This window comes from Moschus berezovskii, chromosome 8, assembly GCF_049115385.1.
Source record: "Moschus berezovskii isolate FMDL1 chromosome 8, NW_MosBer_1.0, whole genome shotgun sequence".
NCBI classification, from domain to species: Eukaryota; Metazoa; Chordata; class Mammalia; order Artiodactyla; family Moschidae; genus Moschus; species Moschus berezovskii.
Genome location: NC_142467.1, coordinates 47,458,831 through 47,530,919, shown reverse-complemented (window position 1 = coordinate 47,530,919; position 72,089 = coordinate 47,458,831).

Genomic DNA, 72,089 nt, shown 5'->3' with positions numbered 1-72,089 from the left:
GACCTAATTTTAAGATCCTTTTTCTCTCTTGACAAGTTTTCTCTTAAAACATTGACTTGGCAATACTGTCCTCCTTAAAGGATGGCACTGAAAAAAACTGCACACTCTCTTAATCTGAATTCTACATCTCACAGTTCTCACAGTATCAACTGCATGTCACATTTTCTTCAAATTTCATTCCACTCCTGCCAGGTCACAACTTCTTGTCTCCTAGGTATACACTTGTTGCACCTTATATTGAAGATACTTGTTTCTTTCTGTTAGTTTGTCCAGAGATAATTTTCATGTTTTTTGAATCCCCAGCCAGAACAGTACTTGATTATCTCAATGGAGAATACTTTTGCACTGTGAAAACAATTTGAAATTTGTTAGCTTAGGCCAGGTACTTAAACTCCCTTAGCTATTATGTAAATTAGGCATAAAACTAAGACCTACCCTACTATAAAAATTATTGGTGAGAAGATTTTAAAAGTTATATAAGAAGTTCTGAGTGCAATGCCAGGCCCCCAGTAAGTATTCAAGAAAAGGTCCAAATTGTATATTAATAAGGGTAGGTTGTATTTCCCAGAGAAGCCAAATCTATAAACTCTCAAGTAAATAATTTGCATTTTCTCATAATCTCCACATCCCAAGTACTTTGTGTCTATTCATTTGGCTTTTTCTTTGATCTCATGCCTAAAAAGAAACTGGTTACCAACTTCTACAAAATAACTTTAATATAATGCTTCAAACCTTCATCATCAAGAGGTTAAAATAACTATAGCAGTTGTCTTGACATTCATTCTTAGACCTCGGTTTTCAAGGCACATGAACTTACAGGAGAAAGAGAAAGGGAATGTGTTATAAGAAGCATGAGAAATTTATCTTCAGTCTTTTTAATCAAGACACTTCTCATTTTCTGTTTCTTAAAACTTTAAGGGGAGATTTAATGAAGCTATAAGAAGGAAATAGAACCATCTCTTTAATTGTGGAAGAACTATACACTACCTTAAGTAAAGAAACTGTTTTCAGGAAATGAATACTCTTGATGTAAATTGAGATTTAAGAGCCTAGGTTTTAGCTGTGCTATGAAATTAGGCAGCCTAATTGTCCATTTATAGTTAAAATGCTACAAATACTGTTCAGAATTTGGGCTACATGTTGGACATTGTTCCCTGTGAAAAATGGGATTTCGTACATATAAAAATTAAACAAATTGCTTTTTATATGTTTATAATCTTGGAATGTGAAGTCAAGTGGGCCTTAGAGAGCATCACGACGAACAAAGCTAGTGGAGGTGATGGAATTCCAATTGAGCTATTTCAAATCCTGAAAAATGATGCTGTGAAAATGCTGCTCTCAATATGCCAGCAAATTTGGAAAACTCAGCAGTGGCCACAGGACTGGAAAAGGTCAGTCTTCATTCCAATCCCAAAGAAAGGGAATGCCAAAGAATGCTCAAACTACTGCACAGTTGCACTCATCTCACACGCTAGTAAAGTCATGCTCAAAATTCTCCAAGCCAGGCTTCAGCAGTATGTGAACCGTGAACTTCCAGATGTTCATGACACCATCCTTATGGCAGAAAGTGAAGAGGAACTCAAAAGCCTCTTGATGAAAGTGAAAGAGGAGAGTGGAAAACTTGGCTTAAAGCTCAACATTCAGAAAACAAAGATCATGGCATCTGGTCCCATCACTTCATGGGGAATAGATGGGGAAACAGTGGAAACAGTGTCAGATTTTATTTTTTGGGGCTCCAAAATCACTGCAGATGCTGATTGCAGCCATGAAATTAAAAGACGCTTACTCCTTGGAAGGAAAGTTATGACCAACCTAGACAGCATATTAAAAAGCAGAGACATTACTTTGCCAACCAAGGTCTGTCTAGTCAAGGCTATGGTTTTTCCCGTGGTCATGTATGGATGTGAGAGTTGGACTGTGAAGAAAGCTGATCGCCGAAGAATTGATGCTTTTGAACTGTGGTGCTGGAGAAGACTTGAGAGCCCCTTGGACTGCAAGGAGATCCAACCAGTCCATTCTAAAGGAGATCAATCCTGGGTGTTCATTGAAAGGACTGATGCTGAAGCTGAAACTGCAATACTTTGGCCACCTCATGCGACGAGTTGACTCACTGGAAAAGACTCTGATGCTGGGAGGGATTGAGGGCAGGAGGAGACGGGGATGACAGAGAATGAGATGGCTGGATGGTATCACCGACTCGATGGACATGGGTTTGAGTGTACTCCGGGAGTCGGTGATGTACAGGGAGGCCTGGCGTGCTGTGATTCATAGGGTCGCAAAGAGTCGGACACGACTGAGCGACTGAACTGAACTGAACTGAACACTTTAGTAACTAATACCATATTTTTTTGAATCAGTCTTTATTTTGCCATTGAAATTCCGAGTTTATATCACCACTTTATATATGAGTAAATTGAGGCTACTCTAATTTCATAAACCAAATTTTTGGGATGGAGGTTATCTTTTTGGAAAGAAGAGAAACAATGAGAACTATTAAATGAATGAAATACTCATTAAAATAGTATGGCACAATTATAATGCAAGGATGATGGAAATATTCCAGTCAAATAGGACATTTGTTGTGATTAGTAAGGATTTGTTTATGTGAAGCGTTCTTTCCAATCTTTCAACATCCACAATAGATATCAAGGAGCCATTGATATAAAAGGGCTAACAACAACAACAACGAAAGCATGGTGGTGTAAAACTTCTGGTGCAAATAGATACTTGAATTTTAATAGTACCTTAATCAAACCCCTTTGTCCTTGTTGAAATCGCAGGTTCTTTCTTCATTAGGCCAGGATTTCCTTAGTTTATTGCTTCCTTAATGATCTCCACACAAGCTTGAAAACCATAGAGAATTTCTATATAGACATTTATAGCATAATGTATTGCTTGTGTAAAAAATCTGCCCTGCCTTGGATGCCACCAATGTGGGGTGAACAAGTAAAAACTGTGAAGTATTCTAAAAGAAAAGAAGAAACAATGCAAGATGATTTATATACATTTTAAGAGCTGTGTGTGTATGTGTGTTCACGTGTTCAGTTATGTCAGACTCTTTGCTACCTCATGTACTGTAGCCCACCAGACTCCTCTGTTCATGGAATTTTCCAGGCAATAATATTGGGTTGTCATGTCCTACTCCAGGGGATCTTCCTGATCCAGGGATCAAACCCGCATCCCTGGGGGTCTCTTGCACTGGCAGGCAGATTCTTTACCACTGTGCCTCCTGGGAAGCCTACAGTTATTTAAACAGGTTTACAGTTTGAAGAGAGTTCTAGACAGCAGATACTACACCTTTAGTAGTCATCAACATTTAGGTTGTATTTAGATACTACAAAAAGATGAGATTAACAGGGGAATGTGTACAGACAGAGAAGAAAAGAGGACCAAGGATGGAGGCGTGGATTGCTCCAACATCTTGAGGTTGGAGAGAAAAGGAAGTGGCACAGGGGTTAAGATGGAAAAGGCAGAAGTAAAACCAGGACAGGGTGGTATCCTGGAAACAAAGTGAATAAATGAATCAAAGAGGAGCTGATCTTATCCCCAATACTACTGAGGGGCCAAGAACCATGAGAACGGAAAACAGATCACTGGATTTAGCAACATGTATAGAGCAATGGCAAGCCACTCCAGTACTCTTGCCTGGAAAATCCCATGGATGGAGGAGCCTGGTAGGTTGCAGTCCATGGGGTCACTAGGGGTCGGACACGACTGAGCGACTTCACTTTCACTTTTCACTTTCACACACTGGAGAAGGAAATGGCAACCCACTCCAGTGTTCTTGCCTGGAGAATCCCAGGGATGGGGGAGCCTGGTGGGCTTCCGTCTATGGGGTCACACAGAGTCAGACACGACTGAAGTGACACAGCAGCAGCAGCAGCATAGAGCAATGGACATCTTTTTTTGGGGGGGTGTTAGTTCTAAAAGGTCTTGTAGGTCTTCATAGAACCGTTCAACTTCGGCTTCTTCAGTGTTACTGGTTGGGGCAGAGGCCTGGATTACTGCAATATTGAATGGTTTGCCTTGGAAACGAACAGAAATCATTCCGTCATTTTTAAGATTGCATCCAAGTACTGCATTTTGGACTCTTTTGTTGACCATGATGGCTACTCCATTTCTTCTAAGGGATTCCTGCCCACAGTAGTAAATATAATGGTCATCTGAGTTAAATTCACCCATTCCAGTCCATTTTAGTTCACTGATTCCTAGAATGTCTATGTTCACTCTTGCCATCTCCTGTTTGACCACTTCCAATTTGCCTTGATTCATGGACCTAACATTCCAGGTTCCTATGCAATATTGCTCTTTACAGCACCAGACCTTGCTTCTATCACCAGTCACATCCACAACTGGGAATTGGTTTTGCTTTTGCTCCATCCCTTCATACCAGTCCATTCTAGAGGAGATCAATCCTGGGTGTTCATTGGAGGGACTGATGCTAAAGCTGAAACTTCAATACTTTGGCCACCTCATGTGAGGAGTTGACTCACTGGAAAAGACTCTGATGCTGGGAAAGGTTGGGGGCGGGAGGAAAAGGGGATGACAGAGAATGAGATGGCTGGATGGCATCACCAACTCTATGGACATGAGTTTGGGTGACCTCCGGGAGTTGGTGATGGATAGGGAGGCCTGGCGTGCTATGATTCATGGGGTCGCAGAGAGTCGGACATGACTGAGCGACTGAAATGAACTGAACTGAACTGAACTGATAAAGCAAAGGAAGGAAAGTTATGACCAAACTAGATAGCATATTAAAAAGCAGTGACATTACTTTGCCAACAAAGGTCCATATAGTCAAGGCTATGGTTTTTCCAGTGGTCATGTATGGATGTGAGAGTTGGACTGTGAAGAAAGCTGATCACTGAGGAAGTCCCTTGGACTGCAAGGAGATCCAACCAGTCCATTCTCAAGGAGATCAGTCCTAGGTGTTCATTGGAAGGACTGATGCTAAAGCTGAAACTCCAATACTTTGGCCACCTCATGGGAAGAGTTGACTCACTGGAAGAGACTCTGATGCTGGGAGGGATTGGGGACGGGATGAGAAGGGGATGATAGAGAATGAGATGGCTGGATGGCATCACCGACTCGATGGACATGAGTTTGAGTGAACTCCAGGAGTTGGTGATGGACAGGGAGGCCTGGCGTGCTGTGATTCTTGGGGTCGCAGAGAGTCGGACACGACTGAGTGACTGAACTGAACTGATAGAGCAGTGGTGATCTTAATAGCTCATATCTCCTGAATCAGCAAGAGAATTCTTTACCACTCTGCCACCTGGGAAGCCCAGTCTTAATAGAGAGTAGGTGAAAGTCAAATGGGAGTTGGTTCAAGAAAATATTGGAAGAGGAACTTCGGAAACAGCGAGTGTTACAGAAATCCTTCCAGGATCTATGCTGGGAAGAGAAGCAGAGCAGTGGGGAGGCAGCTAGAGAAGAAAGTAGCATAAAGTTGTTTTGTTGTCATTTTGGTTTATACGATGGGAAAGCTAATGGCGTATGTAGTGAGTTGGCTAATCCAATATGATTTGATGGAAAAAATCAAATAGTGAGGGAAGACATTTCTTGATGATGTATTGGAGAATGGATCAAATTGCTGGAGTGATGTTTTTTAAAAGATTCAAGATGGCATTCAGTGAACAAGTATAGGAACTGACTAGATGGGAATTTAGAGCATGCAAGGAAAGGCTTACAACGCCTCACTCTGGAGTCACATGGCAGTGGTCTCTGAATTTAGCCTGCTGACTCTGCCATTCTGCCATTCTTAATACTGACTTCATTGGGTTTTAGGAGGGTTACATGATCTCACAGGTATAAAGTGCTCAGTATAGTGCCTGGCATATATAAAAAAACACAATAATTAGCAATTGGTATAATTCTTTCATCATTTGATAAGAAGTCACATTTTCCAAGACAATAATGGGATTTATTATCAGATTTAGTCTATTATGAGCTAGCAGGATTTACCTCTGCTTTCTTTGAACTCTAAGAGGAGAACAGGGATATTCCTAGTCACTCCCCTGGGAAAGCCCGATATGGTAAGAGGTCGATGTTTGCAGTCTGATATTTCTACTAGTTCTTTATTGGCCTCATTCTACAAATGTTTATAAACAATTCAGTATATGTTTAACTGCCTTTTAATATTTTTAATATTATTTAATTTTCAATAACCCTTTGAGATAAACAGTATTATTTTCTTCCTGCTATAGAACCAAGCCTGAAATTTAGAGAAGTACCTTCACCAAGGTGACATTGGAGCTGGGTGTGAACCCAGGCAGTTAGACTTTGTTGTTGTTTAGACACTAAGTTATGTCTGACTTTTTGTGACCCCATGGACTGAAGCATGCCAGGCTTCTCTGTCTTCTACTATCTCCTGGAGTTTGCTGACTGCCTCCCAAATTAGTCAATATATAAGCACTTACAATTTGCATTTTGCTTTCTTGGTCCTAGGCATTCTTACCTGATTGTATAGATAGGTAAGGATACAGAGGGGAATATTAAATTAACCAAGCCATACCTTTAGAGAAGAAGGGAGCACACTTAGTCATTACAAAGTGAAAGAGAAACTGAACAAAGCTACTGGGAAGAAAGCAGAATAGAGTGAGTCATATATTTTTTTCAAAAGAATTCTATGCCCAAGAGAAGAACAAGAATTACTGGGCTATAGCTTAGTATGCTGAACTAGTGTCTCTTCCAGAAAGGCCTGAGGATTAATCAGTTAATCATTTGGTGACATTTAATCAAGAACCAGAAATCTAATCAATGGCTGACCCATTGTGACATTGGGGTACTGGTCTGGCTTCTTGCCTGGACTGTCCAATCTTAATTAGCAATTATCTCAACTGGGTGACCCTTTGCCCTTGGGAAATTTCAACAAGGAATAGCTATTTCTAAATAGAAATTTCACCTTTTGCCTCCATCACTTGTCATTAGGCAGTGTGTTTATTCAGTTTCCAATGTCTTATTGGGCCTATCTGATGGAAAGATCTGGCATTAGACCAACAATTACTTTGATGAGGAGAAATAATGAAGCTATCCTAAAGGGAGATAGAAGATCTCAAATTTCCTTCACTTTCATCTCCTTTATAACTTTCTCCTTCTCTGTCATTCTGAAATGTGGCCTTATTTAATTCTATTGATTTTAGTTCTTTCTGGACTAAAAAGAAAAAGAAACCCAACCCACAGGCAAGAAGAATTTTTGTTTCAACTTGGAATATGAGAGATTTTGTTTTAATTATTTTCTTAAGATAAAGATAAATATCTACTCTCCTTCTTTCAGCAATAGCTTTTTATGACCCCTGCTTTGGAAGGTCTTAGATGCAAATTGTTGCTTTGCTCTTGTGTGTCAGGTGAATTAATCCCTTTGAGTCTATTTCAAGAGGAGAAGGTCAGGAAAGGCCTTTCTGAAGAGATGTCATTGAGCTAGGAGCTAAAGGAGCCCACTCCGTGATCATCAAGAGTGAGGACTCTCCTGGGAAAAGAAAGAGCAAGGCAAAAGCTGTGAGCCATGGTAGGGACTTCTCAGATGGCGCTAGTGGTAGAGAACCTGCCTGCCAATGCAGGAGACGTAAGAGATGCCTGTTCAATTCCTGGGTCAGGAAGATTCCCTGGAGTAGGAAATAGCAACCCACTCCAGTATTCTTGCCTGGAAAATTCCATGGACAGAGGAGCCTGGCAGGCTACAGTCCATGGGGTCCAAAAGAATCAGACACAACTAAAGCGACTTAGGATGCACACATGCATGAGCCATTGTGGCTCGAGTGAATAAGCCATAGGAAAAGGGGCACATGCTAGGTCAGAAAGACAGGCAGAGACAGATCACACATCTGATCTTGCAGACAGGGCAAGATTTAGGAAGATTTTTCTTTATATGGAAAGGCAATCCATGAAAGGATTTTATAAGCACTGGTATGACATAATCTAATTTACTCCCCAAATCTCTTTAGTTCCTATCTAGAAGACTAATTAGGAGTAAATATAAGGAGAATGCTTAGTGCAATGTCTTGTTTATAGTAGTTGAGAAGTGTTAGCTGTTTCCATCCTTCTATTACTTTTTCCATTCTCAGAGAGTACTGTATACCCTAGAAAGGCATGTCAGAATCTTCCATGAGCAGGACCTGGGCCTCAAACCAGTAACTCCTTAACCCCCAAAGCTTCTACTCAAGTTCTAGAGGAAAATGCTCTTCCCATCCTCTGTCCATAACTGCCCTCTCAGCCTGGGGAGTGTCATCAATGGCCATGTTATGTGCTGTCCATCTTAGGTGTGGTGGGGGTGGAAGGATGTTGAAGACTCCCACATTTACAGCCTGTCTCCTTCTACAGAATTATACTGCCATTGGGATCATATCAAATTCAAGCTCGGTATGCAGATCATTAGAGAACCCATTTCTACACTAAATGGAGAAACGTAATATTTGCAGATAAGGCACTTTTCAAGGAACTCATTATAACCTCAATTTTAAAAGCTGCGCAACTGAAAGCAAGTTAAATTTTCCAACTTATGTACTTGCTGCTGTTAATAACACCAAGACATGGCCTTGGATGACACTGAATACGTGGGAAAGCATCTTGAAAAGCTTCATTCATCTCATTTGACCTTCACAACACTGATGACTTAGGTAAAGTTAGATCTGGGACTTCCAGTTTTGGGGGTAAATGCAGCAGTATGGGAATTGTGTGACATGTCCAGACCCACAGACAGCACCTAACTGGGACTCGCCATGGCAAAACAGTCTGGATTTCTTTTTATCATCCCCAATGACTGCTGCTACCCCTAGCCCTATGTTCACTGAGGTTATGGAGGACGAGAACATTGTAACATGCTGTACAGAACTGAGATTTCTAAAATGTCACGGTGGAAAAGATGCCTGTATTAATTTAATGGTATTCCAAGAGGAGGAAAATTCTGAATAGGTACCCTTAACAAATGCAAAATGTATGTCTTAATAATGTAGGAAAAGCCTAGATTTTCCTTAGAAACTAAATCTACTCAAAATTGATTCTGTATCTCTCTGGCACATGAAAAAAACCTAAGGTTTGGAGGATGAGCTGGTAAGATTTATTTTGTCTTAATACATTTTTGCTATTCATTTGTTCAATTGTGTCCAACTCTTTGTGACCTCATGAACTGTGGCACACCAGGCTTCCCTGTCCTTCACTATCTCCTGGAATTTTGTTCAAACGCATGTCCATTGAGTCAATGATGCCATCCAATCATCTCATCTCCAGTCATCCCCTTCTCCTCCTACCCTCAATCTTTCCCAGAATCAGGGTCTTTTCCAATGAGTTAATTCTTTGCATCAGGTGGCCAATGTATTGGAGCTTCAGCTTCAGCATCAGTCCTTCCAGTGAATATTCAGGGTTCATCTCCTTTAGAATTAACTGGTTTGAGCTCCTTGCTATCCAAGGGACACTCACAAGTCTTCTCTAGCACCACAGTTCAAATAATACAGTTCTTATTACTAAAGATTCTCAAATAAAAATAGAGCTATTTAAAAAAATTATCTTTCAGTTTTAAGAATTCTTTGTATATTCTGGACAGTAGTCATTTATTTGTATTTGTAATTGGGTTTCCCAGGTGCCACCAGTGGTAAAGAATCTGCCTGCCAATGCAGGAAACACAAGAGACACCAGTTTGATCCCTGGGTTGGAAAGATCCCCGGGAGTAGGAAATAACCCACTCCAGTCTTCTTTTATTTTTAATTGGAGGATAATTGCTTTATAGTATTATACAAATATGATGTACATGCCATACATCAGCATGAATCAGACATAAGTATACATATGTCCCTTCCCTCCTGAACCTCCCTCTATCCCTTCCCACCCCTCTAGGCTGTCATAGAGCACTGGATCTGAGCACCCTATGTCATACAGCAGATTCCCACTGGCTATCTAGTTATACATACGGTGATGCAGATGTTTCAGTGCTGCTCCCTCAAGTGTCCCACCCTTTCCTTCCTCCGTTGTGTCCACAAGTTTGTTATTTATGTCTGTGTCTCCATTGCTGCCCTGCAAATAGGTTCATCAGTACCATCTTTCTAGATTCCATGTATTTTCATTAGTGTACGATATTTAAGTTTCTCTTTCTGACTTACTTCACTCTGTATAACAGGCTCTAGGTTCATCCACCTCATTAGGACTGACTCAAATGCCTTGTGGGTGAGCAATATTCCACTGTATATATGTACCACAGCTGCTTTATCCGTTCATCTGTTGATGGACATCTAGGTTGCTTCCCTGTCCTCACTATTGTAAATCGTGCTGCAATGAACATGGGGGTACATGTGTCTTTTTAAGTTCCGGTTTCCTCAGAGTATATGCCCAGGAGTGGGATTGTTGGGTCATAAGGTAGTTTTAGGTCTAGTTTTTTTTTAAAGAAATCTCCGTATTATCCTCCATAGTGGCTGTATCAATTTACATTCCCCTCAACAGTGTAGGAGGGTTCCCTTTTCTTCACACCCTCTCCAGCATTTCTTGTTTGTAGATCTTTAATGATGGCCATTCTGACCGGTGTTAGGTGATACCTCAATGTAGTTTTGATTTGCACTTCTCTAATAATAAGCATACTGGAGAAGGAAACGGTAACCCACTCCAGTATTCTTGCCTGGAGAATCCCATGGACGGAGAAGCCTGGTAGGCTACAGTCCACGGGGTCGCAAAGAGTCGGTCACGACTGAGCGACAGAACGGAATAATAAGCAATGTTGAGCATCTTTTTATGTATTTATTGACTGTCTGTATGTCTTAGAGAAATGTCTGTTTAGGTCTTCTGCCTATGTTTTGATTGGGTTGTTTGTTTTTCTGGTATTGAACTGCTTATATATTTTGGAGGTTAATCCTTTGTCAGTTGTTTCATTTTCTAATATTTTCTCCCATTCTAAGGGTTTTCTTCACCTTGTTTGTTGTTTCCTTTACCTTGTTTGTTGTTTCCTTTAGTGTGCAAAAGTTTTTAAGAAAATTCCATGGTCAGAGGAGTCTGATGTGCTGCTGTTCATGGGGTCACAAAGAGTTGAACATGACTGATCACACATGCACACATACACACAGTTGGTAAATAGTCTGTGGTTATTCTTCTACTCTGTAGTTTTTCTTTTCATTTACTTAATGGTCTGTTTTAAAGAGCCAAAGATCTAAGTAAGCTTGAATAAGATTGAACTTTTTTTTTTCCTTTTAAGGCTATGCTTTTGGTGTCACATCTAAGAAACCTTTGCCTAATATAACATCACAAGGGATTTCTTCTTTATTTTCTTTTAGAAGTTATGTATTTGTAGCTCTCACATTTAGGCTTATGATGGATGCATCTCGAGTTAAGTTCTGCATATAGTGTGAATTAAGGGTTTTTCTTCATTGTCTGTGTATGGATATATCCAATTGTTCCAGCACCATTTGTTGAAAAGATTATCCTTTCCTCTTTGAGTTGCCATGGTATGACCAGAAATACAGGTTTTATTTCTTGACTTATTTCTATTCTTTGGATTTATATGGATATTCTTTTGTTATTAATCTTTATATATAACCTTTATGTGCTCCATCGCTCAGTTGTGTCTGACCCTTTAGGCACTGTGTACTGAGCCAACTGGGGTCCTCTGTCCATGGAATTTTCCAGGCAAGAATACTGGAGTGGGTTGCTATTTCCTACTCCAGTATAACATTCATATGTGTATATTATTTACCATTATATGTAAAAGCTAAAAGCAAAACCCTATATACCCTGGGTTCCTTATTTCTCTTACCCTAATCTCTCTCTTTCCATAGGTACAGGCAAACCCTCTGCTTTTAAGCAGCCAGTGGAGCTAAAAAGCTTGTTATAGGTAGAAAAATATTTTGTTTCTCTAAACTATAAACCAAGCAATTTGAATCCTCTTTGGGGAAATGTGCTCTTCTGTTAACTCTGGATTTCTTTCTAGTTCTTGGGAATGTGGCTTTGACCAGAGTCACCTACATTCAGCCCCCAAAAGCTATTTTGAAATGTGAAATACAGACCTAACCCCACAATTATGTGGAGCAGGAGATGACCTGCATTCTATGGTTTTGAGGGAAATCTGGGTTTGGATTCCTTTACTGTTTAGCCTGGAAAACTTCCAATGGGACAATCTGAGATGTGCAGAGTCAAGAGTAATACAAGCAGAATTAGGGATCCTTAAGGAGCACACCTTACATCTTCCATGATTTGATTTTAGCCAGGGGTCATAAGAGCCTATCTGCTATATACACAGAGGTCTAGTGTTGCTACTCTCAAATCTAGCCTCATACAATACTCTAATGTCATTCCAGAATACTATCTTGTAATCAAAGAGAAAAGCATTAATTTCTCAATCATGCTGCCTTCCCTCTCTTCTCAGGACAGTGTTTCCGTATTTGCAGAGCATTCATGATCTTGCTCCAATGCAAATGCTGCACACTACTCATGAAAACTTTTATAATTTTCCCAGTCATTATTAATATGTATATTTCTGCCCTAATTTTTACTTTGTTAACATAAAGTTTACCCCTTGGAAATATACAATCCAATGACTTTTATAGTACAGTTGTACATATAACACCATTATCTAATTCTAGAATATTTTTATCACCTCAAAAGAAACTTCCATACTCAGTGGTCATTACCCATTCCACCTGCTCCTAGAAGCCACTAATCTACTTCCTGTCCCTGTGGATTTGTTTATTTGGCACATTTGTTTAAAATGAAATCATAAAATGAATGGGCTTATAATTCTGGCTTCATTTACTTTGAGGGTAGTAAGGGGCAACTGGAGAAGGAAATGGCAACCCACTCCACTGTTCTTGCCTGGAGAATCCCAGGGATGGGGGAGCCTGGTGGGCTTACGTCTATGGGGTCACACAGAGTCGGACACAACTGAAGTGACTTAGCAGCAGCAGCAGCAGTAAGGGGCAACACTTCAATATTTTATGTGGCTGAATAACAGTCCATCATATCAATATACCATATTCTTTTTACCATTTATTAATGTTTCTATGAACATTTAGGTACTAGATTTTGTATGACTTTTGTTTTCATTTTGCATTGAGGAACTTGCAGAATGTTCTACAAAGTAGCTCTATCATTTTACTTTCTCACTAGCAATGTATGACATTCTAATTTCTCCATAGTCTTCCCAATATTTTTCAAATATTGTATCCATCCTAGTGGTTGTGAAGTTATATCTCATTGTCACTGTGCTTTGAATTTCCTTGATGATTATGAGCATTTTTCACAGTTTATTGGTCATTTGTATATCTATTTTTTTTCCTCAGAGAAATGTCTTTTTTAATTGAGTCACTTACAGTTATAAATTTATTTCTTTACTTTAGTTGCATCTTTAAATTTTGTATGTCGTTAGTTTGTTTACATTCATCTTGAAGCGTTTTCAAATTTCCCTTGTGATTTCTTCCTTGGCTCATTGGTTATTTATGAGTGTGTTGCTTTATTTATTCATATTTATAAAAGTACCAAATTTGATTCTGTTATTGATTCCCAATTTCATTCCATTGTGCTTGGAAAACATACTTTTTATGATTTCAGTCATTTAAAATTTATTGAAAATTGTTTTGTGGTTTAATATAGGGTCTGTTCTTGAGAAAAATACTTATTCTAACTGTTGTTGGCTAGAATATTCTATAGGTGTCTGTTATATTTAGTTAGTTTATACTGGTTTCAAATTTTCTATTTTTCACTTGATACTTTAGTTTTATCCATTACTTAAATTGGGATATTGAAGTCAGCATTCTTCCAGGCAGTTAACGACCCCAACTTAGCCTTCTACTTCTGCAGAAACTCAAAGTAAGCCCAAGATAAGCACTTAAGGTCTTCTCAAGTGTATCCTAAGCATTTACATTAAGCATGAGCACAGCCTTGTGTGCATGGCTTCCTAGATACTGTGGAATATGCCAGCATTTTTCAAAGTCCTCTTTGGACATCTCATTCCTCTGATTTCCTTTAAAGCTTTTCAGTTAGCCTATTATTTAGCCCACCTGTTTTCTAGGGCCTCAGATGTTGAGCTCCATGTTAGGTCAATAAAGATAGCCTTGCTAGTAGGCCTGTCCAGAAAATCACCAGGCAGATTCTCTGATAGTGGTTATGAAAGTGCTCCCGTCTCATTCTGCTCCCTGGAGTGGTTGCCAGGCCCTTAATTTTCAAGGCTATTGTGCTGGGGAGAGCAAACAAATAGGACAAGTGTAAATGCCATAATGCTCACTGTTACTACCTATGTTCTTAAATATTCTTAGGGTTTCTATAAGCTTTTAGTTAATTTGCAAAATAATGAAAACATCTATGCTGACAATTTACACCAGTGTTCTTCTTGTTTTTATGGAAGAGGAGATTGTCAAACATGCTTACTCTGCCATATTTGCTGTCTTTAGTCTTCCACTTCTAATGTTCCTCTTCTTTGGCACTAGTGAAGTTAGGTGTGCTTTCAAAGATAATAAGTAATGCGGGGATGACCCAGAGGGAGGATAAAGGGAGGAGGGAGGTGGGAGGGCGGTTCAGGAGGGGGAACTTATGTAAACCCAGGGCAAATTCATATCAATGTATGGCAAAACCAACCAATATAGTATTGTAAAATAATTTGCCTCCAATAAAAAATAAATTAATTACCTAAAAAAAAAAAAACAAAGATAATAAGTAGAATCTCCTTTACTAAGATCAGAGACTTTAGTTCACTGCATGCACCATTGGATGAAGAAGTCAGATTACAAAACAGAATAAACAGGAGAGAGAGAAGATGGTAGTTTGTAAATTAGTTTGAAAATGAGATTATGGAGGAGTTGTGGTTATTGCTACTCATAAGGTCTAGGGAAAGGGTAGGAGGAAAAATACTGAGAAAGGAAACATTTGGGATTTGAAAGTCCAGGGATTTTAACAATTCCCTATGGCTACTTTTTTTAATTCACTAAAATTGAATTTAGGAGAAAGGTCAAATAGGGAAAGACATTAAACCAAAGTTTTTAAGAAATGAGGGATAGTTACACAGATTCGCCTGACAACTGCATTCATGAGGAGGTAATATATCTTTAAGCCAAATAATGTGAGACTCCAGTGGGTGTTTAAAAAAAAAAAGAAAGAATCAGAAGTAGCAGTGAAGAGCAAGGAAGTGGCACCCCAGGCCTCTGGCATAGATGTGGGGAAGAATCCATTAAAGGCGTCAGAGCAGCACTGACCTCAAGAGAGGGCCAGGTTTTTACGAGAATAAGAAGGTGATGAACATTTTTGTTTGTTTTAGATATTTTAATAAAAACTGAAGCCTTTGGGGATTTCTACTTACACTGAATTAAAAAAAGAGAAAGGCAGTAGAATTGTAGCAAGGTTTTCTTATCCTGCCCCCTCTCCAGTTTGATAACAGCAATTTTAATGGTTTCTAGTGAAGTGGCAACCCACTCCAGTGTTCTTGCCTGGACAGTCCCAGGGATGGGGGAGCCTGGTTGGCTGCCGTCCATGGGTTCGCACAGAGTTGGACACGACTGAAGTGACTTAGTAGTGGTAGTGACACAAAGGAGCTTCCATGGTGGCTCAGTGGTAAATGATCTGCCTGCCAAGGTTGAAGGTTCTTGAAGGCAAGATTGAAGACATAGGAAGTATGGAGAGTTTGTGCAAGGAGCCCACTGGTCACAGTGAGATGGTTGCAGGATATGGGGGAGAAGAACTGGAGTAACAGTGATCTCCATACAGAGTCATGTAGGTGTCAGCGCCTGGAGGAAAACGGGTTCCCAAGGAGTCCGGGTTTCTTGTGGTGACAGCAGTCACAAATGATGCACAGGAGGGGTGCAGAGTGATGGGGTTTCCTAGCAGTATGAAGACAGCTAGGGTTTAGGCTTTACTCTAGGCAGGAACTAGTTGAAGTACCTCTTAATGAGAGAATAACATCTTTCCCTGATGGAGGCACCTAGCCTCCCTTTGGCCATCAATTCCCATTCCTGTGTCTGGGTTCAGAATAAGGCTTGATGACAAAATCTTTACTGACCCTAGCCCATTTATGAGCTGTACCGGCCTTGCAATCAGTACCTCTTTTTGTATAGACTTTGCATGTAAGACCAGAGGTCTTCAACTAACTATCAATCTTCTAAAGTACAGAGAGGAACCTTAACTAAACAATTTCTTATAAGTACTGCTGCTGCTGCTGCTGCTAAGTCACTTCAGTTGTGTCCAACTCTGTGCGACCCCATAGACAGCAGCCCACCAAGCTCCCCTGTCCCTGGGATTCTGCAGGCAAGAACACTGGAGTGGGTTGCCATTTCCTTCTCCGAACATCTGGCCTAGAAGGTATCAACCCTTTTCTGCTATAGGATACACAACACATGGTGTTCCAATGAGTGACGGTTTTCCATGGGTACAAGCGTGTCTTGATATAGCCTCAAAAACTTTGTAAGTGCTACAGTAACTGACCTATTAATTACAAACCAAGGATCATTCCCCACTAAATGTTGCTGCGGCATAGGTAATGTCCATTCAGGGTGATTCTCAACATCCTAGCTGTAACTCCATCTCTTTCTCTCCCTGTTTAGAAATGATATCATAGTAAGAGTGGCATAATTGCAGTGATAAACTTGTATCTGCTCTACTGTTTAAATCATTTTCCAATTTCAGTACTTTGCTAGGAGGGAATGTTATTCAGGACCTAACTTACAATTGTTTCTGGATATTAGTGTCATGACCATACATTGAGAACTATTGCGCTTGAAAAATTGGGGAGATACATCTGAGTGCCTACCACTGAAGTTTTTGCATTTGTGATCTGTCCTGCTGTAATCGGTAATAAATTCCTTAGGCAGCAAGTATCCTTTTTTACCTTAGAAACATCAAATGAAACATTTTTTTCTATTATAGCAGCTATGTAAATCCATCTTTAGTGGATTTATTTGTTTCTCTGCCCTCATTTTCCACATCTTTAAGATTATTACATATATCATAGGTTTCTTGTGAGGATTAAGTGAGTTAAAACATACAAAGTACTTAGAACAGTACCTAATACTGAGTAAGTGCTCAAAAAAGTAAGTGCTAAGATGTATTTCTTATGGGCTACCATTTATATTTTGCTTTCTTTGGAAATGGAAGGGTTTTCATAGAATCTTCTATAGTGTTTCTTTGCTCTCTATTTTCCCTGGCTTTATTGAGATATAATTGGCATATAATGTCACGTTGTGCAAATTTAAGGTTTACAATGTGATTATATATACACATGTATATATATATAGTGAAGTATTTACCACAGTGAGGTTAGTTACCTTGTCCTTTCCCTCAAATAACTGCTGCTTTGTTGTTCTCATGGTGAGAATATTAAAACTCCCATCTCACTATCAACTTTGAAGTGTACAATACAGTGTCACTGAGTATAGTCACCATGCTGTACATTAGATCCCCTGAATTTATTCATCTTGTAATTGAAAGTTTGTATTCTTTGATCAACATCTTTGATCTCTTTTGATAAACAGAAAGGTGACTGTTAGCTTTATCCTCGTTATTATTGTTATTATTAATATGACTGTTATAGGGTGCTGGCCTAAGCACTTTATGTATTTTAACTTAATGAATCCTTACAACAACCCTATGGGGCAAATGATATTATTACCTTAATTTTACAGATGTGAAAAAAAATTACACACAATAAATTTTAGGAACTTATTCAAAATGCTAATAAGTACCCAAGGTGGTATCCATAGCCAAGAGTTCTGGCTTCAGGACTGCACATAACCACTACACTCCCTGCATCCCACAAGTAAATGTAGACATTACACTGATGGAGTTCCAGGAAGGGTTCCCAATACTAATCCAGGCAGCACACCAACCCTTTTGGAAGATGGGCCTATGGCTGTGATGGATGTCATCTCCACCTTTCTCTAGGTTCGCAGTATTAGTCCCACAAACAGTCACTTAGCAATGTTTCTAGCACTCCTCTAAGCTCTTGGATACAGCCGTGAAGAAAACAGACAAAACCATTACTTTGCAGGAGCTGGTATGGAGTTGAGGGGTGTGGACAGTAAACAAAGTGGGTAAGTAAATTATGCAGTATGCGAAAGGACAATAAATAGTATGGAAATAATGGTGCGGGGAAGAGGAAAAGATTATGTGTGGATGTAAGTATGTGTGGGGGTGTTCCATTTTAAATAAATTTGTTAGAGCAGGCATCACTGAGAAGGAGCCCTGTGAGCAACGACCTAAGTGAGGAAATGGGAACAACCCTGTGTGCATCAGGAGGAAGCATTCCAAGCAGAGGAAACAGTCAGAAGACCGAGCAAAGAAGCCACTGTGCCCGAATCAAAGTACCCCAGAGATCAGAAATTTGGAGGTGGGATGGAGCTTGTCATATAGGACCTTATAGATCTCTGTAAGGACTTTGTGTTTTCTGAATTAGATGGGGAGCCATTGAAATATTTTAAGCAGAGAAGTGAGATGATCTAACTGGTACATTTAAAAGTATCATATGGCTTATGGATTGAGACTAGGGTGCAGGGGGCTAAGTTTGAAAGCAGGAGACAACTGAGATATTCCAAGTAAAATCTGATGCTGACATGGACTAGGATGGTATCAGTGTAGGTGGTGAGTAGTACTAAGAGTGGGCAGATACTGAAGATGGGGCAAATAGGATTTCTCAAAAGATTAGATGTGGAGTGGGAGAGAAACAGGAGTCAAAGAGTATCTGACAATGGCTTGAGCAATTGGAAAGAAGGAGTTTTTGTCAGCAGAGGTATGAATAATTAGATGGGTCTGATTTGGCCACGAATTGTGTGTTGGGGGAAAGTCATGAGGTACATTTAAGATATGTTGAGTTTGAGATGGCTATTAGACATTCAAATGACATTAAGTAAGAATATGGGTATTGGAAGAGTTTCATGGTGGAGATAAAGTCCTAGAGTCACGGCACAAGGGGGTGAACATAGAAAAGGGCATGGCAATCCACTCCAGTATTCTTGCCTGGAGAATCCTATGGACAGAGAAGCCTGGAGGGCTATGGTCTACAAGTCAGACACAGCTGAGGCAACTTAGCAGCAGTGAAAGCCTAAGTAGAATGGGTTCAGGAGAAGATCAGAAGTGGAGACTAAATATAACGTGTTTAAGAAGTTTTGTTATCAAGGAGAGCATAGCTATGAGGTGATAACTGGAAGGAAAACTGAGATCAACAGAAGTTCCTTAGGATGAAAGAAACTGCAACATTTGTATATGCCGATGGGAAAAGATGCAAAAGAGAAAGGAAAACACACGTCCCAGGAGGGAGTGGAGAAGTGCAGAAGCTATGTCCTACAAGGCAAGAGGGCATGGGGTGTAGTCCACCAGTGGAGGTGCTGGTCATTGAAGGAAGTACAGAGGGCTTCTTTCAGGGAAGATGATCCAGGCTCTGGGTCACATTTCCTGGGGTCGAACTCAACCTCTATGTGCCTTCACTGAATGCCTGTTTTGTGTAAGTTATTTAACCTCTGGGGGGGCTTGAAAAATACTGAGCACAGGGCTCAATTACCTATCGTTGTGATAAGATAAAGTTCAGCTTACTTAGTTTCACAACAACAGATTTCCTGGATTAACTGTCCTACAGCATGTTTTTCTAAAATTTATTACTCCTCTGTGCTGTATTTTCCAATGGCACACACAGATTTGTGTATTTTGCACACGCTTTGCCTGTACATGACATGCACTGTTCAGGAAGGTAATTATCCCAGCAAACTAAGCTGTGTGAAAAGATAAACTGCTTAGTGAATTAAAATTACATATTTTATATAACCCGATGGCACAAGCATCCTTGTTCTGCTTGTTCCATGTTTCATAAATCTCTCCAGGACATCGATGGCTTTGAGCTTTTCCATCATCACTATCTATTCTCAGGTGGTAGAATCTCTGTTTCTCTCTGCCCAGGGTAGAAAGGAATCTTTCTCGCTACCAGCAACCTTTCTGGACCAGTGTTAATAACAGAACCAAGTGGCTTAGTGAATGAAGTCAGAAGCATTTCCATTGAAGCAGCCTTTCTAGCTTAGCTGCAAACCAAATAATGTTGCTGCCTCTAACTGGTCCAGGAAGTTTTGCAATTGAAATGGGAAAATCACTTGGCGGGGTAGGGTGCTGATCAGATTGTCTATATGATTGTCAGACAAAATAAGTCAATTTTCTCCTCAATGAGGCAAGAGATATTGCAGTTAGAAAGGAGGAAAAATGGGTGTAATTAAGTCACAAAAAGTCTAAAGTCTGTTCCCAGAGGTTTTGACTAAGACAGGATGCATTCTTCACTTCCAAATGAGCAGATTTTCAACTTTCTGAATGCTGAGATGGACAATGAACTTGATAAACAGTTCCTCTCATTTTGAGGTTCTAAAATCTACACTTTTGATTGTCCTGTTATTTCCCCTCCACGAAGTTCATGACTTTCCCCCACTCTAGTAGCCTCAGGAACACCTGAAGGATAGTCCTCATGATTTCACATCTTTACCCTTTCTGATTGCTCTATCTCCTTGCCTTCTCGTGTATTTCACTTTAGCATGTACAGGGGCAGACACATGATAGGTCCTCAATAATTACCGCCAAATGCTTAAAGGTGTTGTCTTGACACAACCAGTCATTTGATTAAATCCAATACCTATGAAAGCCTAAAACTCCACTATTAGTTCACTTATGAATCCCTTCCTGTCTAGACCGGAAATGGCCTGACTCTAATCTCCCCACGTGCACAGAGCATCCACACCACTGTACTCTGAGCCTGGCATATCACTGGTACCAAGCAAGTTATGACTGACCAAATGATTTCTTGAAATGTTCTGGAGGGAGGAGAGTATACAGATGAGAAGGAGGAATCTGGAAGAGTCTTATTAGGTGAGAGCACATATTTAGTGTTTACATTCCAAACATGTTATCAGTACTCGCTGCTGCTGCTGCTAAGTCACTTCAGTTGTGTCCGACTCTGTGCGACCCCAAAGACGGCAGCGCCTAGGCTCCCCCGTCCCTGGGATTCTCCAGGCAAGAACACTGGAGTGGGGTGCCATTTCCTTCTCCAGTGCATGAAGGTGAAAGTGAAAGTGAAGTTTCTCAGTTGTGTCTGACTCTTTGCGACCCCATGGACCGCAGCCTACCAGGCTCCTCCATCCATGGGATTTTCCAGGTAAGAGCACTGGAGTGGGGTGCCAGTGCCTTCTCCAGCAGCACTCTCTACTAAACCTTTATTTTGCATAGGACTTCCTCACCCTTCCACATTAAATCATAGATTTAACACTTTGGAATATTCAACACTGAGTTTCATAAAACAAATGTTGACAAACTCATATGGCATGGAGAAGAGGCTCCAGATTGGAAAGCTGACTGGAAGAGTGGTAATGTAGGGACCTGGGTTGTTGGCACTGGAAATGGTGCTCCCTGGGCTGCCAGGAAAGCTGCAGTTATAAGGTAGAAAAAAGACTAGATTGTGGTGGTCTGTTCTAGAAGGAACAGTTAAGTGATAGAATTTACAAGAATATAAATCTACAGACATTGAAGGTTGCTTTATGATATAGTGAATTCTTCCAAGGAATTGTTCAAACAAGGTCTAGGTAACAATAACTGAGGAAAAATATTGGAATTGTGGGAGTGATCGTTTAAGATTTTACGATTTCTTTCAACTTGGAAGGCCAAGTGCTGAAGAAATATACATATATATCTATGGTAATAATTTAAAATGTGTTCAGTTCAGTTCAGTTGCTCAGTCATGTCCGACTCTGTGCGACCCCATGAATCACAGCACGCCAGGCCTCCCTGTCCATCACCAACTCCCGAGTTCACTCAAACTCATGTCCATCAAGTTGGTGATGCCATCCAGCCATCTCATTCTCTGTCGTCCCCTTCTCTTCCCGCCCCCAATCCTTCCCAGCATCAGAGTCTTTTCCAGTGAGTAAGTATAATTAATTTCTTTACATGCACCAGAAATTGCGCTAGTCTTTTAAATTCATTCACACCATATTCATGACAGCCTTCTGTTTTTATTGTTGTTATTCAGGTGCTAAGTCATGTACCACTCTTTGTGACCCTGTGGACTGCAACAAGCCAGGCTTCCCTGTCCTTCACCATTTCCGAAGTTGTTTTTATGTCCCTTTTAAAGATGTGGAAGATAAGTATCAGAAATAAAATTCAAACCCAAGCATCTGACTCTAGAGCCTGCATTGTTAACCGTCCCACTTACTCCCTTGGCCTATGAAAGAAAATAATGAGTAACAAGAGCCTGTTATACAGAGTTATGTCAAAAAGAGAAAAACAAATATTGGTTTTAATGCATATATATGGAATCTAGAAAAATGGTAAAGTGATGTGCCTGTTTGCAGGGCAGGAACAAAACATAGAGAGGTCACTTGCGGGCCCAATAGAGGAAGAAGATTGTAGTACTGACATATATTCACTACCGAGTGTAAAATAGCAGGCTAGTGGGAAGCTGCTATATAACAGGGGGCTCGGCCTGTGGCTCTGTAACAACCTAGATGGGTGAGATGGGGAGTGGGTAACTGGGAGACTCAAGAGGGAGGGGATATATGTATACTTAGGCCAATTCATGTTGTACGTCAGAAACCAACACAACATTGTGAAGCAATTATCCTCCAATTAAAGATACATTAAAAAAATAAGCCAGCAGTGAAGCTCTTCCTTTTAAGTTACAATACTCCGAAGACTTCTCTGAGTATAGATATTTTAGCTGAGAACTGGAGAGAAGAAGACTTGTGCACTAGGAGTAAAACCCTTCTAAGACAGGGAACATTGCTTGACATGAATGAGTGGTAGTCTGATTCCAAAGAGCCAGAAGGAGACAGCTGTCAAGGGAGCAAGGTGAGGAAGAAGGAAAGGGATTCACAATAAGGTCGGAGTTTGAGGCTGTGTTCAGGACACACAGGCTGCACCTAAGGGCTCTGGATTATCACCTAGCACAGTGGAAAGGTCTGTGACCGGGGAAGGATGGATACCATAACCTGTTTTATAGATGAAGGAGAAATCCCAGCAAAGAGAATACATTTCCTAGGGTTCTTAACAGGCTGATATGAGAGTCAAAGAAAGACTGAGAATATAACCATCTTTGTTGTTAGCCACTGTGAGGTGGGGTGGGCGGGATGTTTGTTATTGGGGCATAACTAAGCAAAGGCTTCCCAGGTGGCTCAATGGAGAAGAATGTGATGGCCAGTGCAGGAGCTGTGGGTTCAATCCCTGGGTCAGGGAGATTCCACAGACAGAGGAGCCCGGCCATGGGGTCACAGTCGGACACAACTGAGCACACACACATCTAAGCAAGAGCTGAGTAGCACTCTACAAGTTACAGAAGAACTGTGAGGAAGGATAGAAAAGCTTGGTGTAGGCTAAAAAGGAACCGCATTTTCAAAGACTCTGAGGCAGTAAAAGGTATAATATATGTGTGATATATTGTGGATTGCAAATAGCTAAAGATTTCTAGTCAAAGGAGAGATTGGCATGAGAGAAAAGTGACGAATTAGCCTCGGTCCAGATTCTACAGAGCCTTGAAGGTATTTTAAGAATCTTAGATTTAACCTTAAAGGCTTTAGGAAGCCAAAATTAAATGAGATAAATATATATTTATGTTACAAATAAAATCAACTTTTTCTACCCTAAAACATTGAAAGCTGCAGTCATTATAACTCTTTACTCCTAAGTTGTCCAGCATAATTAAATATCTTCTCCTAAGTAGGCACAATATTGTTACCACATTTAAGCAAATTAAGAATACCTAAGTGTTTGAAAAAATGTAATATTTTGGGGGATTAAATAAAAGGTTCAGTGAGCCTCATAGAAAAGTAAGTCTGTAATATAACAAAGTTTTTTAAAGCACTATTCATTTGATAAGAAACCCTTTCATTTAACCCAAGCACAGAGTTCTGACTCTTAAGTGTTCACAGAAATCACATAATTTTAAAATCCTCATTCTTGGTGAGAAGATTATATATATATATATATATATATATATATATATATATATATGTCACAAGCTATTGATTTACCATTTACAGAGATGGGCCTAGGAATGATATTAATATTTCTAGCTTAGCTCAACTCCATCATTTCTGCGCCACTGGGACAGCTTGAGGAGTCTCCCTTTTTCCAAGGGTAAGATGGGAATCAGCATAGGCCAAGTTCTACCAAAAATCACTACCTCTCCAGCTAATCCATTTTTAATGTATCAGTCTGAAGTATAGCCCCCCATCAACATGTTTCATCTCTGTCCACTTTCTGGAGGGCTTCAGATGGCATGGTTTATTCCTAGGCATCCATCTTACCTCTGTAACAAGTGGCTAAACCCAGAAATAATTTAGAGTCATGGACCTAGTCATGAGGCACTGTTTAAAGCCAGTATTTTATCCATGGGTCTAATAGGAATATTTCTTAGGACAGTTTAATACAGCTGTAGGATCACAGCAATTTATTTTCAGATTCCTGCACCAATGCCTTCTCTTTCACTTCCCTAAATGCCACAGCAAGATATCTTTCCTTGAGCCCCAACAAAGGCCCATGGTACAGGAGAGAGAAGATGACAACAATCAACCATTGCTATATTACCTACAAATTTCAGTAGCTGTCAGTTTAGCATAATAATAGATCAATAAATGCATATGCATTTCAAAATATGCACTGGCTTAGAGCTTTTCTGTCTTCTAGTAGCTCAGAGAATATATTCAAAACAATTTAATCAGGAATATTAGACCCTCTATTGTGTCTCCTTATGTGCTTTCTCTATTCATGCATTTCTTCTGAATAGTTCTTACTCCTCATGGGCCAACAGCTTTCACCTGTGCTGGAAGGTTAATTGGACATCCACACTGAATGAGTATGAAATTCAATATGCCACTCTGGTTTTGTTCAATAACTGATGGTCCCCTGCCACATCAAGTTCAGGACCAGTGGAGAAAAAACACAGGTAGAAGACTAGACCCCGAATATTAGCAGAATCCTGATAAGTTGGATAGGAGAAGGAGCCCTAGGTTCTGCTTACAAAGTACAATTTCTAATCTCTTCATACATCCCATGGACTGTAACCCACTAGACTCCTCTGTCCATGGGGATTCTCCAGGCAAGAATACTAGAGTGGGTTGCCATTCCCTTCTCCAGGGGATCTTCCTGACCCAGGGATGGAAGCCAGGTCTCCAGCACTGCAGGCAGATTCTTTACTGCCCAGTCACATGCCAAGTAGCACAAACACTGCAGGCTGTTTCAACAGCACTAATGTGCTTGGGTTAAAGCCAAAGCCTACACAGGAGGAGCAGCACATGTGCAATGTATATATGTGTACATATATATGCACACATGCAGATCTCAAGACAACAGATCAAGAAAGACAGCCAAGCACTGTCCAAACATCTTCCCCTATCTCAATAAGAGAGATGATTTGAAACTGAGGCAAGATCAAGGTGGTGGAATAGGGGATCCAGAGCTTACCAACACAACTCTTCTCCACCATGAACGCGTCGAAACTACAACTACTTGTAGAGCATCTTTCTCTGAGAACAACCTGACGACTAGCAGAACAGCTCTTCTACAACCAAGATTATAAAGAAAGAACCATATAGAGTATGGCAGGAGGAGAGAAGTGATCTAGATCGCCTGGTGGGAGACCTGGAAGAGGAGGGAGTTACCATATCCTCCCTAAAAGGCAAGAGGTTCAAGCCCCATATTGGGCACCCCAGCCCTGGGAAGGAGACTCCTTGGGGCTTACCAAAGGGATGTAGGAAGCCAAGACTCTGCTCCTAAGAGTGCACACATACACTTGTTGCTCCCAGGACTAGAACAAAGGCAGCCGACTGAAAACTGACCGTCCTGGTGGGGCTGCCAGAACTCCCCAGCACTCCCTGCAGTCTGCACCAGGCTCAGTCCTGCTCCGGCCCCTCCTGCTCTGGCACTGCTCCTGACAGAGGCAGACACTGCCACCACAGGCACTGAAAAGTGGAAGTGTGAGCTGCTCAGTCAGGTCCACCTCTGCAGTCCCGTGGACTGTAAGCCGCCAGGCCCCTCTGTCCATGGCATTCTCCAGGCATGAATACGGCAGTGGGCGGCTGTGCCCTCCTCCAGGGGATCTTCCCGACCCAAGGCTCCAACCCAGGTCACCACACATACTGAGGAGAAACACAGCTTACTGGGAACTGTTGTTCTCTCACCTTAGGTCCCAATCCCACCCCCAATCAAGGCAGAGATGTCACTACATAGGGAGAAGCAGAGATGGCTTATCTCCAGCCCCATCCTCAGTCAAGTCCGAGACCCTCCCCACCACCACCCTATGGAGAAGCCAAGCTCCCTCAGGGCTCCTGTTCCAGCCCCTTGGGCCCTGACCCACCCCCCCCAACAGGCAGTAGGCACCATCAAACACCCCTGGTTCACACCAGGCTCCTGTGCTAGCCCCTGTGATCTCAGCCATGCACCACCCCCACCAAGATGGCAGTCATCAGCACACCCCCAGCAATGAAATACAGCCCATACTCACTTCAGGTGCAGCTTTCCCACTAAAAACCACTAGGCTCATGAGATTGCATAGGGACACACCCATACAAGGACAAAACTTCATGATCAGGATAGGTAACAGTTTTACCTTATATCATAGAGACAGAGAAAATCCAACAACACGAGAAGCAGAGGAATATCTTCCAGAGAAAAACCATCATAAAATGAGAGAGAAAATCTAATGAATTAAATAATTTAGTTAACTGGTGATGGACAGGGAGGCCTGGCGTGCTGCAGTCCATGGGGTCTCAAAGAGTCGGACATGACTGAGCAACTGAACTGAATTTACCTAATGAAGAGTTCAATAGACATAAAAATATACAGTGAACTCAGGAAATGAATAGAACCACACAAAGAGAAGTTAAAGAACTAGGAAGCTTAACTTGAAACAATAAGCAATCAGAGCAGAAGAATAAAAGAAAATGAAAAGTATACTAGAAGGACTTCACAGCAGATTACATGACACAGAAGAATGCATGAACAACCTGAAAAACAAAATAGCAGAAATCACCCAAATAGAAGAGGGAGAAAAAAGATAGTTTAAGGGACTCTGGGGACAACATCAATCTTATTAACATCTGTATTATAGGGTTCACAGAATAAGAAAAGAAAGGGGCAGAAAATGTATTTGATGAAATTATGGCTGAAAACTCCCCTAACCTGAAGGAGGAAACAGATATCCCAGTTCAGAAAGCACAGAGAGTCTCAAACAAGGTTAACCTAAAGAGACCCACACCAAGACATAGCATAATTGAAAGGGCAAAAGTTAAAGAGAGAATTTTAAAGGTGTCAAGAAAAAGCAAAGAGCCACATGCAAGGGAACTAACCTAAGACTATTGACTGATTTTTCAGCAGAAACTTTTCTGGCCAGAAGGGAGTGGCATTATATATTTAAAGTGATGAAAGGAAAAAATCTGCAACCAAGATACTCTGCTCAGCATGGTTTTCAATCAGAATTGAAAGATAAAGAGTTTTCCAGACAAGCAAGAAGTAAGAGTTCATCGCCACTTTTAGGCCTTACAGGAAATGGAAAAGGTCTTCTTGAGGCAAAAAGGAAAAGGCTATAACAAGCGGTAAGAAAATATATGAAGGACAATGATCTCACTGGTAAAGGTAAATATATAGTAAAGGCAGTAAATATATAATAAAGGCAGTTAAGCTATTATAAAGGTTAAGACACAAAAAATTGTAAAATCAAATATAACTACAGTAAACAAAAGATAGCTGTAAAGATGTAAAATATAATGCTAAAACATAAACATGGTAAAGATATAGTACCTTTGGAATGTGTTTGAACTTACTTAAAGCAAGCAGATACTAACAGGTTGATACATATATAAACCATTTTGTCACTACCATTCAAAAACCTACAATAGATGTGCACACGCACACACACACACACACAGATAGGAACCCAAATACAAATCTAAAGAAAATCATCAATCCATAGGGAAGAGGCTAAAAGAACAGAAAAGAACCACAAAAAACAGTGGGAAAATAAGTAACAAAATAGCAAAATCACATAACTTTGAATAATCACTTTAAATGTCGGTGGAATAAATGCTCCAATCAAAAAGTATAGGGTGCGTGAATGGATAAAAAGTAATACCCAGCTGTATGTTGCCTGTAAAGGCTCACTTCATACCTAAAGACACACAGACTGAAAGTGAAGGGATGTAAAAAGATATTCCATGTAAATGGAAATAGAAACCTGAGGTAGCAATATTTATGTCAGACAAAACAGACTTTAAAACAAAGCCTATAACAAAAAACAAAGAAGATCATTATATAATGATAAAGGAGTTGGTCCAAGAAGAAGGTATTACTTTTGTAAACCTATACACCTGATATAAGAGCCTAAATATATAAAGCAAATGTGAACTTACATAATGGGATAAATTGACAGTAACACATTAGTAGCACAGGACTTTTACATCAATGGATAGATCATCAGGACAGAAAATCAATAAGGAAACAGTGGCCTTCAAAAACATATGAAACCAGATAGACTTAATAGATATCTATACAATACACCCCAAATCAGTAGAACATACATTCTTTTCAAGTACACATAGAATTTTCTCCAGGATAGAGCACATGCTAGGCCATAAATCAAGTTGCAATAAATTTAAGAAGATTGAAATTATATTAAACATCTTTGTTGACCATAATGATATGAAACTAGAAATCAATTACAGGAAGAAAAATAGGGAAAGAACCCAAAACATGTGGAGACTAAAACAACATGCCACTAAAAGAACAGTGGATCACTGAAGAAATAAATCAAAGAGGAAATCAGATACCCTGAGACAAATGAAAATAGAAACAAAATTTCCCCAAATCTATAGAACTCAGCAAATGTAGTTCTAAGACATAAGTTTATAGTGATAAAGGGCTACCTCAGGAAACAAGACAAATCTCAAATTAATAACCTAACTTTCCATTTAAAGGAATTAAGAGAAAAAGGAGACCAAACAAACCCCAAAGTCATCAGAAGGAAGGCAATAATAAAGATCAGAGAGGAAATAAAACATAAGATGCTTTTTTTCCCCTCCCAAAAGAAAAAAATAAAAGATAAAAGGTTAGTAGAAGTAACAGCTGGTCTTGGAAAAGATAAACAAAATTGATAGACCTTTAGCTAGACTCATTAAGAGAAAAAGAAGTCTCAAACAAAAATAGAAATTAAACAGTTAAAGTTATATCCAATATAACATTAGCAATCATAACAGAGAACTATGAGCAGTTACACACCAACACGTTGGATAGCCTAGAACAAATAGATAAATCCTAGAAGCAAAGGATATCCTTCATGAACCATTCCAAGAAATTGAAGAGGAGGAAATAAGTACAAACTCATTTTACAAGGGCAGTATTATTACCCTAATATCAAAATCAGACCAACACACTACAAACAAAGAAAATAATAGGTCAATATCCTTACCAGAATTTTGCCAAGAGAATACACTGGTTATAGTAAACACCCTCTTCCAACAAAACAAGAGACAACTCTATACATGGACATCATCAGATGGTCAACACCGAAATCAGATTGATTATAATTTTTGTCGCCGAAGATGAAGCTCTATACAGTCAGCAAACAAGACTGAGAGCTGACTGTGGCTCAGATTATGAACTACTTATTGCAAAATTCAGACTTAGACGTGAAGAAAGTACAGAAAACCACTTGGCCATTCAGGTATGGCCTAAATCAAATCCCTTATGATTATACAGTGGAAGTGACAAATAGATTCAAGGGATTAGATATGATACAGAGTGCCTGAAGAACTATGGATGGAGGTTCGTAACACTGTACAGGAGGCAGTGATCAAGACCATCCCCAAGAAAAAGAAATACAAAAAGGCAAAATGGTTCTCTGACGAGGCCTTACAAATAGCTGAGGAAAGAAGATAAGCAAAAGGCAAAGAAGAAAAGGAAAGATATACCCATCTGAATGCAGAGTTCCAAAGAATAGCAAGGAGAGATAAGAAAACCTTTTAAGAGAACAATGCAAAAAAAATAGAGGAAAACAACAAAATGGGAAAGACTAGAGATCTCAAGAAAATCAGAGATACCAAGGGAATATTTCATTAAAAGATGGGCACAATAAAGGACAGAAACAGTATGGACCTAACAGAAATAGAAGATATTAAGAAGAGGTGGCAAGAATACACAGAAGAACTGTACGAAAATGATCTTCATGACCAGATAACCATGAAGGTGTGATCACTCAGACATCCTGGAGTGCAAAGTCAAGTGGGCCTTAGGAAGCATCACTATGAACAAAGCTAGTGGAGGTGATGGAATTCCAGTTGAGCTATTTCAAATCCTAAAAAATGATGCTGTGAAAGTGCTGCACTCAATATGCCAGCAAATTTGGGAAACTCAGCAGTGGCCACAGGGCTGGAAAAGGTCAGTTTTCATTCCAATCCCAAAGAAAGGCAATGCCAAAAAATGTTCAAACTGCCACACCATTGTACTCATTTTATACGCTAGCAAGATCATGCTCAAAATCCTTCAAGCTAGGTTTGAAAAGTATGTGAACCAAGAACTTTCAAATGTACAAGCTGGATTTAGAAGAGGCAGAGGAACCAGTGATCAAATTGATAACATACGTGGAATCATAGAACAAGCAAGAGAATTCCAGAAAAACATCTGCTTCACTGACTATGCTAAAGCCTTTGACTGTGTGGATCACAACAGAATGTGGAAAATTCTGAAAGAGGTGTGCCGGGAGCCAGCGAGGGAAATCCTACCCGTGGCAAAGGTCAACTGGGGAAGAGACCTGACGGGCAAAGGCTAATCAGGACTCGAGGAAACCCCTGGACTTACCTGAGCATCTACCCCAAAGAAAACCGGAGTCTGACTGCTTTACTATCTTACGCCTCTTATCAAGTCCTCTAATACTTACGGGGGCTTCCCCCCAACCACCTTTCTCTGAAAACATTAATTCAGAGCTGTAGTTTAAAAGTTCTCCTTGGCTTAATAGGAGTGTTCCAATCCAAGCCCCTCTGATAGCTTTCTAACCTGTATGACAAGTTTGTCCAGGCTCTTACAACTACGAATGTGACTGTTTATAGCCTCCCATCCATGCAAGGACAGAAAGCCTAATATTCTAAAATACAGAAATCTGTTGAAGAAGTTAAAATCATTAGAATAGTACTAAAAAAGATTTCATTGTTGAATCAATGTTTGCTGCAAAGTTTCCTCTATCTATTGTATCCTTGGAAATATATTAATCACATATAGAGAATATAAGTAGTAGCCTTTGATTTAACCACATCAGATCTTAAGTTAATAAATTCCTTTCTTGCAGCTCACTACACCGGTGCCTTATAGGAATGTAACTTTGTTATGTGTCTAGCACCTAACTTTAGGAAAGTCACCTTAAAAGAATATAAGCCTTTTACTTGCTAACTAACCTATTGTTAGGAGAGAGGGCCATAAAACTGTTAGCAGGCCCCCTGACCAGAAGATGATGTACTAGCTAACTAACCTATTGTTAGGAGAGAGGGCCATAAACTGTTAGCAGGCCCCCTGGCCAGAAGATGATGTAAACCACCTAAAACTTTTATCACGAGACACACAAAAATAAGCCCTGATCCTGATAAGAATCAAGACTGCTGACCCCACGTGATTTTGGCGTGACTCTATACCTCCCTTTCCCTGTTTCTTATGCGCACAACTTAGGGTATAAAAGCAGCACTGGAAAATAAAGTTTTGGGCCTTGCTCACTGAAGCTTGGTCTCCCCGTGTCATTCTTTCTCTTTTTCCGTCCTTTTCTCTATTCTCCTTTTTCAGGTTGAGATCCTTGGAGCGCTGGGCCCTCTGAGTTTACTTATCTGCCTGGGCTTCTAAGACCCACTCGAGGGGGTGCCCTGGTGGGGTGCCTCCAGTGATTTGAGAGGGCGCCTGCGGTCTATGTAAACAGAGCAAACCCCGTGCTGGGGTTTTATTGGTTTCCAGCATAAACCAAGGAATCATCAGCCCCTGTCTCTCTCTTTCTCTCTCTCTGACGCCGACGCCGTTCATCCCGAGGATACCCTGGGCCATATCGAGGCTGGTCCCCGATAGAGATGGGCATACCAGACCACCTTACCTACCTCCTAAGAAATTTTGTATGCAGGTCAAGAAGCAACAGTTAGAACCAGACATGAAACAACAGACTGGTTCAAAATTGGGAAAGGAGTATGTCAAGGCTGTATATTGTTACCCTGCTTATTTGACTTATATGCAGAGTGCATCATGTGAAATGCCAGGCTGCATGAAGCACAAGCTGGAATCAAGATGTTGAGGGAAATATCAATAACCTCAGATATGCAAATGATGGTACTCTAATGGCAGAAATTGAAGAGGAACTAGAGTCTCTTGATGAAGGTGAAACAGAAGAGTGAAAGAGCTGGCTTAAAACTCAACATTCAAAAAATGAAGATCATGGCATCCGGTCCCATTACTTCGTGAGAAACAGATGGTGAAACAATGGAAACAGGGACAGACTTTATTTTGGGGGGCTCCAAAATCACTGAAGATGGTGACTGCAGCCATGAAATTAAAAGACATTTGCTCCTTGGAATAAAAGCTATGATCAACCTAGACAGCATATTAAAAACCAAGACATTACTTTGCTGACAAAGGTCTGTATAGTCAAAGCTATGGTTTTTCCACTAGTCATGTATGGATGTGAGAGTTAAACCATATGAAAGGCTGAGTTCCAAAGAATTGATGCCTTCAAACTGTGGTGCTGGAGAAGACACTTGAGAGTCCTTTAGACAGCAGGAAGATCAAACCAGTCAATCCTAAAAGAAATCAACCCTGAATATTCATTGGAAGGACTGATGGTAAATCTGAAGCTCCAGTACTTTGGCCACCTGATGGAAAGTTCCAACTCATTGGAAAAGACCTTGATGCTGGAGTCTGAAGATTGAAGGCAGGAGGAGAAGGAGACGACAGAGGATGAGATGGTTGCATGGCATCACTGACTCAATGAACATGAGTTCAGCAAATTCTGGGAGCTGGTGAAGGACAGGGAAGCCTGGCTTGCTGCAGGCCATGGAGTCACAAAAGTTGGAAATGACTGAGGGGATAGAACAACAATAATCCTGGATGAACACAGACACAAAAATCCTCAGCAAAATATTAGAAAACAGAATTCCACAATGCATAAATAGGATCCTATACCACCATCAAGTGGGATTTATTCTAGGTCCACAAGGATGTTTTAACATATGCAAAATCAATCAATGCAATATACTACATTAACAAAAGGAAGGATAAAAACACATAATTTCCTCAATGTATGAGGAAAAGCATTTGACAAAATTCAACATCAATCCAAGCTAAAAATTCTTACCAAAGTACATGTAGAGGGAACATATCTCAACATATTAAATCCTTTTCAAACAAACCCACAGCTAACATCATACTCAATGGTGAAAGGCTGGAAAGCCTTTCCTCTAAATTCATCAATAAGACAAAGATGACCATTACCATCACTTCTATTTAACATAATAGTATAAGTCCTAGTGACAGCAACTAGGGAAGTAAAAGAAATAAAAGGCATACAAATTGGAAGGGAAGAAGTAAAATTGTCACTCTTTGCAGATGACATGATGCTATAATATATTTAGAAAACCCTACGTTCTCCACCAAAAATTTTTAGAATAAATAAACTCTGCTAAGTTTCAGGATACAATATATAGAAGTCTGTTGCTTTCCTATACAGTAATAATGGACTATCAGAAGGAAAACAATTTCATTTATAATCAAAAGTATTTGATTATGATCAAATAAAAAAGTATATGTAGGAATATTAAAAAACTGTAAGACACTGCTAAAATAAATTGAAGATGACACAAAGAAATGGAAAGATATTCTGTTTTCATGGATTGGAAGAATTAATATTGTTAAAATATCCTCAGACAGGAGGGAGAGAAGGGATATGCATGCACGTGCACACACACACTCACATAATTACAACTGATTCACATTATTTTACTGCAGAAACCAACACAAAATTGTAAGGCAATTTTCCACTGATTAAAAAATAATAAAGATAAAAAAACTATACTTACTATCTATAGATTTAATGCAGTCCCTATCAAAACACTCATGACATTTTATACAGAATTAGAACAAATAATAACATTTCTATCATCAATGACCCTGAATATTCAAAGGAATCTTGAGAAAAAGGATCAAAGCTAGAGGTATTACACTTTCTAACTTCAGACTATACTACAAAACTACATTAATTATAACAGTATGAAATAGCACAAAGAGAGACACACAGGTCAATGGAACAGAATAGACCCCAGAAAGAATCCCACATTTGGCCAATTACTACAAAGGGAGCATGAATATACAATAGGGAAAAGACAGGGTCTTCAATAAGTGCTGTTGAGAAATATGCTCAGCTACATGTAAAAGAGTGAAACTAGACCCTTTTCTCACTTCACATACAAAATTAAACTCAAAGTAGATTAAAGACCTAAATGTAAGACTGGAAATTAAAAAACACTTAGAATAAAATATATGCAATACACTCATTGACATTGGTCTTAATACAGCTGGGTGATCTGACCTTAGGAAAGTTCTTTAACCTCTCTGAGTTTCAACTTTCTTATCTTAAATAGAGAAAATAATAGAACCACATGATTATAATGAGGGTTAAATGAAATACTGCCAATAAAATTGTTAAAAGAGGACCAGGCACATACGGTAATTTTTTTTACTGATCGCTGAAGAATTGATGCTTTTGAACTGTGGTGCTGGAGAAGACTCTTAAGAGTCCCTTGGACTGCAAGGAGATCCAACCAGTCCATTCTAAAGGAGATCAATCCTGGGTGTTCATTGGAAGGACTGATGCTAAAGCTGAAACTCCAATACTTTGGCCACCTCATGCGATGAGTTGACTCACTGGAAAAGACTCTGATGCTGGGAAAGGTTAGGGGCGGGAGGAGAAGGGGACAACAGAGAATGAGATGGCTGGATGGCGTCACCGACTCGATGGACATGAGTTTGAGTGAACTCCGGGAGTTGGTGATGGACAGGGAGGCCTGGCGTGCTGTGATTCATGGGGTCGCAGTGAGTCGGAGATGACTGAGCGACTGAACTGAACTGAATAACTTTTGAATTTAGAAAAAATAAATTCAGGGGCAATGCCTATAGCATTATCCTATTTTTATAAAATTGTATGTGTATACACACATATCTTTTTCAATGTTTTGACTGTAGATAAAAGTATAACATGATAAATACCAAACTATTAACACTGGTTAGGTGTCTCAGATGGTAAAGAAGTCACCTGCAATGTGGGAGACCAGGGTTGTATCCCTGGGCTGGGAAGATCCCCTAGAGAAGGGCATGGCAACCCACTCCAGTATTCTTGCCTGGAGAATGCCAATGGGCAGAGGAGCCTGGCAGGCTACAGTCAATGGGGTCACAAAGAGTAGGATATGACTGAGTGATTAGCAACACATCCAAGAAGAACAGCTTGGGGTTAGGGGAGAATGGTGGATAATATCCCCTTTTCTTAATACATCAACATCTTGTTTGATTATTTACAATGAGCATGTACTTTTTGCCAATTAAAGAAAGTCTCCAAATTCATTATCCATTTATTTTATATTTTATTTGCATTTTTAGAGTTATAAAATTCTGAAAATTAGAAGTGTTAATTGCCTACTCAAAAAGCTTTACCTACAGAACGACATCTGAATACATTATACGTTTTTACAAACCCTTTCTAAGCCAGCAACTCAATTCGCTCCTTTAATCTCTCTCCTTTTACCACTGATTACTTTCAAATCATCACTCATACTGTTTTCCTCCTCATAATGCAGGACATTGAGTATTCCATCATTCCATCATTCATGCCACATGATGTGCCATTTCCTCTGCCCTTCAATGCCCTTCTCTAATTCTTGGTCTTATGATTGTGTGATCCCACTTCTTTTTTATACACTATGAGAAAATGTGATTTTCTGCCAGTAGGTTTCATCCTGCTGCTTCTATTCCCAGTTACCTTACCTCTTCTAAACTATGACCATACATGACACTAATTGGTTTGGGAACTGTTTTAAGTTAGATTCCAGGCCCTACTAAGACTCTAGTGCTACTCACTTTGATTTCTCATTGAGCCTTGTTTCTCTCTGGAGTCTTACAGATTAAGTCTGTTATGACTGTTACTGATGATCAAGTCAGATTAATTACCTGGATAAGTCTGAGCTAGTCCATGGCATCAAGGAAATTGTAATCTAATTATTTTTCTAAATGTGAATATTCATTTGCTTATAAAATATCACCAAACCAGTTAACCTGTCAACAACAAGTATGGTTGTTGTAGAACAATTTTTTTCTGAGCAATCAATGGGGAAGGAGAGAAGGTAGAGGAGTATGAGTGGGGTGTGCTGTGATAGAAAATACACCATTACTATCTTATTTTCAATGTCCTTTTTAAAGAGCAATTTTCATTTTTTTATAAACAAAGATAATTTTTAAAATCTTGTAGCCAAATATTAATTAAGTTAAACTTATTTTTTATTTTGATTAATCCTGTTTGAGCCCTGTTTAAGAATTCTTTGTTACCTGCTCACCTCAAGATCATGAGGAGTCTCCTATATATTATTTTCTCAGAACTTGATTGCTTTTTACTTTTCCATACCCAGGGCCACAGGCCCACTGACCCTCTTAATGGGCAGAGGAACCACCTGCAGGAAGCTGGCTTGGAGAAAAATGAGGCTCAATGTCCTTTCAGCTGAGAATGAAAACTTTGCTGCCCTGTCAACAAAGGATGCTGCAGCTGTCTAGCCATCAGCCAATACTGTGGCCTTGTTGGTGAGCCCTGAGGGACCCCAGTATGGAGACCAATGGGCTATTGCCAAGCCTTCAGCCACTTCAGACACTCCCAGTGGTGCACCCTGAGGGGATTCATGATGAAAAAGAACAAGATACTGGCATTGGATAGCTAAGGTGCATAGTAAAGGAATGATTTCATTGAGTCCAGATTCTTGCTTCTTCCACTACACAGAAAAAAGCTAAATTCATTTATATGAGATGCTTGGTTTTCTCTAATAGTAACCTTTTGATGTTCTGACTGCCTGTTTTTGTTGCAAAATTCTTGTATATCCTTCAGAACAATACCTCAGAGCTATCTGAGAGGCTGTCTCCTAGGCTTGAGTCCTCAAAAAGTCTGCTGAATAAAACAATTCTCAACTTAAATAATAAGAAAAAAACTAAAAAACACAAATATGTAGAGGCTAAACAATATGCTAGCAAACAACCAATGGATAACTGAAGAAATTCCAAAGGAAATTTAAAAAAATTACCTAGAGACAAATGAAAACAAAAGCACAATGATCCAAAACCTATGGGACTCAGCAGTAACAGTTCTAACAGGGAAATTTATAGTGATCCAGTGTTATCTCAGGGAAAAGAAAAATCTCAAACAACCTAATCTTACACCAAAACAATTAGAGAAAAACAAAACCCAAAGTTAGTAGACGGAAAGAAATCATAAAGATAAAAGCAGAAATAAATGAAATATAGAGACGAAGAAAACATTGGAAAAGACCAATGAAACTAAAAGTTCGTTCTTGGAAAAAATAAACAAAATTGACAAACTTTAAATCAGACTCATCAAGAAAAAGAGGGAGAGGGCTCAAATCAATAAAATTAGAAATGAAAAAGGAGTTACAACATACACCACAGAAATGCAAAATATCATAAGAGACTACTACAAGTAACTCTATGCCCCAAAATATAGACAATCTAGAAGAAACAAATTCATAGAAATGTGCAAACTTCTAAGACTGGACCCACAAGAAACAGAAAATATGAACAAACCAATTATAAGTACTGAAATTGAAATGGTGATTTAAAAACTCCCCAAAACAAAAATCTAAGACCAGATGGTTTCACAGGCAAATTCTATTAAGTATTTAGAGAAGAATTAATACCTATCCTTCTGAAAATTTCCCGAAAAATTTCAAAGGAAGGAACACTCCCCAAAGTTATTCTGTGAGGCCTTTGCCATCCTGATTCCAAAACTAGACAAAGATAGCACAAAGAGAAAATTATAAGCCAATATCACTGATGAATATAGATGCAAAAATTCTCAACAAAATACTAGCAATCCAAATCCAACAATATTTTAAAATGATCATACACCTTGATCAAGTGGGATTTATCCCAGGGATACAAAGGTTTTTTTTTTTTAATATCTGAAAATCAATCAGTGTGATACATCACATCAATAAATGGAAGAATAAAAACCATATGATATCTTAATAGATGAAGAAAAAGTTTCTGACAAAAATCAGCATCCATTTATGATAAAAACTCTCCAGAAAGCTGACATAGAGGGAAGCTACCTCAACATAATAAGGGCCATATATGACAAACCTACTGCTAACATAATATTCAACAGTGAAAAGCTGAAAGCATTTCCTCTAAGATCAAAAACAAGACAAGGATGTCCACTATCTCCACCTTTATTCAACATAGTTTTTGGAAGGCCTACCGATGGCAATTAGAAAAGAAAAATAAGTAAAAGGAATCCAGATTGGCAAACAAGTAAAATTGTTCCTGTTTGCAAATGACATGATATTATTCATAGAACATCCTACAGATGCTATGAGAAAACACTAGAGCTCATCAGTGAGTTTGATAAAGTGACAGGATACAAAATCAATACACAGAAAATGAACATTTCTATGCATTAACAATGAAAGATCAGAAAGAGAAATTAAAGAAACACTTTCATTTACCATTACATCAAATAGAGTAAAACACCTGGGAATAAACCTACCTAAAGAGCCAAAAGACCTGTATTCCAAAAACTATAAAATATAGATGAAAGAAAAGAAGATGGAAGAAACAGATGGAAAGATATACCATATTCTTGGATCAAAAGAATCAATATTGTAAAAATGAATATACTACCCAGGGCAATCTACAGATTCATTGGAATCCCTATCAGATTACTAATTGCATTTTTCTTTCACAGAACAATTTTTTCACTAAAATAATTTTTTTTTTTAAATTGGAGAAACCAAAGACTATACAATGGGGAAAAAATAGTCTTTGATAAATGTCAAGGCAAGTATACTGAAGTGGTTTGCCATTCCCTTCTCCAGTGGACCACATGCTGTCAGACCTCTCCACCATGACCCATCCGTCGTGGGTGACCCCACACGGCATGGCTTAGTTTCATTGAGTTAGACAGGGCTGTGGTCCATGTGATCAGATCAACTAGTTTTCTATGATTATGATTTCAGTGTGTCTGCCCTCTGAAGCCCCCTCGAAATACCTACCGTCTTATTTGGGTGTCTCTTACCTTGGTCGTGGGATATCTCTTCACAGCTGCATGTAAAAATATGAAATTAAAATATTATTTAACACCATACACAAAAGTGAACTCAAAATGGATTAGAGACCTGAATATAAAACTGGATACTATAAAACTCTGTGGAAAACAGGCTCAACTCTCTTCAACATAAATCACAGCAATATCTTTTTTGATCTGTCTTTTTGAGTACTGGAAACAAGCAAAAATATACAAATGAGAACCAATTAAACTCAAACGCCTTTTTGCAAAGCAAAGAAACCCAGAAACAAAACAAAACTATAACCCCAGAATGGGAGAAAATATTTGCAAATTATGTGACTGACAATGGATTAATCTCCAAAATTTACAAACAGTTCATTAGGCTGAATATCAAACAAACAAACAAACCAAATAAAAAAATGAGGAGTTGAGTAGACATTTCTCCAAAGAAGATATACAGATGACCAAGAAAAGATGCTCAACACTGTAATTATTAGAGAATGTAAATCAAAACTACAATGAGATATCATCTCACACCAATCAGAATGGCCATCATCAAAAAGTCTACGGACAATAAATGCTGGAGAGGGTGTGAAGAAAAGGGTATCCCCCTAAGGTTGGTAGAAATGTATATTTGAGCAGCCACTATGGAAAACAGTATGGCAATGTTTTATAAACTAAAAATAGAACTATACTATTACCCAGCAATCCCACTCTTGGGCATGTATTCAGAGAGAGAAACATAGTTCTAAAGAATACATGCATCCCAGTGTTCATTGCAGTGGTATTTATGATAGCTAACACATGGAAGCAAACTAAGGGTCCATCAACAGATAAATGAATAAAGAAGTCGTATATATATGCAATGGAATATTCAGTTCAGTTCAGTCGCTCAGTCGTGTCCGATGCTTTGCGACCCCATGAATCACAGCACGCCAGGCTTCCCTGTCCATCACCAACACCCAGAGTTCTCTCAAACTCATGTCCATCGAGTCGGTGATGCCATCCAGCCATCTCGTTGTCTGTCGTCTCCTTCTCCTCCCGCCCCCAATCCCTCCCAACATCAGAGTCTTTTCCAGTGAGTCAACTCGTCGCATGAGGTGGCCAAAGTATTGCAGTTTCAGCTTTAGCATCAGTCCTTCCAATGAACACCCAGGATTGATCTCCTCTAAAATGGACTGGTTGGAACTCCTTGCAGTCCAAGGGACTCGCAAGAGTCTTCTCCAGCACCACAGTTCAAAAGCATCAATTCTTTGGCGATCAGCTTTCATCACAGTCCAACTCTCACAGCCATACATGACCACGGGAAAAACCATAGCCTTGACTAGACGGACCTTGGTTGGCAAAGTAATGTCTCTGCTTTTTAATATGCTATCTAGGTTGGTCATGACTTTCCTTCCAAGGAGTAAGTGTCTTTTAATTTCCTGGCTGAAATCAGCATCTGCAGTGATTTTGGAGCCCCAAAAAAGAAAGTCTGACACTGTTTCCACTGTTTCCCCATCTATTTCCCAAGAAGTGATGGGACCAGATGCCATGATCTTAGTTTTCTGAATGTTGAGCTTCAAGCCAACCTTTTCACTCTCCTCTTTCACTTTCATCAAGAGGCTTTTTAGTTCCTCTTCGCTTTCTGCCATAAGGGTGGTGTCATCTGCATATCTGAGGTTATTGATATTTCTCCCAGCAATCTTGATTCCAGCTTGTGCTTCTTTCATCCCAGCGTTCCTCATGATGAACTCTGCATATAAGTTAAAAAGCAGGGTGACAATATACAGCCTTGACGCACTCCTTTTCCTATTTGGAACCAGTCTGTTGTTCCATGTACAGTTCTGACTGTTGCTTCCTGACCTGCATACAGGTTTCTCAAGAGGCAGGTCAGGTGGTCTGATATTCCCATCTCTTTCAGAATTTTCCACAGTTTATTTGCTGGAGCAGCTGTGAAGAGATATCCCACGACCAAGGTAAGAGACACCCAAATAAGACGGTAGGTATTGCGAGGGGGCTTCAGAGGGCAGACACACTGAAATCATAATCATGGAAAACTAGTTGATCTGATCACATGGACCACAGCCCTGTCTAACTCAATGAAACTAAGCCATGCCGTGTGGGGTCACCCACGACGGATGGGTCATGGTGGAGAGGTCTGACAGCATGTGGTCCACTGGAGAAGGGAATGGCAAACCACTTCAGTATACTTGCCTTGAGAACCCCATGAACAGTATCAAAAGGCAAAATGATAGAATACTAAATGAGCAATTCCCCAGGTCGGTAGTGCCCAGTATGCTACTGGAGATCAGTGGAGAAATAACTCCAGAAAGAATGAAGGGATGGAGCCAAAGCAACACAAATACCCAGTTAAGGATGTGACTGGTGATAGAAGCAAGGTCGCATGCTGTAAAGAGCAATATTGCATAGGAACCTGGAATGTTAGGTCCATGAATCAAGGCAAATTGGAAGTGGTCAAACACGAGATGGCAAGAGTGAACGTAGACATTCTAGGAAACAGTGAACTAAAATGGACTGGAATGGGTGAATTTAACTCAGATGACCATTATATTTACTACTGTGGGCAGGAATCCCTTAGAAGAAATGGAGTAGCCATCATGGTCAACAAAGGAATCCGAAATGCAGTACTTGGATGCAATCTTATAAACGACAGAATGATTTCTGTTCATTTCCAAGGCAAACCATTCAATATTACAGTAATCTAAGTCTATGCCCCAACCAGTAATGCTGAAGAAGCCGATGTTGAACAGTTCTATGAAGACCTACAAGAACTTTTAGAACTAACACCCAAAAAGATGTCCTTTTCATTATAGGGGAATGGAATGCAAAAGTAGGAAGTCAAGAAACACTTGGAATAATAGGCAAATTTGACCTTGGAGCACAAAATGAAGCATGGCAAAGGCTAATAGAGTTTTGCCAAGAGAACACACTGGTCATAGCAAACACCCTCTTCCAACAACACAAGAGAAGACTCTACACGTGGACATCACCAGATGGTCAACACCGAAATCAGATTGATTATATTCTTTGCAGCCAAAGATGGAGAAGCTCTATACAGATAACAAAAACAAGACGAGGAGCTGACTGTGGCTCAGATCATGAACTCCTTATTGCCAAATTCAGACTTAAATTGAAGAAAGTAGGGAAAACCACTAGACCATTCAGATATGACCTAAATCAAATCCCTTATGATTATACAGTGGAAGTAAGAAATAGATTTAAGGGACTAGATCTGATAGATAGAGTGCCTGATCAACTCTGGACAGAGGTTCATGACATTGTACAGGAAACAGGGACCAAGACCATCCCCATGGAAAAGAAATGCGAAAAAGCAAAATGGCTGTCTGAGGAGGCCTTACAAATAGCTGTGAAAAGAAGAGAAGTGAAAAGCAAAGGAGAAAAGGAAAGATATAAGCATCTGAATGCAGGGTTCCAAAGAATAGCAAGGAGAGATAAGAAAGCATTCCTCAGCAATCAATGCAAAGAAATAGAGGAAAACAACAGAATAGGAAAAACAAGAGATCTCTTCAAGAAAATTAGAGATATCAAGGGAACATTTCATGCAAAGATGGGCTCAATAAAGGACAGAAATGGTAAGGACCTAACAGAAGCAGAAGATATTAAGAATGGAATATTACTCAGCCGCAAACAAGAATGGAGTAATGCCATTTGCAGCTACATGAATGGATGTAGAGATTATCACACCCAGTGAAGTAGGAAAGACAGAAAAAAGGCAGATATCATATGATATCATTTATATGTGGAATCTAAACAAAATGATACAACTGAACTTATTTACAAAAGAGAAACAGATTCACAGACTTAGACAATGAATTTACGGTTCCCAGATTGAAAGGGTTCAGGGGAGAGATAGATTGGGGGTTTGGGATTGACTTATACACACTGATATATTTAAAATAGATAACCAACAAGACCTAGTGTATAGCACAGAGAACTGTGCTCAATACTCTTTAATAACCTAAATGGGAAAAGAATTTGGAACGGAATAGATTCATGTGTATGTGTAACTGAATCACTTTTCTGTAACACATCTTTGTTAATCAACTACAATATAAAATGATTTTTTAAAAAAAGTACAAAAAGTTGTCGACCATAGTTAAAGAAGATGTTGGTAAATGGAGAGACATACCAAATTCATGGGTTGGAAAACTAGATATTTCCAAGATGGCTATTCTATACAAATTGGTTTAAAGGCTCAATGTGACTCCTCTGTTAAAGCCATAAGAGGCTTTCCCCCCGGCCCCGTGTCTTGAAATTCATTCAGTAAACTTTTGCCATTACAGTAAGGGTACAGCTTTGAAAATTCCTCTTATCCTACTTTTGAAAGTTTATGTTCATTTCTCTTCTAGGATGCCTCACTGTCCATGTTTACTCATTCAATTTTTCCAGGTCCTACCCTCCTTCTGTCCCTTTTAAAGTACCATATGGAAAAAAATAACATATGTCTGATTTATAATAATAACTCAGCGGTCTGGAGGCTGTCCCCATTGATGGTCTGTGAGGATAACCCTATGCAACTAAAAAGGATTAAACTGTGCGAATAAAACTGTGTATGATAGTGAACGCTTTCCCAGCATCTGCATCTTCTTTGGCTTCATCTATTAAGGTTCCGATGAGCCTTTTTTTACATCTGTGATCTGTATTTCTCTCCTCAGCTGCCACCCTTGGAGAGGGAGTAAGAAAAGACAATGGACTCATCCAGCAATTCATGGTATATTGGCTCATTTATAAGGTTTCTCATAATAATTGTTCAATCCTTAGCCTGATGGCAATTGCAACTTCCTTCCTCCCAGAAGTTACCCCTGATATTGCCTCTTGGAATTATGTTTATCTTCTCTGTGTGCTAATGGCACTACGTCTGAACTTCTCTTACACAGGTAACTAAAACTACAGAAAAGAGTTATATTCTCTTAAATACAGGCTTAGTCTCTTAAATACAGGCATTTATAGCTACAGGAAAGAGCAGAATGTAATATGTAGGCTTTCGCCTTGGAAGAAAAGCTATGATAAATAAGAACAGCATATTAAAAAGCAGAGACATTACTTTGCCAATAAAGGTCCATATAGTCAAAGCTATGGTTCTACAGTAGTCATTTACAGATGTGAGAGCTGGACACTAAAAAAGGCTGAGCACCAAAGAATTGATGCTTTCGAACTGTGGTGCTAGAGAAAACTCTTGAGGGTCCTTGGACAGCCAGGAGATCAAAGCAGTCAATCCTAAAGAAGTCAACCCTGAATATTCATTGGAAGGACTGATGCTGAAGCTGAAGCTCTAATACTTTGGCCAGACGATGTGAAGAGCCAACACTTAGAAAAGACCCTGATGCTGGAAAGATTGAAGGCAGGAGTCGAGAAGGGGATGACAGAGCATGAGATGGTTGGATGATATCACCGACTCAATAGAGATGGTGAAGGACAGAGAAGCCTGGGGTGCTGCAGTCCGTGGGGTCACAAAGAGTCAGAAATGACTGAGCAATTGAACAGCAACAAAATTATGTCTATAAGTTCCCTGAGGACAAGACTGATGCCTAAATGAGAGCTCTGTCCACATGTTGGTTAGTATTTCACTTTGTACATTATAGTTAATAAGGAAATTTGTTAATGGATGGATATATGAGTCAGAGGAGAAGAAGAAGGAGCATAAATCAGTTCACAGCAACTGATGCTGCCATAAAGGAATAAGGGACATACTGATACTGGGCAGGGAGTCTGGTGAAAGAAAGGTCTTTATTTTTTTGGTCACACACAATGTAAGATCTTAGTTTTCCCATCAGGGACTGAACCCATGCTCCCTGCATTGGAAGCGCAATGTCTTAACCACTGAAACACCAGGGAAGCCCCAAAGATGTTTTTAGTACTAAAGCCACCGTACCGTACCGTTCGTCGCTTAGTCGTGTCTGACTCTTTGCGACCCTGTAGACTGTAGCCTACCATGCTTCTCCGTCCATGGGATTCTCCAGGCAAGAATACTGGAGTGGGTTACCGTTTCCTTCTCCAGGGGATCTTCCCGACCCAGGGATCGAACCCGGGTCTCCCGCATTGGAGGCAGACGCTTTAACCTCTGAGCCACCAGGGAAGCCCAGGTAGGCCCAAATCTTGGGTAGAGATTGTGGTGCAGATGACTTTACTGAAGTCACATGTTAACCATGGGCAGGAATAGGACCAGTGCCTAGTCTTCTGACTCCCTAGGTAGTGTTATTTTCACTCTGCCGTGGTGCTGCTGTGATTGAGCTAGACACAGACAAGACACAGGACGCGCAGCAGCTACTACTGACAAAGAAGATCTATCAAAGATCACCATCCGCATCAATATAAAAAAATTTTCCTTTCTTTTACAGAAAACCTGTGCACAACCCCAGTACACTGAACCAATGAATGCTAAGTGACTGTGATTGCCACAGGGGCTGGGGGTTAGTTGGAGTCAAAGGCTTCCCACACTATTTGACTTTCTTCTTTCTTCTCTGACCAATCAACAGTGTTTCCTCAATACCTCAGTAGAACTCTCAACCTCTAAATGACATGATTTTAAAAGAGGGATGTACCAAACAGAATGGGCACAGCCACTTCCAGTGTTATACATGGATTCATTGTTAAATGAGCGGTCTTGTCATTCCAGTCCAGATACAACAACGCCTCTGAAGGAGATTTTTATTCTTAAAAGTCAGAAAGTGTAGAAACAGAAAATGTAGGCTTCGAAGGTCATCTCCCCTGTGCTATAAATTTGAACCTGACAGCAGTCACTGACTTGAAAATATCCAGGGGGCTCAGGCCACGCTTAGGAAATTTATTTCGACATATAGACTAATATGGAGGGAAACCTGCTATCACTCTGGAGCAGTTGATCTGCAAATCAGTCAACCGACAAAGCAATTTACACGTGTCAAACCCTTTCCTTCTTCTTGGAGACAGTAATGGGCTCTCCACTCACTAAGGTGGCAAGAAGCACCAGGCTTTGGAATGAATTCGATTACCTGCTGAAATGTATATTGCATTTTGAATCCCCTTACTGTGTAGCGAGGATTTAAATTCCATTCTCTCTATCTTACTAATTGGGTAGGTGGCTGACCATTCTTCCAAAATGAGTCCCTTTTCAGAGATTAGTGTCACAGAGCCCAGGAAACTGTAAAAGCAGTCAGCAGGCCACCACGAGGCCTCTGCTTCCCTGAGTTTTTTATTGATTGCTCGCTCCTCTGTCCCACGTGACCACCCCCACCTGCTCCTGACTCCAGGCTGACACCATCTCACCACTGGCCCATAAACTGCTCCAGAGAGATGCTCCGAAAAATTGCATTTGGAGCTGCTCAGTCTCACGAGTCAGAAAATCTGATTAGATTTCCATGCCTTCCAAATACAATCCTGCATGCAGCCGGCCAAGCAAATCACTGGGCCCTTTTAATCACTCATTTCACGGAGAAGTTGGGACCTTGGGCAGTGGCATCCTTCCAGAAAGAAGGCATAGGAAACGTTCATGAGAAGCAGCCAAGGCTGTGTGGGCCCCAGCTTGGTTGGATGTATTGGATGTATGGCTGAGAACAAAACAAGTTCAATTTTAGAGTACTTCACACTTTACTTCACACATTCATGTGTCTTATTTCATCTGAGGTCCTAAAAAAGTCTATGAGGTAAGGCTAAAAGGAGATCTTCTAATACCCACTTTCTAGTTTTGTAAACAGAGAAGGCAATAGCAACCCACTCCAGTACTCTTGCCTGGAAAATCCCATGGACAGGGAGCCTGGTAGGCTGCAGTCCATGGGGTCGCTAAGAGTTGGGCACAACTGAGCGACTTCACTTTCACTTTTCACTTTCATGCATTGGAGAAGGAAATGGTAACCCACTCCAGTATTCTTGCCTGGAGAATTCCCAGGGACAGAGGAGCCTAGTGGGCTGCCGTCTATGGGGTCGCACAGAGTCAGACACGACTGAAGTGACTCAGCAGTAGCAGCAGTTTTTCAAAATTGTGTTCACACAGATAGTTATTCATCCAGTCCCATGCAGTAATTGACAAGGCTGAGATTCAAAGTGGGATTCTGTGACTTCAAACCCTGTGTTTGCATTTCCCTGCACGATGCTTATACCTACTACCTTCACCAAAGGCAGAAGCTAACACTCAGTGAAATACTATCTCTTAGGTGCTGTGTGCAACCTGTTCCTACATTATCATTACAGACACTCTGTGAGATGGGTACCCGCTTGTCCCTGTTTAGCACAGTGAGGCTTAGAAAGAGTATAGCTCCTCAATTTCCCTGTCTTCAGGTTATTGCAATTTTAAAACATGATGCTAACCTGTCCTTCTCTATTCAATTAAAACTGCCTTACCCCCAGGAAAATTAGTTTGATCCACACATGTGGTTTTTGTTTCTGTCCCTAAATATTACATAACTGTGGGAGAATCTCACCTACACAGTCTCAGCAATCTCTAAAGAGGTAATTCCTTAAAACATTGGAGTTATGGTAGGGGGTAACCATGGATATATGGTTATAGTTCCACTTCAGTTAACCGTCAATAAATGTTAGTAAGAATATAGGATTCTTTCTGTATTAAAGAAGAATATGGTTTTTATTATCTTATCCCTTCCTCCACACTCACCTCCCACCCCTATCCCCACAGTTAGCCTATGTAATAATGTTATCAAATTCAAAGGGAAGCTGGAACCTTAGGAGGAAAGAGCCCAGGATTATTGTGTTTGTGTGTCCTTTTGATTTGGTTACTGTGCAGTGGAATCCTATTGTGTCTACTGGTTGAGAGGTCCTTTTGGTCTGGCAAGCTACAGTGCAAGGTGAGAAAAGGCTAAGTAGGAAGAGAAGAGAAGCAGTCCGGGACAAAGATAAAGGGAAAGATAAATGCTCACAGTTCCTCGAACTGTCTTGGTTGGTATTTGGCGGGGGAGGGGGCAGGGTGGGATGCTGGAAGAAGGAACATGTGACAGTTGTGGCAGCAAGCTTGAGTAGGCCATGCAAACTGGCACTATCAGTCCAGTTATATTTTTTTCTTTCTGGAAAGCAGAGCAAGAAGAAAGTTGAGGAAATGACATTATTTATTACATTTTTTTGTAATGAGACATTTCTTTTGTAATGAGACTTCTGGGGAGAAGGCTTCTCTACCTGCGGATGCCCTTTCTTTCCCTTCGTCATCACTGTTCCAAGTCTCCAGCCTCCTTCAAGGTCCCCTAAGGTCAAGGAAGCCTTCCCTAATTCTTAAGTCTATTCAGAAAAACATCAATAGTAGTTTGTGTCAGAACTCAAAAAACAAATATTGGTTATACACACTTCCATTATTCTATATTTATTTAGTCTTACAGTCTTAAACAGATCTGAAAAGCCTTGAGGACAACGATCACATTGTCATCCTCTTCCTATTGCATCTTAAGCCATCTGTAACTTACTGGGGCCTGGACGCACAGTAAGTGATCATGAACCTTAATAAATGCTTGTTAGCTGTGATACACATGTAAAACTTTATCCGCTAACTACACATCTCTCATATATACAAGCATTCAGCCTATGCACATAAGTTCAAATTGGGACTAATGGTAACTATTGATGAGGGAAGAGAAGTTGCAGAATCACAGTTAATATAATGTTTAACCTTCAATTCCTAGAGCTGTTTTCAGAAATTCTAAACTGAAGACTTCTGAATCTGCTTACCTTTCAGTGATACCAGTGGATCACATTTTGTTTCCTGTACTTATCAGAGAGCCTGCCAGAGCAAATATTCTTCCCTCATCCAAATAGCTCCAATTAAAGCATAAACCCTTAGTTAAAGTAGAAAACAAGCTCAAACTACATATCTTTGGGTATAAAATCAACCACAAACAATATATTGTGGATTAATTTGCATCTACTACTGGAGACGGGTTATTGCTAGATTTAACCAATATTTTAAATTTATCAATTTCAGGAACCACTTAGGGAAATAGGACAAGATAAAATATTGGCTTTTAAAAATAGCACAAGAGAACATACCAAGACTTAGTGTGCTCCTGCCATTTGGAACAAAGTCTCAGTGTCATAGCATGGATTTTCTGTAAGAAGGAGCTTGGAGGTGAGCTAGTCTAATCTCATGTCACAGGTGAGATGACTGAAGCAGAGTTAAATGTTAAATGACCCAAGCAGAGTCACACAGCGTGGACAGGAGACTTGGTTCCAGCCTCAGTTCCCCTCCAATGAGATATAAGAACTTTAGGAACACAAAGATGATAGGAATTAATATAAGGTGGAATAGTCTAAGAACATTTACATAATTCCTATATTCATTTACTGTGTTTCTTCAAGATCAGTGGAAGGACTTGTCTTTTTAATTTTAGAAATTCTACTGCCTGGAATATTAAAACCCTATAGTAAATGGCCTGAGTGCTGAAAAACTATAAAAGGCCTCATCCCTGTTCATCAGATGTAAATGTAACGATTTGACTATAGCTATTGTCAATGGCTAATAACTATTTATGACCCCAGGATGCAGTTCCTACCCAGTTAATGGGCTACGTAGTAAAGCTGTGATTTTATCCCTGTCGTTCAGGCTTTTGGTCTCAGCTGCTTGCCTTAAGGTTCTGCTGATTATCTATATAATATGAGATCATGTTGCAAGAGCCTTCAGAAAAACTTTCATCAAACAAAATTGGAGTTGTGCCTGAGAAGGAAGCCTTGCAGAATAATATGTTGATTGCCCCAAATAGCCCTCTTGAATAGCACTTACAAGGAAATTGATCATAGGTTTTCTCAGCTGCATTTTCAAGCAATTTGTGAATCCCTAAGCACTGGGATAATATGTCTGCTGACACTTCTCAAACAAGATTTCTCCAGGATTCTTCCACATAGCCTTAGAGATGGCACCCACCTCTTGAAGGAACAGATTTGTGGAACATGCTGAGGCTCAGTTGTGTCTGAGCTGGGCTCCGAGTACAGGGTCTAATTTTCAGTGGTTGGCCAGATGGACTCAAAGGAAGAAAAGGCTTAGCAATGCCTACATCTGGTACCCTGACTGTGCTTCAAGCCAACCTGCACTTCCTTCTCACTTTCTGTTTTTGCCCTTCAAGAAATTGTGTTCAAGAGTGTATTTCTTTATCCTGCTATACACAATATGTTAGGACAAGAGAAGACATCAGGAAATAAGTTTTAAATGTGTTCCCTGTTCACTCTGGTCTTGCAGTTTAGTTTACAAGAGGAAATATACATAGAAGCAATTTTTTAGAATCTGGCTGCTTTTCGTTTATGACTCTTGATGAAATGACCATTACATTTTCCCCATATTATTGCAATGTCAGTAACCCTAACCAACATCCTTTAGTCTGTTTTGTGTTACAACATCATTTCCATGCCATCATTTTCTTCCTACATATTCCCCAGTGGCTTCATGCTCACCTCATGCTGAGCCAAAGTCCACCACGGCCTGTAAGGCCATCTACGCCAGCCCCATTCTTGGTCTGACATTGTATCCTCTCCCTTCATTCTCACCCGACTCCACTGCCCCTTGGCTGTTCCTCAAGTGCAGTAACGATTCAAGACCTTTCCCTGTTCTTCCCTGTGTCTGGACTGTTTTCTCCCTGGGTGCACACACAGTGTTCTCTTTCACTTCATTTAGGTTTCTTATTAAATGTGGACTTATCAGTGAGAATGCCCCTGACCCATTGATCTAGAATACACTCATCTCTGTCTTTTTCCCCTGGTTTATTCCTCTTCTCAGCATTTAAGAACCACTAAAACGGTTGATTTATCTGGCCCCCTCCCCCAAACTATGTAATCTTGATGAGAAAGGATATCCATAAAACCTAGAATTGTGCCTGATGTATAGGAAATGTTAATACTTTGGCTGAACTGGAAAATCTAAATGGCTTAATGATTATAGAAGATGAATGAATGAATGAATAAAATGCCAAGATGAGCTCCCCACTGCCTGGTAAATGAAATCCTGTCTCTCTATCCTGGCCTCCAAAATCACTGTGATAGGAATACTTTCATATTCAACTAACAACATACATGATCAGCAGTGGTTTAAGTAATAAAGACACTCAATTAGGTTTTACAGTAAGAAGCCTGGAGGTAAGCAGTTTTGACCTAATAGGCGCTAAAAGATGTATCAAAGATAGAATCTCTGTCTTCATCCTTACTCTTTTTACCATAATGGTTTGGAGCTGCATGGTCATGGGATGGTGGTTGTAGAACTGGGCAGCATGAATATATCAAGACAGAGAAGGTGGAAGTGATAGTAATAAAATCATCTACGCTGTTTTTCTGGATAGTAAGAGCTTTCCAGATATCTTTTCCTGAGACTTTATTAAAATGTACCATTTATTCATTTCTTAATGCAGGAAAGTTGTTTGTTTTTCTCCCCAGTCTTTAAGGTGAAAGTGAGCAATGAAGTGGATTGTGAAAGGGTTTTTCCTATCACAGGAGACAGTAATGCCTTCCATTATGTGACCCCTGCCTGATTTTCCACTGCAGCACTGTTCAGTCCCTCTTCCAACCCAACTATTCACTATTCCCCCAACAATTCTGCCCACTATGTTTCAAAAAACACAGACATTTTTTAGAACCATTTGAGATTTACAGAAAAAGAAAATGAGAAGGTAGTACAGGGAGTTATTATGTATCCCACACACAATTTCTCCATTGTTAACATCTAACTTTGGTTGGTATATTTGTTATAACTAATAAACCGATATTGATAAATTATTATCAATTAAATTCCATACTTTATTCAGACTTCTGGAGAAAGCTTTTATGTCATGTCCCTTTTCTTTTTGGAAACATATGTAGGTGTCATGTTTCTTTAGGTTCTCTTGGCTTGACTGTTTCTCAGACTTTCCTTGCTTGTGATGTCTTTTGACAGTTTTGAAGAGCATTGGTCATGCTTTACAGAATGTTCTCTACTATAATTTGGTATTTTTTCTCTATATTGTTAGATTGGAGTTAAGAGGGGTTTTGGTGAACAAGACCAGGGATCAAGTGCCACTTGCATCATATCAAAAATGTACTATCAACATGAGGTGTATGTCAAGTTTCTCTATTATAAAATTACACCTTTTCACCCTTCATATACTGTGTTCTTTAGAAGGAAGTCATTATGCACAGCTGACCCTTGAGTAAAGAGTTATTCTTCTGCTCCTTGAAAGTGGAGTATCTACATATATTATTTGGAATTATTCTGCATGGGTGATATGTCCCTTTTCCCCAGTATATTTATTCACCTATGTGTGTATATATATGTATCAGCATAGATACACTGATATTTACTTTATACTGTGGGTTAAAATCTAATACCTTATTTTTTTGGTCAGATTAATTCTGCTTTGTCCACTGGAAACTCTCTTAGTTAGCTTCTGTGTCCCTCTGACATACCCACAAAAATGTGGGTCTGTAGATTTTAAGCACTTTCTTTTTGGCACTGAAAAGTGCTCCCAGCTCATCTCGCATATTTTCTGCCCTGGTCTATTTTACTGGAAAATGGTATTTGAAATCAAGATCTGGGTGTATATGTACACACTGTTACTGAAGTATCATTGTTTCTAGATCTTCTTAGGTGATAAAACAAGGACCTACATGTGTGTTTACTAACCTGTAAACATACACAGACCACTTTCTATATGAAATCATATAAGCCTTTACAACATTCATTATGAGTTCGGATTATGTCTCCAACTTTAATCCATCACCAGATGAATCATTCTAGCTTTCTCTCCTTATCTATAAACTCCTACACCTACAGTGAGAGACCTGGCTCCTACCATCTGCCATCCAGTTACTTAGTCATTTGGTTCCAGTTTACATGTATAACAATATCATAATTGTTAACCTCTTCCTCTATGAGATACAATTTTACCAAATAGAGAATAGTCATTGTATGTAGTTCCTTTTGTCTTTAGACTTTCTGACTCATTTCCTAGGTTACTTAGGTCAGCACTTTTGCATCACCCTCTTTAGTAAAGTTGTCTTCATATATCCATAGTACAATCAGATTCTCTTGTCAAAGTCTACAATCTTCTGGGATCACTCCACCTCCTAAATAATTTATTTTATCTATCAATACATTACACTTCATAATTTTTATGCTATAAACTTCAACGGATTTTGACAAATGCATAAGGTCATGTATCTGCTGCTGCAGCTGGTGCTAAGTCACTTCAGTCATGTCCGACTCTGTGCGACCCCATAGACGGCAGCCCACCAGGCTCCCCCGTCCCTGGGATTCTCCAGGCAAGAACACTGGAGTGGGTTGCCATTTCCTTCTTCAATGTGTGAAAGTGAAAAGTGAAAGTGAAGTCGCTCAGTCATGTCCGACTCATAGCGATCCCATGGACTGCAGCCTACCAGGCTCCTCCACTCATGGGATTTTCTAGGCAAGAGTACTGGAGTGGCTTGCCATTTCCTTCTCCAGTCATGTATCTACTTGGTATCTATTATGGTATCACATAGAATATTTTTCCTACCCTAAAAGAAAACATGTGTTTCATCTATTCAACCCTGTCCCATTCCCTTGACATCCTGGCAACCACTGATCTTTCATTATCTCTGTAGTTTCACCTTTTCCAGAAAGTCATATAATTTGAATCATGTAGTATGTACCCTTTTCATATGGTTTCTTTACTTAGAAATTTGCATTTAAGGTTCTTCCTTGTCTTTTTGTTAGCTTAATAACTCATCTCTTTTTATCAATAAATAACATTCCATTGTATGTCTGTATAATGGTTTATCCATTCACCTATTAAAGGACATCTTGGTTGCTTCCATTTATTACTAATGATTAATAAACTGCTTTAAACATAATACCTAAGATTTTGACTATATTTATCTTTGGAAGAAACTGACTGTCTTGCCAAGTACCTGGACCATTTTGGATTCATACCATCAATCAATGAGCGTTCCTATGGTTCCACATTCTTGTGATCATTTGTTATTGACATTTTAAAGTCATTTTCATAGATGTGTTAGTCACTCAGTCGTGTCTGACTCTTTGTGACCCCATGGACTATACAGTCCATGGAATTCTCCAGGCCAGAATACTGGAGTGGGTAGCCTTTCTCTTCTCCAGGGGATCTTCCCAACCCGGGGATTGAACCCAGGTCTCCCACATTGCAGGCGCATTCTTTACCAGCTGAGCCACAAGGGAAGCCCAGATGTGTTAGTGGTATTTCATTGTTGATTTAATCTGTGCACATTACTATACCTTCCCTCAAAGTAGGAAAACTCTTTCCATTCAAAGCTGATTTCATTGCCACTTACTCCTTAAAGTTCCTCTCAAAATATCCATCTTCTCTACCAAATGAACTTCCTTTTTAAAATTTATAACATCCTTTATCACTAAAATAAATCCTTAATATTTGAAAGAGATTTCCCAGGTGTTCTTAGTGGTGAAGAAACTGCTTGCCAATGCAGGAGACATCAGAGAGGCAGGTTCAATCCCTGGGTTGGGAAGGTCTTCTGGAGGAGGGCATGGCAACCCACTCCAGTAATCTTGCCTGGAAAATTCCATGGACAGAGGAGCCTGGTGGGCTACAGTGCATAGGGTCACAAAGAGTCAGACGTGACTGAAGAGACTTAGCACTTCAGTCTAAGTTTATATCTTCAAGAAAATCACATAATATCTTCAAGAATACCACCATATCACTTTCCACAAAAAGTCAGACATTTAGAAATAAAATCTTTATCAACACTCCGGATGCTTACTAATAGTTGCTGTGCAGATGCCAATGAAGAGAAAGCAACCAAGCCACACTACAGAGATATTAGGAAGACAGCTTAATTCGTTTACCAATGATGTGATTTATTCCTAAATACCAGTCTTGCCCACACAGAATTCAATCATCTCAAGTTCTATCATGCCATGGGTCACTGCAATAACTTTTGAATCATCAAAACCATGAATATTAAATCTGTGAAAGCAAAGCACCTAAAGAACCTTTTCCAGAGCCTACTCTTTTTTTTCTTTTTTTTTTAATTATAGGAATTTCTGCTTATGTCTTTATTTTCCTTCTAGACTAAAAGGATTTGAGGATGGAATATATCTCTAATTTCATATTCAGTAAATTGTTATCAAATAAGCAAATACAAATAGTGCTATAGAGCTTAAAAGGAAAAGATTGTTCTTTCTTACAAAAGCATTATGTGCAGTTTAATTGTTTCCTTGAGATTTCAAAGAAGCCTGAAAGAGAATAACAAAACTCTAAAATAGACCAGAAATTTAGGCACATTGTAGAGAAGGCAGCCCCTGCATTAATATCAAAGCCCTCAGGAGGGATGTGTGTTCCTTTTGTCTGTGAAGGCTGTGTCTATGGAGTGGGTGATGGTGCCTAAGTGATCAACTCACTTGTTGCCATGGCGATTTAGCCACCCTTGCTGCAGTTGGCAGGTCTCCCAGCACTGCCCCTGCAAACTGGAACCACCCATCTGTTCTGTTTTCTACCTAGCACACTGCCTTTTATTGAACACAAGGGGGGTTCAGAAATTCTGTCTATGCTAAGGACTAACAGATATGCCAGAATACAGGTAAGCATAAAAGGATGGTGTAGGGGAAAGGGAGGTTGATATTCTTAGAGGATCTGGGAAGGTTATCCCTGCCACATAGATAGGGATCCTGTCGCCCCTTTCTTTGAAGGAGCAAGGCATTTACAAGGAAGTGCTTTTCAAGTAAATTCTCTTCCATCCCCAAAATGTGATTCTCTCCTGTGATGTCTATCCAGAAAACAAATCCACAAGTGACGCTGCAGACCTAGGACAGTGTTAAGTGGGAATTTGGTGTTCAGTAAGGAGGGAATCTTAAGTCAATAAAATCAGTGTTACTATGGGTCCCTGATGCTTTGCATATCCAGGGCTGGTCCTGGTGAAGGAAGCTAAAGTGAGCAAACCTCAGGAGGCAGTTGAGGGAGTTAGTTGGAAAAGATCCTGATGCTGGGAAAGATTGAGGTCAGGAGGAGAAGGGGCGACAGAGGATGAGATGGTTGGATGTCATCATTGACTCAATGAACATGAGTTTGAACAAACTCTGGGAGATGGTGAAGGACAGGGAAGCCTGTGTGGTGGAAAACACGGGGTTGCAAAGAGTTGGACATGACTGAGCAACTGAATAGCAACAAATAATAGCTATCAAAGAGCCAGCACACCCTTTACTAATTTCAACAGCTTTTTTTTTTTTTGAGCATTTATTCCGTGTCAAGCTCTGGAGATAGATCATAAATCAAGACAGATATGGCCTATACCTCATTAATTCATTTAACCTTTAAATTTCAGTTTGTAGGTATTCCTTTGGGTTACATAGTTACATTTAGAAAGCCTCTATTGCAATTCATACATTTCCTAGAAATAATAACACTGTCATCAACAAAGCTAGTAACAAAAATCTCTATATGTTTATAGCGGTTTAGAATTGTCACAAAATTCACAATCCCCTCAAACAGACCTACGAGGTAGCTCAGGCTAGAGTTTTCAGCTCTATTTTGCAGTTGAAGAAACTGAGGTTCAGAAAATACATCTAACTCATCTAAGTCAAAACACTAGTTTTCAAGGTGTGGTCTGAGGACCACTTGCACTAGGATTATTAGGAGAGGAACTTTTGTAAATGGAACTATGAAGGCCAACCCAAGATATTCTGGTTCACAATCTACAAGGGTACGTCCTAGAACTTTCATTTTTTGATAGTCCTAACTCTCCATTAAAAAACTACTACCAAGTACCTTGGGCTTCCCTGGTGGCTCAGTGGTAAAGAATCTACATGCCAATTCAGGATACTTGGGTTCATTCCCTGGGTCAAGAAGATCCCCTGGAGAAAGAAAGGGCAATCCATTCCAGGACTTTTGCCTGGAGAATTCCATGGACAGAGGAGCCTGGTGGGCTACATACAGTCCATGGGGGTCTCTAAAAGAGTTGGATGTGACTTAGTGACTAAACAACAATGTGCCCAGGTGCTTTGATTCATTCAGGATTTTTAAGTCAAGTATGTTGGGCCTGTTATACTTTCTACACATCGTGTTGACAATGTGACCTGGGATCATTGCTGCCTCTTAGTCCATGATGCAGGTTTGAGATTTTATGGATTGGTCAGTCCTTTCCTAGCTAAATGCTTCTGTGGAAATGGAAAGAAGCCCATGGGAATGATAATTCAATTTCTTCATCAACTACCATTCATCCCCAAAGACTGACCTCTTAGAGCATAGAGCTGCAGTGAAATGTTTGATTCACCAGGAGACTTTTTGCTGGTAGCAGCATTTTGTCCCTGGTGTTTTCCATTTTGACAACTCATCAGCAGAGTCACTGGAAGGTGACAGGAACTTCACTGTTCAATTAAGACTTGAGTGTCACCAGAGTATGTGGAGGAGGAGAAGGAAGAGACCCGAGTGGAGGCAGCTAAAATCAATGAGCTTTAACAAGCAGATTAGCCACCTTTCAGAAGTCAGAGCCTTCCCAAGATTTCAAGCCTGGTGCCTTATATAGTAGGATACCCCGCCTCTTCTCACAGCACCTGTTTCCTGGTTTACATGTATTGTTTATCATAAATTACTGTGGTTTACAAAAGTAAGGGATTATCATCAATTCAACAAGCATTTATTAAGCATCCGCTCTGCTATAGATTGTGGCTAAACAACACAGAGATGTTGCTGCCGTAGCAGTATAGCACACACATTAGCAAGGACCACAGACCTAAAATGAGTAATGAAGGACTTTCATGGAGGCTATAACAAAGGTACTCTAACATTTAGTAAAAGAAGTTAACATCACTTGGGGCTTTTCTAAGTGTGGTCTGAGAGCTACCTGGTCAGAAATCCCCAGGATATTTGTTAGCAAAAGTGTAAAATGCTTGGATCAACACCTGAGATACTCTGGATATGGACTCTGGGAAGCTACATTTTAAAAAGACTACTTAGGTGTTTCTTCTGCACACTGAAGTTGGGAATTATTGATATGTGTGCATGTGTGGTGATAGTTGGGGAAGAATTCAAAGAAGGTCTTTTGTGCAAGATGAGGCTTAAAGTCAGGGGCTTGGGTGAGAGTTTCCCAGGTAGGAGTAAGAGCCATGAAGATCCCAAGTGAGTGGAAGGAGATGATCTTCTGTAGAGAAAAAGAAGAGCAATGGAGAAAGGCAAGACTTCAGATGCAGGGGCATGTCAGTATTGTTTAGGATTTCAGGTTTGCTCATAAGCCACTGAAGAAATTTAGCCTATGGAAGAGCACAGTTAAATATTTATTTTTTAAAAATTTAAAACATATTGAAGGGATTGGGATCTCTAGAGAGGATACTGGGCAGTGAGGAGGTGACTGTGGCAATAATTTGGTAGTAAGAAATTCTGTGTGTGTGTGTGCTCAGTTGTGTCCTATACTTTTGCAACCCCATGACTATAGCCCTCCAGGGCCCTCTGTCCATGGAATTGTCCAGGCAAGAATACTGTGGTGGTTTGTCAAGCCCTCCTCCAGGGAATCTTCCTGAACCAGGGATCAAACGCGTGTCTCCTATCTCTCCTACATGAGCAAGTAGGTTCTTTACCACTGCTCCACCTGGGAATGCTACCTTGAATTAGATCAGAGGCAATGAGAATGGAGAGAAATTGATGGATTCCATAGGAGAAGGAAATGGTAACCCACTCCAGTATTCTTGCCTGGAGAATCCCATGGAAATCCCATGGACAAAGAAGCCTGGTAGGCTACAGTCCCTGGGGTCCCAAAGAGTCGGACACGACTGAGCGACTTCACTTTCACAGGCATTAAGGAGGTCCAATCAACAGGACTTAGTAATCCTACAGACACTAAATGCCATCACAACCCTGTCAACTCTTGCTCTGGTTTTGAAGATAGGAACTGAACTGAGGCTTTTTGCATGATGAGAACACATTCTTTGAGGAGACCTCCTATTGCCAGGTTCCTCTGTGGACAAGGATGTGCTTTTGTTTGGATAAGACAAAAGTGATTGAGGTAAAAGTCTCCAGTTCAAGGGGTCAGAAGACATTCGATTGGCTCCAGACTCTGACAGTAGATCCCTTGGACCTAGCCAGGTCCTCGGGTTTCTCACATGTATGTCATGCCATTTTGATACACTCACATTGCTTTCTATACTTTTCCTCCTTAGCACTAATAATGACTTAAAATTAAGTGAGAAATACCTCCAATTATTTGTGAAATAACCCTGTCTCATCCATTTAATCATAAGTTCTTATGATTTATCTCCAGCTCTAAGAGTATACATGAAACAAGTATAAAACTGTAACTGAGGAGATACTCCACATCCAAGGGCAAAGGAGAGGCCCCAGAAAGATGGTAGGAGGGGCAAAATCACATTTAGAATCAAACCCCATCCCTGCCAGAGATGCTCAAAGAGGGCTCAAACCAACTTTGTGTGCACCAGGATCCAAAGACCCCACAGAGACTGAGACAGAATTGTATTTGAGTGTCTCCTGCAGAGGTACAGGTCAGCAATGGACTGCTGCAGGAGTAGGAGCTCTGGGTGCAGTAGACCTGGGTATGGCATAAGCCCTCTTGGAGGAGGTCGCCATTAATCCCATCATAGAGCCACCAGAACTTACACAGGTTTGGGGAAACAGACTCTTGGAGAGTACAAACAAAACCTTGTGTGCAGCAGGACCCAGGAGAAAGGAGCAGTGACCCCACTAGAGACTGACCCAGACTAGCCCATGAGTGTCCAGGAGTCTTTGGTGGAGGCGTGGGTCAGCAGTGGCCTGCTGCAGGGTTGGGGGCACTACACATGTACCAGTGCGAACTTGGGATATTTTGAAGGAGGTTGCAATTATCTTCATTATTTCCACAATAATTTGGCCTCAGGTCAAAAAACAGGGAGGGAACACAGGCCTGCCAATAAACAGAAAATTGGATTAAAGATTTACTGACTATGGCCCTGCCCATCAGAACAAGACCCAGTTTCCCTCTCAGTCAGTCTCTCCCATCAGGAAGCTTCCATAAGCCTCTTATCCCTCTCCATCATAGGGCAGACAGAATGAAAATGACAATCACAGAAAACTAACAAATCTGATCACATAGACCACAGCCTTCTCTAACTCAATGAAACTATGAGCCATGCCATGTAGGGCTACCCAAGACAGATGGGTCATAGTGGAGAGTTCTGAAAACACATGGTTCACCGGAGAAAGGAATGGCAGTCCACTTCAGTATTCTTGCCTTGAGAATCCCATGAAGAGTATGAAAAGGCAAAAAGATAGGACACTGAAAGATGAACTCCTCAGGTCGGTAGATGCCCAATATGCTACTGGAGATCAGTGGAGAAATAACTCCAGAAAGAATGAAGAGATGGAGCCAAAGCAAAAACAACACACAGCTGTGGATGTGACTGGTGATAGAAGTCTGATGCTGTAATGATCAATATTGCATAAGAACCGGGAATGTTAGGTCCATGAATCAAGGCAAATTGGAAGTGATCAAACAGGAGATGGCAAGCGTAAACATCAACATTTTAGGAATCAGAGAACTAAAATGGACTGCAATGACTGAATTTAACTCAGATGACTGCTATATCTAATATTGCGGGAAAGAATCCTTAGAAGAAATGGAGTAGCCATCATAGTCAACAAAAGAGTCTGAAAAGGAGTACTTGGATGCAATCTCAAGAATGACAGAATGATCTCTGCTCATTTCCAAGGCAAACCATTCAATATCATAGTAATCCAAGTCTATGCCCCAACCAAAAATGATGAAGAAGCTGAAGTTGAATGGTTCTATGAAGATCTACAAGATCTTCTAGAACTAACACCCAAAAAAGATGTCCTTTTCATTATAGGGGACTGGAATGCAAAAGTAGGAAGTCAGGAAACACCTGGAGTAACAGGCAAATTTGTTCGTGGAGCAGAGAATGAAGCAAGGCAAAGAATAGACTTTTGCCAAGAGAACGCACTGGTCATACCAAACACCCACTTCAAAAACATGACTCTACTCATGGACATCACCAGATGCTCAGTACCAAAATGAGATTGATTGTATTCTTTGAAGCCAAAGATGGAGAAGCTCTATATAGTCAGCAAAAACAAGACAAGGAGCTGACTGTGGCTCAGATCATGAACTCCTTATTGCCAAATTCAGACTTAAATTGAAGAAAGTAGGGAAAACCACTAAACCATTCAGTCAATTCAGTCGCTCAGTCGTGTCCGACTCTTTGCAACCCCATGAATCACAGCACGCCAGGCCTCCCTGTCCATCACCAACTCCCGGAGTTCACTCAAACTCATGTCCATCGAGTCGGTGATGCCATCCAGACATCTCACTCTCTGTTGTCCCCATCTCCTCTCACCCCCAATCCCTCCCAGCATCAGACTCTTTTCCAGTGAGTCAACTCGTTGCATGAGGTGGCCAAAGTATTGGAGTTTCAGCTTTAGCATCAGTCCTTCCAATGAACACCCAGGATTGATCTCCTTTAGAATGGACTGTTTGGATCTCCTTGCAGTCCAAGGGACTCTCAAGAATCTTCTCCAGCACCACAGTTCAAAAGCATCAATTCTTCGGTGATCAGCTTTCTTCACAGTCCAACTCTCACATCCATACATGACCACAGGAAAAACCATAGCCTTGACTAGACGGACCTTGGTTGGTAAAGTAATGTCTCTGCTTTTTAATCGGAGAAGGCAATGGCAAGCCACTCCAGTACTCTTGCCTAGAAAATCCCATGGATGGGGGAGCCTGGTAGGCTGCAGTCCATGGGGTCGCTAAGGGTCACACACGACTGAGCGACTTCACTTTCACTTTTCACTTTCACACATTGGAGAAGGAAATGGCAACCCACTCCAGTGTTCTTGCCTGGAGAATCCCAGGGACGGGGGAGCCTGGTGGGCTTCCATCTATGGGGTCACACAGAGTCGGACATGACTGAAGTGACTTAGCAGCAGCAGCTGCTTTTTAATATGCTATCTAGGTTGGTCATAACTTTCCTTCCAAGGAGTAAGCCTGTTTTAATTTCTTGGCTGCAATCAGCATCTGCAGTGATTTTGGAGCCCAAAAAAATAAAGTCTGACACTGTTTCCACTGTTTCCCCATCTATTTCCCATGAAGTGATGGGACCAGATGCCATGATCTTAGTTTTCTGAATGTTGAGCTTCAAGCCAAATTTTCACTCTCCTCTTTCACTTTCATCAAGAGGCCTTTGAGTTCCTCTTTACTTTCTGTCATAAGGGTGGTCCCATCACTTCATGGCAAATAGATTCGGAAACAGTGGATACAGTGGCAGACTTTATTTTGGGGGGCTCCAAAATTACCGCAGATGATGTTTGCAGCCAGGAAATTAAAAGACATTTACTCCTTCGAAGGAAAGTTCTGACCAACCTAGACAGCATATTAAAAAGCAGAGAGATTACTTTGTCCACAAAGGTCCATCTAGTCAAGGCTATGGTTTTTCCAGTGGTCATGTGTGTATGTGAGAGTTGGACTATAAAGAAAGCTGAAGACTGAAGAAGTGATGCTTTTGACCTGTGGTGTTGGAGAAAACTCTTGGGAGTCCCTTGGTCTGCAAGGAGATCCAACCAGTCCATCCTAAAGGAGATCAGTCCTGGGTGTTCATTGGTAGAACTGATGTTGAAGCTGAAACTCCAATACTTTGATCACCTGATGCGACGAGCTGACTCATTTGAAAAGACTCTGATGCTAGGAAAGATTGAGAGCACGAGGAGAAGGGGACAACAGAGGATGAGATGGCTGGTTGGCATCACCAACTCCATGGACGTGGGTTTGAGTGGACTCCGGGAGTTGGTGATGGTCAGGGAGGCCTGGCATGCTGTGGTTCATGGGGTCACAAAGAGTCGGACATGATTGAGAGACTGAACTGAACACACACTATTAAAGTAATGCTCAAACTTCTCCAAGCCAGGCTTCAACAGTACATGAACCATGAACTTCTAGATGTTCAAGCTGGATTTAGTAAAGGCAGAGGAATCAGAGATCAAATTGCCAACATCCGTTGCCTCATCCAAAAAACAAGAGAATTCCAGAAAATCATGTACTTCGGCTTTATTGACTATCCCAAAGCCTTTGACTGTGTGGATCACAATAAACTGTGGGAAATTCTGAATGATATTGAAATATGAGACCACCTGACTGGCTCCTGTGAAATCTGTATGCAGGTCAAGAAGCAGCAATTTGAACTAGACATGGAACAATAGACAGTTTCCAAATGGAGAAAAGAGTACGTCAAGGCTGTATATTGTCACCCTGATTATTTAACTTATATGCAGAGTACATCATGAGAAATACTGGACAGGATGAAGCAGAATTATGATTTCTGGGAGAAATATCAATAACCTTAGATATGCAGATGATACCACCCATTTGGCAGAAAGCGAATAACTAAAGAGAGTCTTGATGAAATTTAAAGAGGAGCGTGAAAAAGATGAATTAAAATTCAGCATTTTGAAAACTATGATCATGGCATCTGGTTCCATCAATTCATGGCTAATCGATGGAGAAACAGTGGCAGAGTTTATTTGGGGGGGGGGCTGTAAAATCACTGCAGATGGTGACTGCAGCCATGAACTTAAAAGACGCTTGCTCCTTGGAAGAAAAGTTATGACCAACCTAGACAGCATATTAAAAAGCAGAGACATTACTTTGCCAAGAAAGGTTCATCTAGTCAAGGCAATGGTTTTTCCAGTAGTCATGTATGGATGTGAGTGTTGGACTATAAAGAAAGCTGAGCACCGAAGAATTGATGTTTTTGAACTGTGGTGTTGGAGAAGACTCTTGAGAGCCCCTTGGACAGCAAGGAGATACAACCAGTCCATTCTAAAGGAGATCAGTCCTGGGTGTTCATCGGAAGGACTGAAGCTGAAACTCCAATACTTTGACCACCTGATCTGAAGAACTGACTGATTGGAAAAGACCCTGATGCTGGGAAGATTGAATGCAGGAAGAGGAGGAGACGACAGAGGATGAGATGGTTGGATGGCATAACTGCCTCAACAGTCATGAGTTTGAGTAGACTCCTGGAGTTGGTGATGGACAGGGAAGCCTGGCATGCTGTCATCCATGGCGTCACAAAGAGTCAGTCACGACTGAGTGACTGAACTGACCTGTAATTCCTGCCCTCGGAGGACTCACTCTTTGGAGTATGGATAGATGAATATGATATTAAGAGGGAAAAGTTGCAGAATCCAGTGACTGTCCACAAGAGGAGAGTGATGGTGAGAAAGAAGGAAAAGTCTAGGAGGGTCCCCATGTTTCTGGCTTGGGTACCTGGGTAGATGGAGTTACCAGTGATTGAAGCAGAGAAAGCTATAGAAGAAACACAGAGTTTAAAAGTAAAACAAGACCTATTTGAGGCACCCAAACTGTAATGCAAGATATACAAACGGAAATGGTTGGTGGGCAGTAGGCTATAGAATTTTGAGGCTTTGATAAGAGTTTCAAGTCAGAAATTTTGTATATACTTTGGAAAAGTAGCATAGGCTCTTTTATTTAATAAATAAAATGGCAGAGAATTTAATAAAATCCAGTTAATAACAGCTGTTATTTATAACTAAGTGGCAGCCTCAATTTTATGTGCTTTAACTTATTTCATCCTCATGTCAATTCTATGGAGTAGATATCCTTGTAATTTCCATTTCGAAGATGAGGATACTGACGGATACAAAGTTTGAGCACCTTGCCCAAGGTTACACAGGCCGTAAGGGGTGAAGACCACCTTTCAGTCCCAACTGTCAGAAGTTACTTTCTTTCCTCTTAAGGTGATGTTCTTCACCCTGTCGAGAACCTGATCTCTTAGCAGCCAGGCCATCCTCCATCACTCAGATCACACATCATCATAACTGTTTACTATCTTACTCACTTTAGAGCTTGTGAAAGTCGTGGCTAGAGTTATTGCCTTTTTGGTCTTTGTTATTTTACATGTGTGAAGACTGAGGCAAAGAGTGATAAAATAACCTCCATATGGTCATATAGTTAGGGGAGTGGGGTAAGGTATTTGAACTCAGCTCTATTTCCAGGATTAATAAGTTTAACTGTTCCATAACCATAAAACAATATTTTTGAATACAAACTTTTCCATCACTAGAAGGTGACAAAGGAGGCGTGAGCATTGGTCTGGGAGGAGGTTAAGTAAAATATAGCCTAGGAACCACCATTCAATTTGTGATGTCAAAGAAATGTCACATGTCCCTTTTGATCTTTAAGTGGAAGCATTTAAATTAGTCCATCAAGCTCTAAGATAACTAGTGAGAACCTACTGTATAACTTAGGGAACTCAGTGCTCTATGGTGACCTAAATGGGAAGGAAATCCAAAAAAGAGGGAATATATGTATACATATAGCTGATTCACTTTGCTGTACAGCAGAAACTAACACGACATTGTAATTACGTTCCAATAATATTTTTAAAAAAATAAAAATTTGAAATTATTATATAGGGAGGAAAAAAAGGCAGAACATCTTTGGACATCACCAAAACCAACTTTAAAATACCAAATAATTCTTGTTCAACAGAGACTGCTTTAAATGCAATATTCTACTTGACCCTCACTATCAGTACGAAGCAGCATTGTCACTTATTATGCCTTGGTAGGAAACAAGGCAACACACCCAACAGGGAATCATTTATGCCAAACCCCACACCACCAAACTGAGACTTACAGTTTCAACTGCTTCAAAAATGCGATCTTAAACCAGTCACTCAGGAATCGCCTGATCGGCATTAGTTAGTAATCTTCCTGGTAGACTCCTGCAAACACAGAAAGGAGAGTGACCTTGGAACAACCAATCTGCTTTTTTTGCTTAGTATATAACTTCCTTGTTCCTGTTCCCTTCTCCCTATAAGAGTCTGCCATTCTGTACAGCTCCTCAGAGCTCCATTTTATTATCTGCTAGATTGGATGCTGCCCAATTCATGAATTGTTGAATACAGCCGGTAAGGTATTTAAAATTTATTCAGTTAAATTTTGGGTTTTTTTTTTTTTTAACACCATACTGCTTCCATTCTTTTACAGAGGAGAGAATTGAACTTTAACTAAATTAAATAAACATCTCAAGGACACACAACTCGTAAAGGACACTGCATTTTCAAATCTAGGTATGTCTCATGCTCAAGCCGAAGAACTTAAATATTCTATATTATTTCTATTTGACTTATTATAGAAATAACTCTGCTAAACCTGAGATTTAGTTAAGAGACAACTGGAGCAGGTAAATTTACCCTAGAATACTGTTTGTGAAAGATCAGTAACTAAGGTATGCACCACAATGAGAGTACATTTTTCTTTGTCTAAGAGAGAAAAGTATTTACAACTCTTCAGCTGCCCCATCCAAGTTTTTCAGCCTGTTTGTAATGATGCTGAAAAATAGTAAGTTCTACTGTATTGACTGCGAACTATGGAGAAGTACAACATTGACCCATTTCCAGTGTCATTTGGACACTGGGATGAAAACGGGTGCTAACAAATGGGTAACCCCGACTGATAGTGATAAACAAGTTTATTCAAATACATCTCTTACTATGGACTCACAGCAGGGTCTTTTCCCCTACTCCTTCACTGGGTTTGTTTTCAATTTTGGTGTTTTGGAGTCTTACATTTTAAAACGATCTTCTATCTCTCCTGGATTTCAGCATATGCTTGATAGAATTTTTAGCTGAACAACAAACAGAAGAAGAAAATGAAAAAGAAAGGCTGGGAAAGATTGAGGAAAACTGGATAGGCACTGTATAGGTGAAATAAGGGATCCTAGTTGCCTGACATCTTTTACTTCCTCTTGGAAAATGCAAATGCCGCTGAAGGGTCAGAAGATGGTCATTTATAGCACCCACTCCAGTGTTCTTGCCTGGAGAATCCCAGGGACGGGGGAGCCTGGTGGGCTGCAGTCCATGGGGTCGCTAACAGTTGGATACGACTGAGCAATTTTACTTTCACGTTTCACTTTCATGCATTGGAGAAGAAAATGGCAACCCACTCCAGTGTTCTTGCCTGGAGAATCCCAGGGGAGCCTGGTGGGCTGCCGTCTATGGGGTCGCACAGAGTCCGACATGACTGAAGCGACTTAGCAGCAGCAGGAATTAGTTTATTCAGTTTTCTTCCTAACTTCTGGGCAAATTCCTGAATTATAAGAGTCTGAAAGATCACCTAATTCAATCTCTCACAATCAGACTAAGTCATTGAGGGTGGGAGACGGGGATGGTTTGATCAGGAATCCACAGATAGTTTTATAATCAGTTTCAGAACTCAAAAATGAGGAACCTCAACACAGTGCTCTTCCTTTCAATACCATGCTGTTCCAGATATTAAAATGTAGAAATGCCATTATACACAGTATAACATATAGTTGAGTGGCATGTGGAGACAAATAGACTTGGCTTCTCTACTCACTAGCTTTGGGAACCTAGAAATATTTCTTATTTTCTCAAAGTCTCAATTAGTTAATCTGCAAAATGGAGATAAATATTATCTATCTCATTATGTTGTAAAAATTAAATAAAATTATGCATATAATATTCTTAGAAGAGTGCCTGGTGGCAGTAGCTAATTGATACATGCCGATTCTTAAAAATGTACCACTTTAGAATTATTCAAACCTTGACAATGGCTTATTTGAATACAGGTGGATTAAAATCTTGGATAAAGATTTTGGTTAAAATGACTTTTCTTCAGGATCTAAATAAATTTTATGTTAGGTGGCACTTGTCAAATGCTACTATAAAATGCCAAGGATGTATGCAGTAAACAATACACATCTTTAGAAATTTCTCTTCCCGAAATCTTCCTAACTGTGCCAGGCAGAACACATTGTGTATAATTGATATTTCTTGAGATAGATGTTTGAGTTTATCGTGGAAGGGCTGATCAATGTACTTACTTCCTGTGAATTTCTAGTTTTCATGAAGAAGCTTTGGTTCCAATAGGGACAGAGTAAAGGGGCAAAATAAGTGATTAAATAGTTAATCCCACTAGGATTTGTAAGTAAAGAGAAAAGTATAGGAGACCCTGTATGTTAATGATTACTCAAGAAAGCAGGTTTGCTTAACCACAAAAACAGACTTGCTTAGCAGCAAAATCATGCAACAGAAGCATGAGACATGCCCCTAAACAATAAAAAAAAAAAATGGTGACATGAGACCCACACCCTTCCCAGTGTGCTCAGTAAGTTAATGACCCCTAGGACATGCTCTCTGCACACAGTTTAAAAATAATTATGGAAATGTAACATTTCAAACTGAAAGTCACTCATTGTACTGACATCTGAAATAATTTTTCCATAGTGCCATGACAGTCCTAGCTTGATCATGTAGGGACAAGAAAACTACCCACCCCCTCAACCTGGAGGACAGAAGCTTGATGTCTACTCAAGAATGAGGAAGAAAATTGGTCTTTTCCCCTCCCCACTTTTCTTTTGACTATAAAACTGTAGTCCACTAAGTCTTGGGACATTGCACCCTCTCGCCCACCAACTTGTAAGCCTCACAAGCATCCAGTTCTAATGAATCACTTCTTATCTATCACTGTGCCTCTCATTGAATTCTTTCTCTGCTGAGACACAAAGGACCAGAGTTCAATGCCACCTAGTGATTTAGTGATTAGCCACCACTAATTAAATTTCAGAATTCTCATATTTTTAAGGTCTTGAGGAAACTAGAGATCAGTGAGGATTTTTGAGATGGGAATTAAACCAGAATATATTAAAATGTTGGAGGGACATTATGATCAGAGAAAAGAATAGCAGCTGATGAGACAATTTCTCTAGGAGACTGAGAACTCAATTTGTCAAAATTTGAACATGTGATAAGCAACAGATACCATTTTAGCAAGGGGTTTATTTTTTAATACAATATTCAGTGAAGATTAAAACGAGATCAATTGCTTTTAGAGACCTCAAAATCAGACACAGGTAAAGTAAGAAACTCTTCTAGTAGTTTTAAATCAGATATAATCAATCATAATTAATGGATTTATAATATTTTAGATTAGGATTATATTACTGAGGAAAATTTCTAAACATATGCTTAAGAAGTTAAAGTGGATTTCTGGCTTCTACTCAAGATATCAAAAGCTAGAAGGTATTGCTTTCACTTGAACATTAAGGGGAAAAAATGGCATAACTTCTGAAAGCATAAATTTTCCTGAATCCATCAGAAACTGAGGTCTCAGGGAAACCAGCTGTTTTGAAATACAGGGAGAGACAGACACCTGCAAGGAGATGTAGGCACTGGCTTTCCTAAGAGCATGGAAGAAGACAGACCCACCATTCAAGTGGGTGAGTATAGTTTAGCCAATTGTTCTGGCTAATTGCCAAGGCCGAGTGGACTATTATTAGAATTTAGAAGCCCCTAAAATACAGACACAAAGGGAATTGGCAGAGACTCACATATTGTTCTTTATGGACAATAAATAAATCTTCTTGTTCTAAGCACAAGATGAGGAAGAGATTGAACAAAGCCTCCCATGGGCTGCAGGCCTCAAGGTGAGGCCACCTCCTCTCTGATAAAACCCTGTTTGGACCCTTCACGCAAAAGAGTGTTATTTGTTTAAAGTGTTGCCTGAGAGGCAGGCATCTAACCTAACATACATCTGGGTACTGGCTGAAGTACACTCTGGGAATGAAGGCTAGTGGGTGCCATCCTTGTGCTCTCCTTCTACTTCATTCCAGCTCCCCCAGGATCTCCTAAAAAGAAGCTTGTACCCTTTTCTGTCACCCTGAGTTTTGTGGCTGCCTGCCATCCAGAGGATACTTGTATATTGCCTGGCTCTGGTAGCCAGTGAGGGTTATGCATGTGGATTCCACAGGACCATAACCAATGGAAAGAGTTCTTGAGCAGCTACTACTCCCAGGGCAAAGCAAGAGGCAACAGTCCCAGTAGTATAATCTTTCCACAAAAGAGTCCTATTAACTTATCTTCATAGCTGGGGCCTGAGGGGCAGGCTTTTAATTAAACATACATCTAAGAACTCACTGTAATCCTTTTCAGAAACTCAGAGTGTGGATGCTCTTTGCACACTCTACCTTCTGTACTCCTGGGCCTCCAAGTGGCGCTAGTGGCAAAGAACCTTCTTGCCAATGCAGGAGATGCAGGAAACATGGGTTTGATCCCTGGGTCAGGAAGAGTCCCTGGAGACAGAAATGGCAGCCCACTCCAGTGTTCTTGCCTGGAAAATACTATGGACAAAAGAGCCTGGTGGGATACATCCATGGGGTCGCGAGAATCAGACACGACTGAGTGACGAAATTGCTGCTCTCTCTATATCTGCTGTATTCCAGGGAGCCAGTATCTTCTGGAAGGGAGCTTTTACAAATGTTTGGTGCTGCAATTATCATATCTAGTGCCCCAGTTTTTGTGATTGTCACCCAGGGGACACTTCATAATGTACTGGCTCTGGTGGCTAATGGGCTTTCATTCTTGGGTCCCCGCGGGTGGTAATAATAGGAGAGACAATTCTTCACCAGTTAGAGATTCCAAGACACTGCACAGAGAACAGACTGAAATATAGCTCCAGGTTTCTTGTGAAGGGTGTCTATTGGCTTGTGCTGGAGCTTTAACCTGAGGGGCAGGCTTCTGGTCTGGCACATTCAGGAGCCTACTGAGATAAACTCTGGGCAGGGAGGATGGTTGCTTCCATGTTTACACTCCCCTTCTCCCTCATTCCAATTTCTGGTATTTCCTGGAAACAATCTTGCACACTCATCTGGGCCCCTGATTTTTACAACTGAGGCCCAGAGGATACTTCGAGATCACCTGGCTTTGATGGATAGCAGGATTTACACTTACAATCACACAAGACTGTTTATATTTGCTATTAACAAGCCATCATCTGAGAGTATGACTTCCTAAACAAAGACATTCTCAGATAATCAACCGAACTTCACACTTCAAATAACTAGAAAAACTAGAGCAAATGAAACCCAAAATTAGTAGAAGAAAGGAAATAACATAAATCAGAGTGAATAAAAATAATAAATACATATAAATAATAAATAAATGAAATAGAGAAGAAAAAGACAATTGAAAATCAAGGAAACTAAAAATTAGATTTTTAAAGAGGTAAACAAAATTAACAAAACTTTACCTAGTGTCAACAACAACAAAAAAGGAGAGAACCCAAATATAATCAGAAATGAAAGAGGAGTCATTACAACTAATACCTCAGAAATACAAAAATAATAAGATACTATTATGAACAATTAGTAGTGTTAGTTGCTCAGTCATGTCTGACTCTTTGCAACCCCACGGACTGTAGTCCGCCAGTCTCCTCTGTCCATGGGATTGTCCAGGCAAGAATACTGGAGTGGATTGCCATTCCCTTCTCCAGAGGATCTTCCTGACCCAGGTATCGAACCGTGGTTTCCTGCATTGCAGGAGAACTCTTAACCCTTTGAGCTACAGGGAAGACCTATTATGAACAATTAAATGCCAACAAATTGGACAATCTAGCAGAAATAGATAAATTCCTAGAAACATGAAACCTACCAATACTGAATCATGAAGAAACAGAAACGCTAAAAAGACTGATGGCTAGTAAGGATACTGAATCAGCAATCAAAAACCTCCCAACAAACTAAAGTCCAGGCCAAACAGCTTCACTGATGAATTATATCAAAACATTCAAAGAAGAACTAATACCAGTCCTTTTTCAACTCTCCAGAAAATAGAACAGGGGGGAACACTTTTAAACTCATTTATGAGGCCAGCATTACTCTGATCAGAAAACCAGACAAGGATGCTACAGAGAAGAAAATTACAGGTCAATATCCCTGATGAACACAGACACAAAAAATTATCAACAAAGTATTAGCAAACTAAATTAAATAATTCATTAAAAGGATCATATACCTTGATCAAGTAGAATTTATTCCAGGATGCAAAGAAGGTTTAACATCTAAAAGTCAATGTGATGATTCACCTTGACAAAAATATTATCAT